The sequence below is a fragment of the Catharus ustulatus genome, chromosome 1 (assembly GCF_009819885.2).
Source record: "Catharus ustulatus isolate bCatUst1 chromosome 1, bCatUst1.pri.v2, whole genome shotgun sequence".
Taxonomy (NCBI): domain Eukaryota; kingdom Metazoa; phylum Chordata; class Aves; order Passeriformes; family Turdidae; genus Catharus; species Catharus ustulatus.
Genome location: NC_046221.1, coordinates 152,846,558 through 152,918,646, shown reverse-complemented (window position 1 = coordinate 152,918,646; position 72,089 = coordinate 152,846,558). Strand labels below are relative to the sequence as shown.

The following is a 72,089-nucleotide window of genomic DNA, read 5'->3' as shown; positions in this document are numbered from 1 at the left end:
TGAGAGATCAGAGAAAGGGCTCTCACTGTATCTCTGCACATTAGTCAGCACACAGGAACACGAAAACACCCCAGAGCAAATCTGCTCCGTAGTATTAGGGATTATGACTCAGAGATTTTTTATTCCTCTCCCCGTGACTCATCCGGTGCAGCCTCATGGCCCAGATTCAGAACAGCCTAACCTTTTTGGGCTCCCTCTGCCCAAAATCCCATTAAATATTTGCCCTTTGCAGTCAGCAGTGAAGAATTCAGGGGATTTTTCCCTCCCTTCCCCACCAAAGCAGGGCTGGAGGGAGCGAGTATTGCACCCCAGGACCACGTGCCTGTGATGATGCTCAGCACTGGCAGAGGCAGCACAGCCCTGTGACCAGCTGTGAGCTCAGGCACAGCCCAGGGGGGAATAAATGGGATGTTAGCCATGGCACAGGGGACAGCTGGCTGCCAAGTGCTCCTGGGAGGTGCAGGGATGCAACTTCAGAGAGGTGGCAGTCATTTGCCAGTCACGAGAAAGTAACAAGAAGATTACATGAAGCATGTGGAAAGGACCCAGTTTAAATCCTGGGATGGGTTAGAGTTTGCTGGGAAGGAATCAGAAGCATGACATGAGGTTTCTGGCTAGGAAAACTACTCTATGTCTCCTCTACACTTTCTGCATCACTGGTGATGAAAGATTCCTCAGGTAATGAGGCCCCCAAAAGCATCCTGGGCACCCTCTCACCTTACTCACAATTTTAGAACAGATCTGTAGCTGCAGAATAAGGGGGAAAACATTATTTTGCAGAGGATGTAGCCAGGGCAGCCCCATCCCACAGCCGTGATCCCCAGCACAAAGTGATCTGGGCTAGGCTGAACGAAAAGAGTTTTGTGGCCCCTTTGTGTTGGGATAATAATAGCAGCAGATGAATTCCACATTTCAAACAAGGGTAAGATATTAAACAGAGCCCCTGTACAGAGATTAGGTGGAATAAGAAAAACAATAAATCCTTATGTTCTTGGACTTGAACGGATTGGCAGGGAAAGCCAGGGAGTGGGGCCTCCTTCCCCCAGCACCACCACAGTGCCCTGCATAACCAACTGCTTTGGGGTTCAGCTGCCTGTCCAAAGGATGAGGACTACAAAACACAGAGTACAGAAAAAGCTGAGAGACCTTCATCCAGGTCCACTCCAAAATCACTACATTCCCAGGTTGCCACACCTGTGAGGTCCCTGCTTGTGCTACCACAGACACACCAGAAAGACATTGTAAGGGCACTCCAGCTTCAGATGTCAGGTGAGAAGCACCTCTCACCTCCTCTCGCCTCTCACATGAATAAAACACAGTGAAAAAGTAGCAAAGAAATTATTTTCCCTTATAGAGCTGTATGGAGAGAAGTTACAAAAGCATGAACCCTTTTTCAGGTCCTATGGGAATGATTTGAAGTCTGAAAACCAGAAATAAAGATTAGTAAAGGCAGAAGAAGCATGAAGAAGAGGCGGAACCTCTTACCTAGATTTTTCCTTTTTTTTCTTTCTTTTTGCTTAAGGTTATTTGTGTTCTGCTTGCTCTAGAGGAAGGCACTGACTCCTAGTGTAGTTTTCAGCCTTTCCACAAACCCTGCTGAAGCTGAGCTTCTCACCTGCCAACCTAGCCCAGAGGCATCTCACATTCCTCCTGTCCACCTCACCTCTCAGAACCACTCTGCATGAGGCAGACATACAGTTTCAGCCAAAAGACTGAATATCAACAACTGAGATTCCATCTAAATATCTTCTTCTTTTAAAAATCGCTTTTAGATTAATAACTGAAGACAACTACCTTTGAAGACTGAATTTACTATATGGAGGTCAATCCAAGCTTCACCAGCAGATGTTGATGTCCTGTGGGACAGCAAAAAAGCTAAAACTACACTTTCATCTTTAAAATCACACCCTGTAAACAGTATTTCTGCTGTGTGCAAAGATCTAGTAAAACTAATTGGTGCAAAGGGACTCCCACATTCTGCAGAGGGAAATCTACCCTGACACAACTACATTATCTGTTAACAATGCCTCATTTTGCAATAAACCCCAGCTATAATACTGCATCATATCGTGGGGAGATAAGCATAACTAATGCCAGGGCTGTTCATGCTTCCAGTTATCCTTGACAGTAATATAAAGAACACAACTACGAATAACATTTGCTAGAAGGAGCTCTTAAATGTACTTAAGAGTTTCTAAACCTTATTTCCTTATCCAGATTATTACATCCCTTATGTAAACCCTGGTGACACTGAATATTAAGTCACCTATCCAGAATAAAAGTCACCTCATCCTTATGCAACCACGAGTCACCTTTATCAAGGGGGAAGGCAGCAGGAGGTACTGACAGAAGGACTAACATCGACCCCAAAATGACAAACAAGAGCTGGGAGAAGACAGGCAGCAAGTCACAAAAGGAGGAGAGAAGGTATTTATTTACAGCTGTGAATCACACATTTCCCCAGACATCTTTCCATTAATGATGAATATCATAATTTCCCTAAATAATGCAAGGAAAATTAATTTAATCATTTAAAGGCCTCATCAATAATAAATGCATCAGCTCCAGACACTAACCTCCCCATTCCTCCATCCTTAGGGACTCTTTTAGAGAAAACAATAAGATTACTGCCACATTTTAATTTTGGAAAGATGCTTCAGTATCAGGGTCAGGAGAATGAAGGAGGTACCTGGGACCAGGGACTGTCAGTCTGAGCCCCTGCTCGGTGTAAAAGCTCTTTGCACCACAGCTGCCATTCCTGTGTGATAAAGCAGCAATCAAAGTGCTGCTCTTGTTTGCTCAGGTGAAGTGCTTGCAGCAGAGGTATGCACTGAGATAGCTGGGGGCAGATAAGAGGAGAGCCCTTCCCACCTGCCAGGAGAAGGTGCCAGCAAGGACCTGCAAGGATAAAGAAGAGGTTGCTCTGGAGGAAGCACGTCCATCACCTGCAGCACAGCAGGTGCAAGGGTGATGCCACATCTGAGTGTACCCAGCTGCTACATCAGCATCAGCATCTGGATGAGAAGGGGAAGCAGAAAATGATGCATGGCCACCTTTCAGTACCAGACTGCTCAGGAATTAAGCGCAAAAGGAGATTTAAGAGCTTTGAGCTCCATTGCTGCAAGGCTGCTGGCAAAAACCACCATCCCAGGAGCATCCTCTACTGCACAGAAAAATTGGGAGAGATTTCCCAGCTCACCTTGACCTTGACCTGGCTACTGTCTCCTCTGAGCCATCTGCCACCTCATCAACACACAAGTCACACCTTCCCTGAGGTGTGGTCTCTCTTGCTCTGCAATGACAAAATCATTATCCCAAGGGCTGCTGCTGCCATGGCAACCCCAGCCACTGAAAACAAAGGTAATGAATTGGTTGTGCAGGACTGGTGGGAGGAACTGGGCCCATCTGGGGATGTCCTACTCACAGTATGAAAAAAGGGAAAGGAAAAGGTGTCAAAACCCAAAAGCATGGGGACCACATGTTTCCAAAATGCACATTTCCCAGCAAAGCCTTTTGCCTGCAAATACAAGAGGGCTACAAGAAGCAGGAGAATAAATCTGCATAAAACTGGTGCAGTTTTGACTTCCAAAGCCATATTGTGACATCTTCAAAACGAAAGCAGGGTGACCAGCAGCAGAGACAGAAACCCAACTGCCCAGAGCAACCACCAGTATGTGATTCATTGTCTCATGGCAAGGAAACCCAGCCTGCTGTCTCTGCCAAATTTCTAACAGGGGCTGGGGTGGGGCACGAGGTTTGTGCCACCAGACCATGATTTCTATTGTTTCAACTTTTCTCTCTTCCCTTCGGTTCAGAGTCTGTGCTATTTTAAGCAACTATGCTAAAAAAATGCCCAGAATGTAATGCCTGTTTGTGCTGCCCATGAAAATCTTTTCCACTGGAACAAAGATTTAAACCTCTGACTCAAAAAGACTTTACAATGGGGGGCTGATTATCAAGAGGGCCAGAATATCCTCTTATTAGAAAAGCTTTCACCAGGTTTCCTGAACTTTATATGGTGGTGGTATTGACTCAGTAGCTTGTTTGGTTGGATGCAGGCAATACCAGCTGTCTCTGACACAGGGAGAAAAGCAGCTGTGTATTTTATAACACAAAAAAAAGAGCTTAAGGTAAGTGTGTGTGAATGTGTGGTAAGTGTATTCATACCTGCACATACATGCATGGACACACGTGTCCTTCTGATCATTGTCAAAAAAGATACAGGAAAGTAAAATACAAAATCACAACAAATAAAGGATGGGAAGGATCAAAGGATGCATTCCACCCATTTTGTGTCAAGTAAAACAAACCTACCTAAGGCACTTTTTAAAAATTACTAGTATTTGTGTATTACAGTAGCAAGCATCATGGGGGAAGATTGAAGCCCTATTTGGACAAGTCCAATGTGAACACTTAAGGCACTCTGGAAGAGATTCATCTGGCCTCAGTTAGACTGACATAAAAGAAAAGTACCCCCTACTCATTTTAGCCAAAACTTTTTTTTTAAGGACACTTGTTTCTATTGGTACAATATTTATTTGCAGACAGATTATGTTCTAAAAAGGGAAGGTACACAGGCTGGGCAGCTCCTAGCAGGGGTCCATCCACAGAGCAGATGTCTGGGGATGTCTGTCCTGCCACCATCCTTAGGAAGCATCTCCCAAGCCCTGTTGGTTTTTTTTGACCTAGATCAGTTCCAGCCCCTGATCCTGGGCCTGCCTTTGGAGCTCTGCCCTGAAACTTTGCACCAATGATGGCCAATGGCAACCACTGTGTGCGCCCTGTGCCACCTCCCCACCTGCTCCATGCAGCTCTGCCCTGGCTGACCAAGCACACGGGGAAAGCGTGTGTAAAATGCTCTGCTCACTGCTAGGCAGCAGGACAGATCAGATTTTAAGTCACCAGCTATGAGCCTAAAACTTACCTTTATACATGTCAGAGCAGACTCCTGTAATAGAGACATCTTTCTCCATCCCACTGACCCAGATCTGAACCAGAACCCATGATGGAGAAGTTCCGGAAGGGTTCCTAGGCTATTTTTTTAGGTTCCAGAGCCAACAGATAGTCAAAGTTTGGCCTCCATGCAAACAAAGATATCACATCCAACAACTGCATCCAAATTACAAATTAAATAAAATACCCCAGGGAGCCTAACACACTGTAGAGCTCTTATTTACAAGTTTTTTGGCTGTTCTTTCATCACCAGAATTTACTGGAAAAACCCAAAAGCAATCATCATTTTACAAACATGTTTTGCTGTGCACAGTTCCTGCACCCAGCTTTACAGGGAGAACATCAACAGGAAGACAGGAGTCCACTGCTGCCCCAGGAAGCTGCAGTCTTGCCTTGTCAAAACCTCACCTCTCAATTTATATACTCTGCAATAATTATTTTGCTAATCACAGGCTGCTCTGTGCTTCTCAACACGAATTATTATTATTAGAGCTGGCTCAGCTGCAAACACGCTCGCTTTCCAAACACACAGCGCTGGGCTGGAGAAGAGGGGTGGGGGGTTAATCCTTTACTGGATGCAGCTTAAGGCAATGAATGGTATTCTGGCCTGTAATTTCTTTAAACAAGAAAAATAACATCTTTCAGGAGATTTTCCATTTTGAGTTAGCACAGAATCACCACAAAAAGAAAAATAATACTGGGTAAGGCAACATAACACATACTATGGCCTTCTTTCAACTCATCAGCTATATTTATCTCTGACCTGAAGCACAGAAGCATATTTCACTTAGAAAAACTTTTAAGCTGCTTAAAAGAGACACTAAAGTAGCAAAGGCCACACACATACTGGAGAAGAAGAAAGGAAGGATTTATTTGTTCAGATGCTGTAAACTAGCTGGATCTGCCACCAACAACTCATCACCAAGCCTCTGGTGAGTAGGCATGACTCAGGCACAAGCCAACACGAACTTGAAATGTTTTGGTAGAAAACTGCTCATATGACCTGGCTACTTTTCAGCCATCTATTTCCCTTTCACACAGCTTGTTTTGTTCTGCTCTGTTTTGTTTTGAAGCACCTGCCTTTGACCAGGGCCAAAGACAGGATGCTGGTTAAGAACAACATGAGCATCTCTCCCAGTATAGCAAGTCTACCCCACCTGGGCCCAAAAATTTGGGACCAGCAGCATTGCAAGCCTCAGCACTGAATGGGAGAGCTCAGCATTAGGTAGACCTGGCTGTAGAAACAAATTTTCTGAGCTGTCTGCCAGGTTACCTCAGCCATGATCTGCTCCTTATGCTTTCCAAGGCAAGGTCCTTGGCATCCCCCAACTCAGCCAGTGTCACTCAGTGTCCCACCCTGAGGCTGCAGCTATTAGAGAAATTCAGGTGCCACCACTGTGTTCAGTGGACTGACAGCATCAAATTCACGAGGAGATAAACTGCCCTTTCCTGAGCCAAATGAAGCCAGGGGGAAAAAATAATAAATAAATAAATAAATAAATAAATAAATAAACAAACAAATAAATAAACAAATAAATAATTTAAAGAAATGTGGGCAAGCAAGCGAAATGGGATCGGGCCTGAGTGTCTTGGAAATAGCACATTACCCGACCAATTCTCCCTAAATGATCCTTGGGTGATCAGCAGGATCAGGTTATAAGCATGGCCTAAAATAGCCCCTCATCCAAGGGGGCTGAGGGGTGGGGGTGAGAGGCACAGGACACTTGCACAACTTGTGAAAGTCTACATTGGAGAGGAAAAAAAAAGGAAAAAAAAAAATGAAGAGTCATCCTGGATGAAACACAACACTGAGTGTTCACATTTCACATAAGAATCCTCACATATTATTATCAACCACATGCAGGGAACAGTCTGGAGTATGATTTCTGTTTATTCACCTTGATGACACCCCTTGAAATTTTCTGCTCGGGTTACATCTTTCCAAGAAACAAAAAAAAACTCTCTTTCCATCTGTTGGAGGGAAAGCCCCTCCACAGATCTGTGTGCCCAAACCACGCTCAGCAGAGCTCACCCGACCTGACCCCTGGGAGTGCTGCCTGGGCACATTAGGAATTGCCATGCACAGAAAATAACTAATGCCACAAACTGGGGCTTAGAAACGTTGGCTTTTCAGGATGGGAAATGCAGTGCTGAGTCCTAGGATTTTTGGGGGGGAGAAAACCAAAACATCTGAAAACATCTGTGCAAGCAAAGTCATCCAACCAATGAGCTCACTGCAAGGCTGAGAAGGCTCAGTGCAGCTGAGAATAAAATGTCTGCTGTCAAGCGATATTGAGCATGTTCTGCAGATCACTGACATCAAAGCCTTTCCCATTTCAGATCTCTCTGTTTCTATAATCGAAAGCAGTCGAAATGCTGTTTTACTGTCTACAAGTCAACCCCTAAAAGGGCAGTTTGGCTTGCACAGACTGGGAAGTGCTGTGCAGGATTGCATCCCCAGCTCCTGCTCCCGATGCTGCCTGCTTTCTCTTCCCGGGTGGTATCTTCTCAGGGGGATGGGGATTGCTCAAATCGAGCCATCACCAATGCACACACAAACCCACCAGCTCAACTCTTCCCACAGCCAAAAGCTCTGCCATCAGGGCATGGCAGCCCTCAAGAACCACCACAAATCAGGGTCTCTGTCCCTGAGCTGAAAACTGGTGGAAAAGCCCTGGGCTTGCAGCACAACAGAGAAGGCTACTAAAATTAGTGGCAGAAAGATAAGAGGTAACAGAAGGAATGCAGAGTCTGGGCTTGGAGTGCAGAGTGCACCCACCAAGGAAGGAAACCACTGGTCCTGAGGTGCAGGGGATAACTGCAGCCATTAACCTCAATTTTATTGCTAACCATAGAGCTGAGAAATATCTACTCAGCCACAGCAGCTGCAATCCAGAGCAGGCAAGGCAAAACAAAACATTCAGGCTGAAAATAATTTAGAAAGAAGGGAAATGAGAGCAGGTCCAATTCTCTTATTTCTTTTTTCCAAGAATTAAGGGTACAGCTTAGGTCAGCAACTCTAGGGGTCTGCTGAGAGCTTAACAGGGTGCTTTGGCCAACCTGTCATGGTGAGACCAAGGAGAAGCCATGCAAAACAAAAAATTATAAACCAATCTGGAGGAGAAATATGTGGACAAGAAGGTATGAAAATCCAGAATAGAAAAGAAAGGGGAAAGCAGGTAAGAAAAAAAAAAAGGGAAACAAGCCTATGAAAAATGCCATAGGCATAACATTCAAACACAAAGGGGAACAGAAACAAAGAAGCGGAGAGAAACTAGGAGGAAGAAGCAAAGTTAGAGATACACAGGCAATTATGCTTTCACACATATGTTTGTATATATATATATATATAAAATACAAGAAATGTTACTTGTATATAGATATGTTCGTACAAGTAGATGCACTGTGCCGTGCTTTATCTACAGTGCGCTGGACAAAAGCAAATTCTCTCCTGTAAGTGTGGTGAGACACTGGCACTTGTTGCCCAGAGAAGCTGTGGACTCCCCATTCCTGGAAGTGTTCAAGGTCACATAGGAAAGGGCTTCAAGCAACCTGCCCTAGTGGAAGGTAGCCCTGCACATTGCAAAGGAGTTGGAACTAAATGATCTTTAAGGTCCCTTCCAACCCAAACCATTTTACAGTTTCTGTGATTCTCTATCTTCACCACCAGCCAGGTCAGCACTGACAGTTTTCACTGGCATGGAAATGCTTTCTGCACACTTCTTGTACCAAGCTGGCTGCTGGCTGCCAGTTTTACTGCAATTCAGAACTGAAACAACACTATCTATCAAAGCTATTGAAGAAAATTCACTCTACAGCAGTGTGTTTATGGTCATGGTGTGCACAAACAGCCACAGATGCCCAGGAGGAATATCAGCACTGTTAGTTATTGGCATTACATACAGCACCACCAAGAGCTTGAGATACCAAACGTGTCTGTGCTGGATGTTATATAAAAATAGCACAGAAAGGTCAGACCCTGTCCCAGAGACCCAATGACCTAGGGTAAAACCAAGATAAAGATAGAAACCAGAAACAAATAAGGCAGGCTGACCAGAATGGAGCCATGCCAAAGGAGACACTGTCAACTCACCATACATGGCAATCCTGGATGGGCACATCTAAGAATCCTGCTTTAGACAGGAAGCTGGGAAGGGGTCAACCACAACACAGCAGGAGCAAAGACACAGCTATTCCCTGCTCTCTGAACTCCTGCTTAAACCACTAATGGATATGGTGTAAAGATCCCCCATCACTGAAACAACCAGCAGTAAGCAGTAGCCCACATCAGAACCACCACATCCATCAAACCACACAGAAACAAGCCCTAACTAAAGTGGCCACAATGTCCACCATGATCGTCACTTCAAGATTCCTCTTCTAACTGCTGGTTTGTTTGAATATCACATTTTTGTGACTGCAGAAAGTTTATAATAATTAACCCTAGTTTGAAATGGATGAAGAAAGGGAAGGCAGAGATAAGGATGTCTGGGCCCATACCTTATTCTTGCAATTTCCTAACTTTTTTTATATTCCTAAAAGTCTCAAACTACTGTGAGTAACTGGAACTGCAGTCAAAGGCATTTTTCTCAATGCTGTTTAAACACTGCAGTCATCATCATACTATCTTTTGTGTGCTGTATTAGCTGATGAACTGACATTTGATACATGTTCTTTCTCTTCCTTCCTCCAACCCAGCAGTGGAGGGTCTTGTTCTGCTTCTGTGTTCCTTAACTTTCTTTAAACACCATACAAAACATTGCTATATATTTAGGAAAAGGACCTTCAGTTGAACATAACTTGGAGCAGAATATTACGAGGTTTGTGGTGATCCTTATCTCTAGAGGTTGCACAATTTATGCAAAACTGGACCCTCAGAGAGCAGAGCTTCATTTCCTTGCAGAAAGTTCCTATGGCCTTTGGCACAAAGTTTTAAGCAATCTTCCTGCTACCTGAGGGAATTCAGGGAGCACACTAACAAGAGAACAAAAGACCTCTAAACTTAATCTGTATTTCCAACAGAAGCCAGCAAAGAAAGACAAACAGCCAAGATGGGCTGCAGCTTCCTGGATGGGCTGGTGCTCTCTCCACTCGCAGGCTCCTTACACAAGTTATGTCACTGCTGTTGTCCAGCCAAGACACAGCAAATGTCAAGGACAAGACCAGGAGTCTTCCCATGAAGAAGTGTTGGACCTGCTAAGCAACCAGAGATGAGAGAAACACCACAAGAAGAAAGTTTATCACGAGGAGAAAGTCAAGAGCACTCCTAACCCTCCCACTCAACTGACCCTGTGTGGACAGCAGGGCAGCAGCAGGCTCTTCACCCCCTTCCCCATGCTCCTGGGCACTGGAGCTCAGAGAGCTGCTCCTTGTCAATGAGCCAACAGCAGTCAGCAACCTGGCTCCCCTGCAGCAGCTGGGTACCAAAAGTTTAAATAGATCATCTTCACACTTTGGCCACCTGGGCTGCCCGGCCAGGTCACCTCCTGCAAGGCTGGAGGAAGGAGACAATTCCCATCATGCTTCCTGTTGTATCAGAACTTCAAAGAACTCATATGAGACTTCAAGCTGGTTCTTCTGGTGCCATTGGCCCTGACACTGTGGAAGGACGTCAGGAGCCTCTGTGCAGAACTGCTCTGCTGGCCAAGCCTGAAGCAAAACTGCAGCTGCAGGAGCTCAGCCTCAACCTTGGCAGCCCCTGATAGGCACCAAAATCCCTGAATATCTTCAAATAAAATATTAATGCTATAAACAGTATTTCATGGGTCTACAGGCTTTGTCACACCTCACAGAAGCCTTGTAGAGATTTAGCCCTGATTTTCTAAAGAGCATGGATCTCGTATATCAGCCCATCCTTGATGCATAATCCAAAACCAGCACATTTCACAGCCTCAGCTGTCTTTCTGCTGCAACACTGGACACAACATTTTTACCTGCTCAGCATCCAGATTTGCTAAGCAGAGCAAGATACAGGTATTTAGCACCATTAGCACTGCTAATATTACTGCAAGAAGGTGAAATGCATTACCAAGAACAAGTGTAAACTCTCCCAATCTCAGTGGATCAGGACAAGTGACTGAAGGTTGCTGGATCCCTGCCATCCATTCCCCTACCATATTGCTGTGACCCATGAGGTGGTATTAATCAACAGAATTTAAATCTTATTTATTTAATTTGTCTCACAAAAGCACCCAAGAAAAATAATCACTAAAAGTTATTAAAAATATCCAACAAAATAAGGTATTTGGTAAAAATCTCTCTGGTCATCAGTATTTATAAGGAAGGCAGGGACAGTGGGTACCCACAGAGGGGTACAGGCTGAATCCCCAGGAAATATAATGTTGTGCATTATGCTAATGGCAACATCTTGAGCTCTGAACAGGCTACAACCTACCTCAAACATAGTTATACCCAAACTAGTTCCTAGTAACCTGTAGATTGTACTTGATAAACTTATCCTTAAAATTAAAATTACAAAATCACTGTAAATTTCCCTTCCCTTTTCTTCATTCCACATGAAGAATGGCCATTAACCATGCTATGAAAGATGAAAAGCCTGTACTTACTCTTACCTGTCACAGTAAAATAGGAGCTAGGGAAGGTCTTATTTCCAGACCTTCAACATTTGCACTTGAAACATGCAGCTGCTTGGGAAGAAGTTTTCTTTCTTTCTGTCTGTCTGTGCTAGCTGCAGCTGCCAGACCTGCCCCTTAAACAGCAACTCACACAAGTCATGACTGCCATTTCTGACCATGTCAAGCACAGGAGCTCAACCATTTATACGAGGCTCTGAGGTGCACCTGACATTAGAGCTCTAATACTCTAAGCTGTGAACAATCATATAAAATAGAGTGGCTGCCCTGACACATTTACAAACGAAAGAGTCAAGCAGAAGAGTAGAAGCTAGGGGGAGAAAAATGGCTTATTGAGCTCTCCCCGTAACCAATCACTGGGACCCCCATTATCTTTTCAAGATGCTTGTAACAAGCAGGGGTCTTAGTGCTAACAACCCAAGATAAGGAAAACTTTTCAAGACAAATTTCCTCTCTGAACCTGCTTATCTTAATCACATTTATTTACTCTTCTTGTGTATTTAGGAAAGCTGGGCCTCTTTCCATTTTTTCCACAAATTGAGACCCAAAGCTCAGCTCTTCCCTCTTGGGTCTCCAGTCCAACGTCCCAGCTCATAAACAAGGCTGATTATTTTCCTCTGTAACATCAAACATATGCACATTTTTATTAGCATTTTTATATAATCTAACAGCAGCCTTTTTAACAGTTAAGAACTGTGTAATGCTTTGCTCACCCCCAAAAGCTAAGTAGGAAGAACCAAAACTAGATATGAGATACCTGTAAATCCAAGGACTCATCAATTCAAACTGCAAACATCTTCTAAAACCTCTGAGCAGCATCCCAGTTGCCTGTGCCACAGCATGAAGCTCTTGGCCCTTGCTCCCCTAGGAGAACTTCTGGGAAATTGTATTTCAGACTTTCCTACTCTTATGAAGGAGGATCAAAACTAAACAACCCATTATTATTTAAATAGGGTTGGAAAGATTGCTAAATATTTCCAAAAGGATGTATGGTAGCCTTCTGTTCTGTGTGTTAAATTACAGTCCAGGGCATTGATAGCTGTGACTACCTATTTATAACCCCACCTGAGGCATAAAGGAGTTTTGGTACATGACTTCTAGAAACTGCTATAGCATGAATACATGATTGTACAATAAACATTATGTTTACAACAGAGTTTATGAAATAATAATGATGATTACACTGATAAGGACAATAATACCAAACATCAATATGAGCAAAGAGGGACTCATTTATCCAATTTATCCAATCAGAGAAATGTCAAGGGTTCAAGCACAGTCTGGGCTTTATGACAGGCTCAGCCAGGAGCCCAGGACTGCTGTTTCCACCACATAAACAAGCACACACAATACTAAAACACCAGCACTGCAGCACAGGCAGGAATAGCCATACCTGATCCGACACTAAACTGCAACAACACAGCACCTCACTGAGAGATGTCTAAGAAAAGCCACGTTTCCTAAACCTACAGAGGCTGTAAGAGTCCTCAACCTCCTGCACCACATGTTCCCTTCACAGACAGCATGTCCCTTCCACTTGGGCATTCAGGGCTCACAAAGCAATGTAATGTATTTTCTTTCGGCTGGGATTTTGCTCAGCCAACATTTTCAAGATGAGTGGTTGCAGTATGATCAAATCTAGGCCTCAAAATACAAAGTGCTATTCAAGAGTTGCAAGTTGTTGCTTTTTTAAAAAAAATAATACTCCTAAATTGTATTTTTCTTCTCCTTTTTAAGTTGCTGGCAACAGCTCCCCAACACCAGCTGAGATCCACACAGGACCTCACAGGATGCCACTCCTGCAGTATTGGTGGAGAGATCCAAAGTTTTTGTTCTCCTGGCGGGGAAGAAAAAAATGAGGCAAACAATCTCTTAAATCCAGCTTTTGGAAATTCAGGAAAGGTACAAAATTACCTGAGACAACAGGCATGCAGCACTTAAGCAGGAAGCAGACAACCTGTCCCATGCCTGCTTGGGAATGACTTCAAACCCGTAGGATTTGCTACCTGACAGAAATCCCACGAAGCAGGAGAACTTACAGTGGTACTAACGTGATGGCTTCTACCAATTCCAAGCAAAGAATCAGGATGCTGCATCCACATGCCCCTTAATGAGCTCCATTCCAGCAGTAAAGCTAAAGCACAGATGATGCAGCCAGCCAGCAGGCACTCATGGAAACCAGGTAGCACGGAACAGCCATTCAGAGAAAGACAGGGAGAAACAGACTGGACCATCCAGCTGGACAAAGGGAAGATGATGATGATGGGTGGTTAGGAAACCTGAGTTTTCCACCTTAAAATCCATGCACTGGACCCCTTCAAATTGTAGGGGCTCCCAACACAACCTGCATTGTGCTGAGGGTCTCTACAATCCCACTCAGCTCGGTTCTGTACTTGCCTCTAAGACAGCCTACAGTTCTGGGTACTGCTCTTGCAGTAGGGACCTCCTCTCCCCAAAACAGGAGAGCTTTTCAGGCTATCTTCAGGCTTCTCTGCCATTCATTCTTACCTCTAGAAGAGGAGCTGGGTTCCTGTGACTGGAAAAGCCACCAGTTTATAGATGAGAACCCCAGTGATGTAAACTTCTCCCCTCAAAAGTTCCCAAAATCCTGCAGCTCTTGGCCAGGTGCATAATCTGGCACTGGGTTTTCCTGACTGAGACCACAGAAGGGGTGACAAAAGGCTGTTTTCCAAAATATCTCATGGCAAAGACACTCTTCCATGTAAATACACAGTCCTTCCAGGGCTTTGGGCTGCTCTCCCTTGTGTGAGTGCTCCATACATTGCAGCTCAGCTCAGCCCACTCCCCAGCAGCACAGGTGGGCTCCTGACACCTGCACAACCCAACCTCATAGCATGGGGGGCATGGTCAAACCTCCCCTCTAGTACAGACACTTGGTAATGAGCTGGTTTGCAGGAACCTACCCAGTAATTTTTATACAAAGCTTCTTCTACTGCTTCTTCCCACTCAGGTTTTAAGGCGGAAATGACTGAGAGACAGAACCTGCCCCTTTTCTCTTGCCAATTTGTTTTAGAAGCTAATCACTCCTGCCTTTAATTTCTAATTCACCATGAATTCTGATTTGAATTATTTACCAGGCACTGGTTCTAGCTCTGCCTGTCACTGCTGCATTCAAGAGCTCCATCGTGCATGATGCACTATATCAGCAGGAATTCATGGATCATTTTTCCTTTGAGGTGATGGGAGATTTAATTGTAGTATCAGCTACAAGATACCAACAGCAGTGAAGATGTGACAGCACAGGCATCAGAAGGGGTGGACAAACCTGGCAGGAAAACCTGGGTGATACTCAACCAGTACATCCCCAGTACTCAGGGTATCCTGCCCTGATTTGTAGGAGAGAACTCCACACTCCTTACCTTGAATTCACATAATGAATGAGACCATCCAGGTATGCACTAAAAGGCATTCAGATCATACACATCAGGATGTTTTAGATCATACACTTCCAGACCACTCCAAATGCCTGGCCAGTCCCAGTGTTTGAGCCCCAGCAGAAGCTGTGTTCAGCTAAGGAGAGCAGATTCTCCAGGTAACCATCTCAGCGCTTCTATCCGTCACCCTTGAAGTGACAGGGAAAAAAACACCACCAGCAAGCCCTGTTTTAAACAATCTCTGGTACTTGCCAGAGAGAGAGAGAACTGAGAACACTCCTTAACTGCAGTACTCATAGCTCAAAAAATGCTGTCCTCCATGGAATTGTTACCCACAAACTGAGCAAATGACAAGCACTGCACCCCCAGGTATAATAATACCATGTGCGGGCACACAGCAGTGCTGCTTGCCAGGGCATTGAGCACTTTGCTGCATAAGAAGACAATCTCAGGAGCAGATGCAGCTGGGACAAGGGAAAATGTGCCTATATGCAGTGATAATGAGTCCAAGACACAGATTGTTTTTATTCCCTCCTCACTCTTCATAAATCTCGCCAGGAGCCATGCACATGTTCAGAACTAAAGCAACCAGCCATCAAGGAGACAGAAAACAACATGCTGTACTTCAAAATAAGATCAGTATCACCTTGTTGCAGAAAGGCAAAAGCTTCCTGACCAGGTATGCGTTTTCCTCTCTGCTAGCTCAGTTTGCAGCTCTGCATCCCTCTTGGCTCACAAAGCAGGACATCACACCATACCACCAGCCCCCTGACTGAGAGGTCAGGGAGTCATGGCCACCATCCCAGCATCTCCATCCCAGCAGCGATGCACTGAGAGCACAGAGACTCTACTGAGGCTCTGATGGACCCATCTGCACGGCTGAACTGCTTGGCACACAGCTGCAGTGCACTGCAACACAAGTTCCTGATACCACATTTCACTAAATTCATCTACTGGGAGAAAAAGATAAATGCCCAGTAATCCTGCAAACAGCAGAAATGCTTTCCATGTCACAAAAAAATAAAATAAAAATAAAAATAAAAAATAAAAACTCCATGGTTTTCCAGCACTACTGTCTGCATAGGCTATTGGGGAAAAATATTATTTAAGCTGTCGCATTTGTAAGCACGACCTTGCAATTCTGAGTAGTGATGCACCGGTATAATCACTGAGAAAGTGTGTAGAAAGATGCCTGTAGAAAAGTGATATTGTAATAATGCACTGAACACGTTCAGCTGAAAGGTGCTAAACAAACACAAGATGCACCAATACCCTGACAGTACAGGTACACTTTTCTTTCCCCTAGGCTTGCTCCTCATCAGCTTCCCCTGACAGCAATTTCTCATTTAAAAAAGTGAATGAAATACAGAGAGCCAGGAAGCATAAGCTGCCTTTGTAAACCATTCTGATTAAAAACAGGAAGATATGGTTCAAATACTGCAAAGAGTTAAGCATAAGATCCAATCTTAGAACATAGAAGTCCTAAATGAAACACAAAGCTGGGCTTTGGTTGTGCAGGGGCACAGAGAGGAGAGCACACCATAACACAGAGCCGCAGAACCATGCTGCCATCAGGGCAAACAACTCACCATCACCTCTGAAATCCGTCAGCTCTAGCCAAAGTTATATTCCAAGTGTGCATTTTCATCCACAAAGCCAATATTCCAATTTACAAACTAATTGGAACACATGATTCCCTTCTGCAACAGACAGGCTCTTCGACGGTGGCAGGCCTGAGCCCTTCCTTATTTTTGCGACTGCAGACGGCTCTGACGTGGGCTGGACATCAGCGAGCAGATGCAAAGGATGCCAAATCCTGCAGTCTGTGCGGAGGCAGCGCGCTGGCAGTGCTCCTGCTGTCCCTGTGCAGGCAGCCCCTCTCCCAGGATGCGACACATGCAGGTGCATTTTACTCCAAACAGGTATACAGCCGTTCCCACTGGCTGGCAAACTGCACCTGTACCACTAATTACCTCTATATAACTTAACATTAACTTAACACAGAGGCATAGTCAGACCAGTCCGAATTACAACAGCCCCAAGATAGCTGTAAGCCACACTCCTGACTTAATGCTATGAGAGATGGAAGAGGCAGGGGGCAAGAATAAAGTTAGAGGTGCATTCCTAAGATTATGCATTGAGAATATAAAATAACTTGAACCCCCGGGGCTGCAAGCTGGCATTTATCGAGATATGCAGCTCCTAGCACAAAAGAGCATCTTAGTGCCTCACATGCTTAGAAAACTTACATATTTGTTAAACGTTTTTTTTAAATCACAATTGAAAGGAAACTGGATGTCTATGACACATGATTAAGTATCAGACTGTATGCTTATTTATTAGTGATGTCCACATTTCAGAGCTGCATTATTTTAAATCCTCCTAATTTGCAGCTATGTTTTTAAGTACTCTTAAAATAATTCACACGAGTGGACTGCAGTTCATGCAAACTGGCATTAGTGAGATTGCATTTCTGCTCTAGTGAAGAAATAAACAGTCTCATCTCATGCAGCTGTAACACATAGGTAACATAATTGTGTTCTCTGTATTTAGCAATGGCTAACATATTCTAATACACTCTCAAAAAAATCTCATTTGTTCCAAGTCAATGACTTAAATAACGCAAATTGTTCAACATCGATAAAGAGGAACTAGTGTAGGGCTCACGACTCATTGTGTCTGACCAGATATGGGGCCAGGACATGTCTAAACTTGTCAACAAGGATGGGATTAAAAAGATCTCACTGAAGGCCTGCAGCATCGCTCAGATTCAATTCTCAGTTCTGTTGGGATTTCTCCGCATGATATTTTAAGATGCAGCATCCAATGGTTTAACAGACCCAAGTCCTAAAGCATTCACCCTCTCAGTGGAAACACATCAGTATTATTTAGGTATAAAAATAAAATGAGGCCTATTAAGGTACTCAAAAACCCGAAACAACTTTTTGAGGAAAAGACGGCCTAAAAGATTTTCTGTAGAAATGGTCCGTGGAACATGCCAAGAATCTTCCCAGTCTATTCCTCCGGCCCTCCTGATAGCCGGCTCTGGACCAGGCCGAGCACACTAAGGGTGGCCGAGCGCTGTGGGTTAAAGCTGGACTGACCCCGCACAGAGGCGGCAGAGAGGGCAGAGAGGGCAGCACGGCAGGAGAGAGGCAGGCAGAGAGGGCAGGTATCAGGGCAGGTATCAGAGCAGGTATCAGGGCAGGATCAGGGCAGGCAGCAGGGCAGGTATCAGTGCAGACAGAGAGGGCAGCAGGGCAGGCAGCAGGTATCAGGGCAGGTAGCACCAGGGCAGGCATCAGGGCAGGCAGACAGGCCGGCAGGGAAGCAGCAGGCCGGCTCCGCGCCCCGGCCTGCGCGCTGCGCGCATTTTCCGCGCAGTTGCAGAGGGCTCGTCCAGCCCCGCACCGCGGGGACCCCCCCGTCACCTCCCTGGCCCAGGGTCCCCGCACACCGCTGGACGCACCCATTGCTCCGTCCTCTCGCTGCCCAGTCCGGCCCGGGGCGGGGGATGGGCGCATGGCTGCGGGTCACTCCGAGCCGCGCCGGCCCCATCGCGGCCGTGCTCGCCGTCGGACGGTGCCCCTGCCCCTGCCCCGTCCCCTCCCCATCCGCACGGCTCTCGGCCTGCACTTGGTATTTTTAGGCCACGAGCGACCCAGCGCTTTAACAAAGATAAATAAATAACACGAAAGGCACCCTCCCCTCCCCCCATCCGCGCTACCCCCGCGCAGGGTCCGAACTGCGCCGCGACCCGCACGCCCCGCCGGGGACTCGGACAACAGCGCTGGGGGGTGGGGAAAGTAAAGGCAAAAGCAGAATAAATAAATAAATACCTCCTGTCCGCGCACCCGGCCGCCCTCGCTGCGGCCCCGTACTCACCGCGGCCCGCTGCGGGCAGGGGTCGGCCGGGCCGGGGCCGGGGCCGGGGCCGGGGCCGGGCGGGCCGGGCATGGAGCGGAGCGGAGCGGCGGGCGCGGAGCGGAGCGGGCCCCGCTGCCCATGTGCTCGCCCGAGCACGCGCTCGGCTCAATGGAACGTTGTGCTGGCGAGCGGCTCTGTGACGTCACCGCCCCCCGCCGCCCGCGGCCGCAGCCCGGGGCAGCGAGCGCAGCCCGCCCCGCATCCACCGCATCCCACCGCATCCCACCGCATCCACGGCATCCCACCGCATCCACGGCATCCACCGCATCCACCGCATCCCACCGCATCCACGGCATCCACGGCATCCCACGGCATCCCACCGCATCCACGGCATCCACCGCATCCCACCGCATCCACGGCATCCCACCGCATCCACGGCATCCACCGCATCCCACCGCATCCACGGCATCCCACGGCATCCCACGGCATCCCACCGCATCCACGGCATCTCACTGCATCCCACCGCATCCACCGCATCCCACTGCATCCCACCGCATCCCACCGCATCCACGGCATCCCACCGCATCCACGGCATCTCACTGCATCCCACCGCATCCACGGCATCTCACTGCATCCCACCGCATCCACCGCATGCCACCGCATCTCACCACCCCGCGCTCCTGCCCCGCATCCCACCGCGTCCCACTGCCTGCATCCCAGCTCATCCCACCGCATCCCACCGCATCCCACCGCATCCCACCGCATCCCACTGCCCACATCCCACCTCATCCCACCCTATCCCACCGCGTCCCAATCCCATCCCACCGCATCCCACCGCCGTGCCTCCCACCGCACCGCACCGCCGGCACCGCACAGAGCAGCTCTGCCGGCACCGCAACACCAGTACAGCCAAACCTCGGCGTACCTTGAAATTTAAATAATTGAGTAAAAGACCAGATTTTTTCCGACGGCACTCCGCAGGTGCAGGGGCAGCCGGCGCGGAGGCAGCACCGTGCTCAGGGGGTTCCGGGCCCCTGTCCCGCTCCCTCGGACAGGAAGGTGCCGCGGAAGAGCGGGATCGGCTTCGGAATCAGCGGATGGGCAGCACGGCAGCCTCCACTCCCGTCCACCGCTGTTGCTCACCCCAGCAGAAGCCTTCGACCCCGTTTCTCCCAAACACCGAGGGTTTGCTTCTTATAGAAATCCTTTTTTTTTTTTTTTTTCTTTCAAATACCATTCTCCCAAGTGCTGACATATCATGAGTGTCTCCAAATTATCACAGGAAAGAAGGATACAAGCACCCCACACACAAATGTAGAAAGTAGCTTTGCAGCCCTCCAAGAACTCAAAGAGAGAACATTGAGAATACAGAACAGGCTGCGGACTCTTGAAACAGGAGAAGAGCGAATCTTCAGTATATGGACAGAACAAATTTAATTTGCATTTTTTGTTACTTTTTTTTTCTTTTTTTTTTTTTTAACAAACTAAGAAAAAATGAAATTTATTCCCTTGCTTCCAGGCTGGACCCAAAATGAAGCAGAAGCCACAAAGCCATGCGAGATTTTTCTCCATATTGCTATTGCTCTTTCCGGAAGGGAACCTGGAATCCTGCTGTGCCATCACCTTTGCAGCGAGGTGAAAGCTGCAGGGTCACTTCTGCAGGGTGTATGACCTGAAAGGGTGCTGGCATCTGTGTGGGTTCTGGTGCCCAGCCTGGGAGCTGCCACTGCCACGCCAGGCTAATCAGCCTCTGCACAGAGCCTGTCTCTACCCAGCACAGGGACATCTTCATGTGGATAACACATGCTGCTCCACTTAATTAGTAAATATGTTCCCAACTCTGCTACAATGCTTTGACTATTTCAAGAAGGAGTTGATCTGCAAAAACTACCCTGTCATTACAGGAGAAGCAAATGCTTGTGCAAAAGGCACAAAATTAGGGTATAAATCCAAACTGCAACTCTGTGATCCTGAAATTTAACAAGATACAACATTGGGTTGAAAAAAGAGGCTTTCCATGCTCATGGTAAGGGAGGTGGGAGCCCTGCTGAGCAGGTACATTAAAGGTTTTGTGCTGCCCCTTTCAGCAAGCTACTGAAGAGAAAGAGAAGTGGAGGAGATCTCTTTGGGCCATACTCCTACAACTGGCTGGAGACCAAGTCCTAAGTAAATGACTTCCCGAGGTCAGTGAACTCAAGAAAAAGATCAAAATCTAAAGTTACTCACAAGACCAAAGGTTTTCATTTTATCAGCTGTAAAGAGCCAAGTGTTGGAGCACCCTGACACATTTTATTCTGGAGCCCACTGACACCATTTTTTCTGGAGCAGTCTGACACACTTTTTTCTCCAAGCCCATTCCCACTCTGGAGTTTGGGAGAAGCAGTAGCATAACACTACCACTTTGCTCCCACATGGGTATTGCCCTTAAATGGGGCCATTGATGGCTCCTTCACAGATCTCAGTGGCCAGAGCAGAAGAAAAATATGTATCAAATAGCTCTGAAAATTGAGTTTTCATTCCTTTCTCCCTAGGACTCCCTTCCTTCCTTGGCAAAACACATAGGGAATCTGTTATTAAAACATCAGCTTAGATTAATAGAGGTTTTCCTGATGCTACAATCTTGCCCAGGTGTCACCAGCACCATCAGCATGGCTGTGAACACAACTGTGGTGCCATGACAAGAGATGGGTATTTCATATCCAATTCCTGGCATGACAAAGTCAGGAAAATATCATGAAGAGGAGTGAAAATGTTTGTCTGTTCACACATAAGGAAGTCAGATGATGATCACACAAGGTTATCCAGACATAACTCTGCGACCTCTGGCACAAGGACATGCTGTTCTCCTCCACTGCAAGGCAGTCCTGGCGTTTGGAAGTCAGACCCCATATCCATAAAAATTCACAGACCACTCATTATACCTTTGCAGGGAGGCTGGCAGGGGTGGCAGCTGACCACCAAGCATATCCCCCCATGATGGCACAGTTGGGGCCTCAGCAACTGGGGGAGATCTGCAGTTTCCATCCCACCCAGGGTGTCTCTGTGCAGGAAATATAGACACCCTCTTTCCACAGGCATGTAGAATATGCCTTGTGTTCTTATCGCTCAGCCTGCACCCTATCTAGTGTTTGTACTATAAAAATCGTCTTGTAATGTGAGCTGAATAGTCTCATATCAATAAAGCACTCAAGTGTAATCGTCCTTACGACAGCTTAGCACACTTACACAAGGCAATTGCATTGCTCTAAGTTCACCTCTGCAAATTAAACAGAGCAAAGTCAAGGCCGACTGACGCAACACGCTCTTTCGAGGCCAAAAGAAGATCTGAGGCAAAGATCAGGGGTCAGGCTGCAACCAGGCTGTGGCATTCTACCCTCCAGCACTCTGCTTTAGCTTCCCTGCCTGTGACCCCACAAGGTTTGCTGGCAGCAGGCATCACATGTGTGCTGCTTAATCTGTGCCAGTGCAGCCAAGGAGAGTTGTGATGTTCTCTGAGGTTACTGGAGTGCAGGGGTGACAGCTTCCAGCTGGTCACCACAGGCAGCTGGAAAGTGAAGTGTCATCAGCCAGAGCAAGTAGGTGCGGCAGAGGCTGGAGCAAACCACCACACATTCCCTGCAAACATGGGCCATGGAGAGAGACAGCAGAAAAAGCAGCTGAGTGTGTAATCATAGCAGTAATTATACCTTCCCTCACCCAGGGATTAAGCTGGTTCCAGGTTAATTCCAAAACTCTCCAAAAACCCTCAGTCATCTCAGACACTCAGGAGGAAAGGTTAGGTCATTGCATCTGCTCCTCTCCCAACAGAAACCAAATTTTACATCAGCCTGCCCATAAAGATATTAAGCTGAACATAAGTGTCTTGTCCTCACTTCACCTTCTTGGATATTATCTTGGAATTTTCTTCTCTGAAGATTAGAAACCACCTAATTGTCATCCTGAGTGCATTTACAGCCAGTTACACCCATTTGTTCTGCAGCAGGTGTTATGATTTGACACAACCAGCTCTTCTCCTCACTCTTATACAAACCTCTCTGCTGTATTTACCAATATCAAGTTCATTCTGTGATAAAACAATGGGAAAACACAATGGTGCTTATCATACTTAATTTATTTTCCCAGTCTTTGAATTTAAGGACTCACATTAATTTAAAGAAAAGGCATTGCTGTACCCAAACAGTGATCCATCTCTGGGTGATGGTGACTCACCTGTGATTTTGGTGGGGACAAAGCTCTAAGAGCCAGGAGCAGGAAGCAATATAGCAAAAATTAAGACTGGAAAGTTTGTGAAACTGCTGGAAAGATTTACACTGCCTTTTGTATCCTCTCAGTGTTCAATGTGAGATGAATAACAGATTCTGGGTATCTTAGATGTGACTCCAGAGCAGAGAAAGAGGATATTCAGGGTTGGTATGAAGCACAAAAATAACAGACTTGTCACTGATGGCCCAGCTACCAGCTACAGAAGCATGTGACTCACATGCTCGATATATTCCCCAAGTTTGTGGCATAATAAATGATATTAAAAAAAAAAGAAATAAGACTTTTCTAAGAGATGCCTTTCTGCATGTGCAGCAAGACTAAACTAGTAGAACAGAGAGGTACAACAACTCCATTAGATTATGAAGAGCATTTAAATTTACTATCTTGAATGTGATTTAAGAGAGAAGAAAGGCCTGGAATAAATTGAAACCAAATGTCTGCATTACTAAAGTTGGAAAGTAGATCCAGAGATGAGCATGCTTCTGTTTGGGGGAGGGTTATCAAAACTGTGAGCTGGGGGTTTAACATCATTAGTGGAAAAAAAAGTGCTGTGAACAGGAGAGAATTCAAGAGAGAAGGAGGCAGCACCATTCAGGTCCCAGCCAGATTTCCCAGGAAACTCCTGAGAAAGGGATTGACTGAATCCTTGGGGAGAAGGAGTTTGTTTTGTCTGAAGGGTGAAAGATCCCAAGAGAAGTTGCATGCCTGGGAGAGGAAGTAGAAAGCGATGCTGTCAGCAGGGATAGAAAACCATGGACATGAAGATACCCTTGGATGAGAGAGAAGAGCCATAGGTCTGGTCACAGGAGAGCTCTGTGCCCACAGGAGAGCTGCATGTCTCAACAGCAGCAGAGGATGCGCAGAGCAGCTAAAATGCCACCAAGTCTCCAGAGGAGAGCCTAGTGTCTGCTTCCCTGTTTCTGAAGCACTCAGCTCCTGGGAAAACAGCAAGATCTCTGCTTTACTCACACAAAGATCCTGTTGCTAAATCTCAAAGAGGGAACTGTTTAACTTGCCGGTTATTCGTTGGCACCTGTGATTGTGTTAGACATTATAAACAGGTCGGACCAGCCAAGCTGGCAGACACCACTGCAGTATCCCCAGGGTCCTTTCCTTTCTGTTTACTTTCCTTTTTTAGCCTTTACACTAATCTCTTCATCTATAACAAATATACAACATTCATGTGAACAATTTTCAAGGGAGAGTGACACTGGCAGCCCATGGACTGTCATGACAGGTCTGTTGACACATCCAAGCCACAACCTGAGCTTTGGGCAATGCACACTGCTCCTCCAGCAACAGGAGGGAAGTGGGGGATGGTGTGTGAAACCTGTGCTGGACCTGGTGTCCTTCTCCTGTCAAGACCAGTTGCTATTTATGCACTCATGAGTAAAGTTCAACTTTCCCAAAGTGCTTGCTTATGGATGTGCCCCACGCTGCCTGCATGGGCACAGCCATGGGCAGGCACTGGGGCTGGTCCTCTGGGGGCTTGGACAGGCTGGTTTGTGGCTGCAGGCATGGGATCTTCCTCAGAGGCAGCTGGGAGACTTGTGCTGTCATTAGCACGGCTGTGACAGTGGCACCACTGCCCATGTTTCATACAAAGACCCAGCACCACCCTAAGAAGTGGGAGATCTGGTCCAACACCTTCCTTTGCATCTCTCTGCTGCCTGCAGAGTGGCTGCACCCTGAGCTCTTGGCCTGTTCTTCCCAGTTCCTACATCAGGGATAAAGATATGCAACACAGCAGGACACTGTCCTGGGATTTTAAGTCCATTTCAGAGTCATGATGCTGCTGCTCCTATGCTACAAGGTACAGGATATGAATATAGGCAAACTGGTTAACATCCACTAAAGAAACTCCACCAGCACTAGAGAAAAGACTGAAGGGAGGCAGAAGTATCTGGTGTGGGTATCTCATAAGCTGCTCACCTGTTTAGTCCTGGAGAATGTTGCATTTAAGCCCTGATGGACTCCTGTATTGCTGGTATCCTTGCTGTACCAAGAAGAGATTTAAGCAACTGCAGTGCAGCCACAGTACTCACAAAGGCAGATAAGCACCAGGCTGTGCCCCTGCCACATCTCAAATTATGATAATCAATGTTGTGCCGTGCCATGGAAGCAGCTTAGTAGTAGTGATCAATGAAGTCTTAAAATGCCCTTAAGATGCATATATATGCTATATCCAAGTTCACAGATATGTAAACTGAGGTGCAGATATGTAAAATATCTTGCCTGTGGCCATACAGAGAGTACACATTGACTTCTGACTGGAGTGACTGGGAGGCACTGGAGTTGTGACTCTCAGTCTCTTGTTCTCAGCGTTGGGTGACAGCATTGGTTAAGTGAGTGGGATAACCATGGCTGACATCTCCAGTATCACGATTCACAACTTTTAATTGCTGTTAAACAAATTCAAAATGAAATTACCCATAGAAAGATGGGAATTACAGAGCCTTGGAAAATGCATCCACGTTCTTCCCCATCAAACCTAATTAGATTTGCCAAAATCAGTGTGCATTGATCTGTGATTCAAACAATATGCTGATAACAAATTTTCATGATAGACATGGTTATAAAGCTACTTGACTAAAGTATGAATTAGTCCCTCCAGCAGAAGCTCTCAGCACATTTTCTCAGCATGGTCTTCCACAGACAGCTTTTAATCCCCAAATCAACAGGCAATCCCACTGTTTAAGGTTCACCAGGCTCTCTGCTGAGCATCCAGCAGAGAAGCAAGGCAGGCAGCATATTTATGTTGACTATCAATCTTCATTAAAATCAACACACCATCCTTAACCACCCATCTAAACAAACTGTAATATGTACTGGGAAAAGACCTTTCCACAACTAGGCAGAGCAGCTTATTTTGCTGTTGTGCTGGGCAGCTTCACCTTGACAGTGATGGGTGGGGAAAGCATGGGTTGTATGGAAAGCATCATGTAAATAGACTGTCACCCCAGAAAACCAGCACCACACAGGGCTGTGTGCTGATACTTGCATTCCTGCCAGTGTCCGCTGTCTGCCCTCAGGATTCAGGGATTTTTTTTTTCCTGTTAGCTCCTGGCATGGAAGCAACACTGATTTGTTTGAAGAGTTTGTCTTTCAGCCAAATTATGCCAATTGGTGCAAGTGACTGGAAATGAGAAAATGAGGGCAGTGCAGGTAAGTTTTAAATAAGTCAGAGTAAATAGTTGACATGCCAGGAGAGACCAAAGGACAGGATTTTCCATTTGTGCTCAGTTTTCAGCTGAGCTTTGCAACCACTGACATCTGAGAGCTTCTGAAAATGTGCCTTGCCTGAAAGCCAGAGTGCATCAGAGTTTAAAGTTACTCCAAAAAAATGGCAGAGGGCAGGCAGTGCACTTGTATCTGCTTGTACCCCAGATTCATCCTTTCTCTGCTGTCTTTTCATCCAGAAATTGCTACTGCTCCAGAAGAGGAAATCTTCAATACTTTTTTGCCTTGATCTTTAAAAGTAATGAGCAATCCCAGCCATGGGATCTGCTCAGCATCTCTGAAAATTTACATACTCTGTGTTAAATCTCGTGTAACATCAAGACACACCACGGAAAAAAGCTGTCATGACCAGGAGGTTGATCATTGACCACTAGCACAGATTGCTCAGGGAGGTTATGTGGAGTCTCTATCCTTGAAAATATTCAGAAACCACGATCAGAGATAGAAGGTCATGGTCCTGGGCTGTCTGCACCAGATGAACCTGCTTGAGTAGACAAATGGACCAGGATTTACACATTTAAAAAAATAATGAGTTGAAGTCATGTAGTATGGGCAGAGGTGTCCTAATATAAATTATTTCAGTTTAGAATGAGATTATACCAGAATAAGGATTTTTATCCTAATGGTGTGGGATGAATTTGGGATCTTGGTGCAAGTCATGCCAGTCTGCATCCTGATCCCTGGGTTTCCCTTGCTCTGACCTGGCTGCAGTGCCTGTCCTCTTCTCTGGGTCCCTGCTTCACCCCAGCTGAGCCACAGTCACACCAAGGCCAAGCAGAGAGGGGCAGCTTCTCTACTGAGTCATAGAAACATGGAATACTTTGGACCTTTCCATTTAACTGTACAAATGGTATGGCATTTTTGTGACACTAAACAAAATAAAAAAAGGCAACAGCTGAGCTCTTTTCATAAATTTTAGTAAATGGAACAACAAAACAGTATGGATTATATACATTCTAACCTACAGTGCCTGCTGCAGGCTCCAGGTTACAGTGTTTGCCCACCCACACCAGTACTGTCCACCCAAGGAAGTTGCCAGAAGAAATCCCCCAGCAGAGATGACACAGGTCCTAAAACTCATTAAAATTCAATGGGCTGTACAACTTTATGAAATCCTGTCTGCCCTTCAGTTGTAAATTGGATTTGGTTGAACTGGTTTTAAAACTGGCTGGAGAGCCAAGATGGGCCAGCAGGATCAGCTGGAGAGGCAGATGGTGGAAATTCAGCTCTGCATGCCTACGTTGATCAGAGCAGTGCCCCCTCTACCAGGGAGGGTGGAGTGCTCTGCCTGATAAAAGGCTGAGCTCAGCAGACATTAAAGGAAGGCTGTTAGTCAAGATCAAAAGGTAGAAATGGGAGATAGAGCTGCCCCATTTGCAAAGTTACCAAAGCCTGCCAGTGAGAATGAAGATACAGATGCTGTGATGCTGAATGAATGGGGCAATCTAGATAATGGTATCAGAATTAAATTAATTAAAAGAAGATTAAAGAAAGATTGCAAAACTAAGGTTGTAATCATGTCCCTGCTGGAGTCAGTGCTTCATGGTTTGTGTGGTGCCTCATGAAGAGGCCAAGATGTTGCTCCCAATGCATACCAAGACAAAGGAAGGTATCAGCTGAAAACTGATTGACACAGAGCCAATTGTATTAGGGAATAAATAAGTTACAGTGGCCTCATAGTCACAAAATTGAAATCATGTATGGATGGAGCATCCAGGAGGATTAATACAATTCATATCAACATCATCACTGATCTGCAAACTGTGGGGTATTCATGAGGACTTTAGGGCAGCCGTGGTATGACATAAGTTGTGGCAGGATGAAGTTTATCATTCAAAGTTTTAAAAACAGATTTGAGCAGACAAAGCATTCTGACACCAGGTCAGTGTTGTGCGGACACACTGTGTCTTGGCAGGGGCTGGCAGTCTCTGGTGGGATTTATTGCTCCTGCAAGCAAGGTCCACAAGGGCCACCAGCAGGGACATTTATAGAGGAACCTCATGGAAACATCAGCTGAGCTTAAAATCTTCTGGAAAGCAGCATTACCAAATACGAATGTGTGACATGCTTGGGAAGTTGGCTACAAATTTCAAGAAAAAAGAGTTGGAGGATTGGGCAACCTCAATGGCCAGGTCACACAGTGCATCTGCACAGGCCTCTGTGGCAGCCACCTCCCTGTCCAGATATTTTGCTCCAGCTGCTAAGCAGACCATTAATATCTGGTGATTATTTTGGCCCCTGGAGCTGCCTTAATGTTTCTGCAGTTTGTATTGACTGTTTCAGCTGCAACAATCAAGTCTCAGTTTTAGGGCAGCTCGCAGAAATGAATGGGGAAAGGTTGGATTCATTTTAATTAAGCACCAAAAATTAAATTTCATATAAAAGTACTTATGAGAATGCATACTTTTGCCCTTGTAGACATGGGAAAATGCTGTATTGTTCCATAAGGGCAAGAGGCTTATGCTTTTTCTTTCACAAATGCAAAAGAAGGGAAGTGTTTTTCAGCAGGAATCCAATTTTACAGGGAGGGAATAATATGTTACATAGTCGAATCACTTTGATGTCAATTTTATTTTGCAATCACTTCATAAGATATTCATACAGCCTTTTTATTCCCTTAAAGTGTGCAAGTCTAGGCACAATACAGTATTATCTTACTCTTTACCATAATGATGAATGATAATGGGAACACATAATAAGATTTTATGTGTGCCCAAAGAAAAATCTGCTTTAGTCCAGATGAGAGGAATTTTGCAGATCAAATTAATATTATAAAACAGCACAATTTATCAAAATAATACAGCTTTTCTTCTCTCAATCCATTGTGAATCTCAGTGTCTCCAGCCAGTACACAGTGAACTATTAGAGGCTGATGGAATTTTTTGGGTAAAATCTTTATAAAAAATACCTAGTTGATAAAAGTAAAAAAACCAAAAAAACCCCAAAACCAAATAAACAAACAAACAAACAAAAAAGCAACAAAAAGCAACAAAAAAATCCAAAACAGAACAACAACAAAAACCAACAAACCCACAAAAAACACCCCCAAACCACCAAACCAAAACTCCCTTTTCTTCTCCTGTTCATCACACTTACACACTATAAACACTCTAATATTTAAAAGGTCTATTGCAGCTGTTCTATAGTGATGCTGTTTACTGTTGAAAAGCCATCCCAGTCCAGTAGCATCTTTGTTCAAGTTCCTCAGAAACTACTGGATCACATTTGGTGTCCCTGAATTTTTTATGTTCATGGAACATAGTTTATAGTAAAATGCTCTCTATATATTTTATTGCATCCTTCTAATATAGAGTCAGATTATTCATCTATTCAAATTTTCAAAGAGTAGCCTAAAAGTAAACTAGTAAAGTGTAGACTAGTGGGAAAGTCCTGATAGGAACTTTGCTGTCTTATCCAGCTTCCTCACCACATTTTCTATATTTTCACTTGGTTTTAGATACTTTAACATCAGCTTCTCTGAAGAACTCTTGTGGGACAACCTTGCCCTGATAGCACAGAGCAGGTTTTAGTTTCTGGGACACGTGAATAAATCAAAATTACTTAAGGAGCTATTGTAGTGCAGTCAAATGAGAACATAAATAGTTCTAGGAAAAAGCACTGACAGTTTATCACACTGGATAAACCTAAACGAACTGCATAAAATAAGACTGAATAAATTTGGAACCTGGGTAACGTGGGGTAGGACCCCACCTGGTATTGCAGACACCAGTTTTATTCAGGACAGGGATAGCAGGGATGTTTCCATGTTGTTTTTATCCAGGACAGAGATAGCAGGGATGTTCCCGTGCTGTAGGGAAGCACACGAGCCTTTAGCTCACATTTGCTGTATCTACCCAGTTGCAGCGCTGATCCCTCTTTCCCTCATCTATCCAGAGCACAGCCCAGCCTTGGTCCCAAGCCAGAAAGGCTCTGTCAGACACTCAGCCGGGCACTAGATCACAGCAGCTACCTGCACCGAGAGGCTTTGTTTGGCTCTGCTGTCGTCACGGAGCAGATTAATGGGAGAAAAAGGAGTGAAAAGAAGCTCTCGCTCTGGCAGCTGCCCCCCGTGAGCAGCCCCTTGTACACGTGTGGTGCCTGGAAGAAAAATGTGCTGGGAACGGGAGCGCTGCTGTGCGGCTGCGAGCGCAGCGATCCTGAGATCCCGAGGGATCCGGCGGGACCTCCAGGGGCTGGGGGATTGGGGCTGTGTTGGATCGTGCTCACTCCAGCCTGCAGAACTTCTGCGTGTTTGCCCTCCTACTAGTTGAGTATAAAGCACAATCCCTGTAATTCCACCCCTCTCTTTCTTCATGGATAAATCAGCATGAAGGAAGCTGATGGAGCTGAATAGTTCCAAGCAGTGCTAATTTCTCTCATTGGAACTCTTTGTGACCCAGACAGATTCCTTAATTTTTGCCACTTATATTTTCAAACATCTTAATTTATTGCATCTAATCCTTTATTTCTACTTTTTCCCCCCTTTCTGATCCTATCTGGAAAACATAATTCCATGTACTTGGGACATAGAAGCTTGCAATGGAAGTTACACATAGTGGCAAGAAAGATTTTGCCTCGGATGGAAATGCATTCAACAGAAAAGTAGTCATGACAAGATCCACGACAGACATATGTAAAAGGTGAATTTAGCAATAAAATGTAATCACCATAACACACACTGCTTTCTCCCAGACTTGTCTAGGAAAAAGAATAACTCCACAATTCTTGTATCAAGCTGGAAACTGGAAACAGTGCTTGTGGGAATAAGATACTTCAGTCAGCCTGAGTTGTGCAGGTCCACTCTCAGCCAATCATTTCTCCCCTGTCTGAGGGTTTCAAGCATGACCATGCAGAAGTTCCTTGTAGCTTGGGCTCCCATGCATCGGTGGCAACTTGAAGCAAGGTTTACTCAATAACTACAAATATTAAATAGTTTTGGTGAGTGGCCAATAACACTTTTTCATATGCATTAATATTCAGCGCCAAAGGTCATAATCATCATTATCAGCAAAAAATGAATCTCATTTGCTAGGTGAGTGGCGTCTGGGCACACTTGAAGACAAACTGCTTGGGCCTGAAAAAATATTTGTATTACAGTACAAACCAATTGAGGGTGATGTTGCCACTGTCTGGACAGGGTCCCACCCAAACCAGGTCCCCCCTGGCAGCACAGTAACTGCAGCTCTTTCATGAGGCACATCTGCAAGAAGGGCTGGAAGGAGGCTCTGGGGAGCTGCAAGCCCTCAGTGTGACCTCAGTGCCTGAGAAGGCTGTGGAGCAGATCATCTTGAGCGACATCACCTGACATGTGCAGGACAACCAGGGGATCAGGCCCAGCCAGCAAGGATTTATGTAAGGCAGGTCCTGCTTGACCAACCTGATCTCCTTCTATGACAAGGTGACCCACTTAGTGGATGCAGGAAAGGCTGTGATGTCTGCCCAGGCATTAGCAAAGCCTTTGACACTGCATCTTTCACAGCATTCTCCTGGAAAAACTGGGTGTTTATGGCTTGGACATGTGCACTCTTCATTGGGTAAAATTTTGCTGGATAAGAATGGTGTTGAGTAGAGTTAAATCCAGTTACAAGTGGTGTTCCCCAGGGCCCAGTATTGGGGCCAGTATTTTCTGCCCAGTGGAATAGGACCTGGGGGTGTTGGTTGACAGACTGCTGAGTTACCATCCCTGGAGGGATTTAAAAGATGTGTAGGTGTGGCACTTGTGGATATGGATTAATGGTGGACTTGTCAGTACTGGGCTAGTGGTTGGACTCAATGACCTTACAGACTTTTTTGACCTAAACCATTCTATGGTTCTATAAAGAGAAGTACAGTAATTTCACAATTATAAGCCGCACCATTTTGACTAAAATTTTGGTCCGAACCCGGAAGTGCATTTTATAATCAGGTGTGGCCAATATATGAACAAAGTTCAGAAATTTGCCAACCCGGAGTGTGAGCCGCGGGCCGAGCTGAGCTCACACGGCCCTGAGCCGAGCTAGTAAACCCCGTGATCCTGCGATTCTGTTACTAACTGGCAACTTTGTGAAAGTTGCACACGGAGCCTCGCTACGAATGAAAGTGCAGCTAAAAATCAGGTGCGGCTTATATATTGTCCTAGTTTGGAGGACAGGTGTCTGCTAAGAAAGGCAGGAGCCTCTGTTTGAAATGGAGAATGTAAACCCCCTCCCTCCAAATTATTATAATTTTGAAATCAAGGGACTCTCAGGCAAAGATATGGGAATTAAGAATAACAGTTCTTTTCTAGGGAAATTAAAATAGAAATACAGTACTACAAAGAAACAAACGCCAAACCCTGACAAAGTCAGAGTACAACCTGACACCCCGTCAGGCAGGGTGTTGGTAGCAGTCCCGTTAAATGGTGGTTGCATCCTCCTGCAGTGACAGATGTGATTCAGTTGGAGCAGTGCTCCTGTACAAGGTGCAGTTTCCTTCCGGAGGTCCAGTGGTGATGTGGAGAAATCCGGTTTTCCTCTGGAGTCCAGTGGAGAAAGGGGCTCCCTTAGTGTCCCAAAACCTCTGTTTTTATCTTGGTAAGAAATGTTGGGCTCTTCTCCCTGGCTGGAGCAACTTCCAATGGGATGCAGTAATTTTATCAGTCCCACAGTGGGACTCAATGGCCATTAGCAGAAAATGACTGGCTGGAGGAAGGATGGGTTGTGAAAAGATAAAGAACAATGCCCTGCCTGGTTTCAATGGATGGCCCATTAGCAGAATATCTCCCACAGAGATAAGGATCACTGCCCCCACCCTCAAAAGACGGTGATATCACACTCTGTATTGTAACCCCAGACATATATGGACAAAGAGTGAAAAGTTGCAGAAACCCGGACATGTGGCTTATAATCAGGTGCAGCTCATAATTGTGAAATTACTGTACTTACATGGCTGAATCCACTTCTATAACCAAGGTGTTCCAAATTCTTGCACCTCCCCTTCACTCAAGATCTATGTAGAAGATGAATGGTTAAATTAGGGGGAAAAAATCCCCTTTGACTTTCTAGCTACCACTCTGAATCTTGGATAACATTTTCTTTACTGCCTGTCCCCACTGACATTTATAGCTGCACCTGAGATGAGTAAATGATACAAAGATAGGTAAAACCTGCCAAACATCAAATGTTTTGTACTGGAAATGAAATCAGGATCTGATGACTGAGAACTAAGCTCTGGTTTCCTCTCGCTGTTTCCACATAGATGAGGTGTAAACTTGCCTGGAAAAAAAAAAAAGTGAAATCAAGAAATGAGATAGATAAGCTGCAGAACCCATTTTTCAGAAGCTCCCATAGATGTCCTTTTCAAATGAAGGAATAGCAAACCTGTAAGTTGGGAAGTAAATTGTGAGTCTCTCCCCAAGCTGTCTGCCTGTGTTAGGATCACTTATAGTTCAGTTTTATTTTTCTGTTAATTCATTGACAGATGATTCTAACACAAATCAATAAAATAAAAAAAATAAAATAATCCAACATATTAGAAGATGGCTCATCTCTGTAGATGAAACAACCACCTCCACCTTCTCTTTTGAATAAATTCAAATTTCAACTGCAGTGGCCTGGCTTATTTCCAGTTTACAGTTATTCTACTTCACTTACCTGAAATTCTCCCTTTCACGCAACTCTGATGAAATGTTTGTCATCTCTCAACTGCCTGCAAGGGTTGCAAAGTGCTGCATGAGAAAGACTGCTTACGTAGGGACAAGTAAAGTGATTTCTTTATAGGTAGTGATAAAATTTTCAAGAGCATCCTCCACTGGCACAAATCTGTTTCTCTAGAAGAAACACAGATTTTCTACAGATTCCAGTGGGAGCTGAATTAAGCAGGCAGGGATTCTTTTATACATCCCAGTTCTCCCCTAGCATATTCTGCATTGGAACATTGAAGCCGTTTATATGATAACTTGGCCGGAAAGACAAAATTTAAGCACAAGAATAAAAACGAAGATGGAATCCTCAAAGTTGGTATTTAATTAAATTAAATCAGTGAGGGTATACAATAAAGGACATTTTATTTTCACTCTGATAGTTTGTTTCTAGTTTCCTTTGATGTCACATTTTGCCTAAAATTCTTCCGGAAGTAGCTTGAAACGTCCTGTGAAAGTAAAGGAGCAGAGAGGTGAAGTTAAAAATGGTCCTTGTATTTCAAGTAGAACTTTGGTACAGCTGTTTGGCAAGCATTTCATTTCAAGGCTCAGATGCTGCTTTTATGAGCTTATCTCCTCTATTGCTCCAAAACAGCAGCAAAGCCCAACACCTTCCTATCCAGATACAATGTACTACTAACTGAATCCAGCCCAGAAACTCCTGTGAGGTGTTCGTGTCTTCTGAATGTGCGAAACTCTGGTGAGTAGATGGAAAGTGGAAGCCACATTCCTCTTTATTCTAACATCAATTTAATGGCCAGAAGAGGTTTCCTAACCCTGTACCCACGTGCTGTTTTATTTTTTTAAATTGCATTGTTTAGACACTTTGCAATCCTACATCAAAGTAAGAAATGTCATAAATACGAAGTGTCATCCCATAAAACCATATATTTTTAGATCATGTTCATGGTTTGTTTTGCAGTAGGAAAGAGTAGAGGAGCTGATGCTCAATTAAAAGATGAGAGTAAGCAATTAAATAACTGCAAGTATCCATCCTATTCATCAAAAGAACTAAGCATCTTCTGCAGATAGAAAAAAAAACCCCAAAACTATTCTCCAAATGATAGAAGCTGACAAATAAGAAGAAGTTCATTAATCATTGTGGTCTAGCCTCATTTAACGGGAAGAAGTCAGGGGGTTTCGCTAACATATGAAACTGGAACTCAAAGGTGAGATATTTTTCGGGTTTTGTGGATGGATCTACACCTCCTGATTTATTTTGGAGGATGGGGTTGCAATTATAAATTCTTGAACGGCATCTTCTGATCTGAAGCAGTATCTGAAATAGGGAGCACACCAAAAGGCAAATGAAATTAATGCATTTTTAAAATTAGATATCCTGTCTAATAAAAGGCAGAACTTTTACATCATTCATAGCTGCAAGTTGTCCTGATTTACAGTTCAGATACAATAAACAGTTTCATTTAATATAATTCTCTTTCTTCGTAAGGAATATCTGAATCACATGCTGGAAAACTGCTGATGCTCCCATAAACACAGTTACAAGGGGTGAAAAAAATTAGGAGAAAAGCGTTACTCTGTCCTGTTTTTCTAACAGAATGGGTTTTTTCTCACCCAGGAAACCTTCAAACACCTAAAGCCCTCCGTCAAATAGGATTTACACACTTACCTTCTTTTTAAACTCCCTCATGCAAGATTGTTGGGATGGTTACCTAGGGCTTTGCAGAACAGGGACCTTTGGCATCTACCCTGTCTGCACAGTGCTACCTGCCCCAATCCCACCCAGTCCTGAACCCCTGGTCCCAGTTCAAGGGCTGGCACTGGTGCTATCTGGCAGCACTGCTCTTCGAATGGTTAGAAGCCAAGCAAATACGTATTTAACGGAGTTATGAAAATCAAAAAAGTGCAAGGCCCAAGTTTTTGAAAAACACATTCTTCCTCCACATCAAAGGGCTCACTGATTTGTTGCTGAAGTCATGACCAAAGTGGTGCTAAGAGGGTGAAAAGGGGAGAAATTATCAAATCTAATCTTTGGAGTTGTGGCAAGCAAGTAACTTATGGCCCATCAGAAGGTGATCATGAGACAAGTCCTGAATGCAAATATTATTTAATGTCTGGCAAATGTTAGGAATCTGTCTGAGCATATTCTTCAAGTGAGAAATAACTCTCCTTTTCCTTTGCTCCCTTTTCTGTGTCCTTGAACTTTGTATCCCTTGAAATCCCAAGTAACTATTCACATTAATAAAGTGTTAAGGTGTTTGACCAAGAAGATTGGCTCTGCTGATTTCAGCACTTAAAAAGGGAAACCGCTCTGTTGTTTTAACCACTTCAACACTCACCATCTCAGTTTATTTTCTTATCCTCTTTAACTTCTGTTAAAATCAAACAGGAAGCAATTAAGGTGAGCTTACTACAAAGCAGCCCTCAAAGCACATGGCTATGTCCCTAGCGCAGAATGAAGGTCATGCCCTCAAAATGTAATTATATGTATGTGGAAGGAATGCAGAGCCTATATACTGGGGTGATCAGTGAGAAAATACACCACTCCAGCTTTACTTTCAGCAGGCAGATGACCACGACCAGCACAGGCATTGCTACCAGCACCTGCATGGAGGACCTGGTGGCAAGGCAAGCTGAACTGACAGGGCACATCACACCAACAGTTTCATCCACTTGAATTGAGACATGGAGTGGGAGCAAGAAACTAGTCCCTGCAAAGCTGCAAAATGATCACCATTTCCCCTCATCCAACCCCCCTTTGACTTCAGTCAGATCACTGCCAGGATGAAAGGAAAAGGAATGTCATGGAAATAGACAGCTAATGGCAATAGTAGGAGACAAAGTGAAGTCTTTACACAAGATTTAACTAATTATATTTTGGGCAAATATTTATTTATCTAAAAACAAAATAAAAATCATTTTAAATAAAAAACAAAATTGTGAAATGTTATGGCACAGAAGTTCAAGACAAGTATAAATCCAGTTGCCACAACTGTTGCGTATTAATGTTGCACATTTTTCTATAAAGGCTTTATTAAAGGTATTTACATGGCAATATGATGTGTAAATATATACAGCAAACTGGGGACAACTTTTTTCTTTTGGATTCTTGTATGAAAAAATGCCTTAAATACAAAATTTTAAAAGAAAAAAAATCGAATAGTTCATCCCCAAGCATGAAGAATGTCCCATCATCCCTTATGTCCAAAGTATCAATTATGAGGCAGTTTAGAGGTTCTGGCCAAACCCTTGGGAGATTCAGCCAAGGTTGTGTAGTCTCAAGTTAAATCGCACAGCATGCAGTTGCAATAGTTCCATACTTGATGGACTCTGTAGTTCATGAGAGATATTAGAATCATTAATATTTTATCATAGTTTCAGTCTAGTTTGCATTATTCTAAGTGATGCTCAATAGTTCCTATGCTCAACAGTTCCTTAGCTGCTCAAGTTTGTGTTTCAACTGCTCTCTCCTCCTCCTCAACTGCTCTTTCTCTGCAATCAGTCTGTGTTCATCCGACTGGATGGAAAGAACGTACTCTGTTGCTTTTTTCAGGATGACAACCTTGGGAGCCTTTTCATTGTTGGCCACCTCGGGTATCTCGTCACGCAAGGCAAAGAAACTCAACTTGAGCTCATTTCTCCTCTGGCGCTCCAAGACGTTGTGTGTTCGCCTCTTGTCGTTCTCTTCTGAATCTGACGTGCGCGGACTGGAGCATTTTCGGTTGTTGCTGATCTGTTTGAGAACTCTGCCACTGTCCAACCTTAGCCTTTTTGCAGCTGGGTATTCAACCTTGGTGGAGGGAGGAGCAGCATAATTGTGCTGATGAATGTTGACATGACACCGTTTGAGAACCAGCGGGCTGTGGTGGGGCTTACTGTGCTCTTCTGACATCTCTGTGCTGCTGGACTCTGTGCTGGATTCATACTCATTTGCTTCAGCTAATGTAACAACATCGATTTCCTCATCTTCCTCTTGTTCTTCTTCTGCCATAAAAAAAAAAAGAAAAAATGAATTAAAAACTCATAACTTGTATGCAGGCACTCTCAAGACAACTGTATGTAAAGGCAAGGCTACTCTGAGTTGCACAATGAGGAACCCAATGACAAACTCTCCTTAAATCCATTTCATGATGCTAGACACAGCTTTCCCCAAGAGCCTTTCCTTTAAGGAAGCAATGCTCCAAGTGCAATAGGACACATGGACTGCAGTCCAAACCCTGGCTCCCTGATTTCAAAAGTTGTAATGATCTTGCGTAATGCCGAGTGCATGAAAGATAGTAGGAAAGTTTAACCTCGGTTGTCAGCAGTACAGCGCAATAAAGCTCCCAGACTCAAGCTGCCCTTAATTATGGATTTAGAAGGCTTTGGCCACGCCTTAAAAGAAAGCTTACTTAACACACATGGGTATTCAGAGGCATTTTCTGAATCTCTCTTGATCTGTTAATTTGTGGAAAATAGGAGGGAGTTTTAAGGAAAAAAAAAAGAGGAAAAAAAAAAAAAAAGGAGGAAAAAGGGAAGGCTGTAGTGCTTTGGGTAGAAACCAGATTTACGAGGGAGCGGAACCCGCTGTCACATACCTAAGGAAGCATTTCTAAAACTTTCCCAGCCCCATTCACTCCCCTGCAGACACTTTCACTAGCACCTCCCCGACTGCACATTCTGCCCGCGGCTCTCGGGCTGGAGTTAACTCCTTCCCGGCCCACGGGTGAAACCGGGAGCCTTATCGGGACCCCATGATGAAAGTTTATCCCTCCTACACTTCTCTTTATACTTTTTTCCCCCCCGCTTTTCGCTCCCTTATTCCCCGGAGGAAAAACTGGGCTGGTTTTCCAGGAAATAAGCCGGCTGGGACTCTCCGTGCCTCGCAAACGTGGCATTTAAAAAAAAAAAAAAAAAAAAAAATCGCACGCGAGGAGGGGGGCAAAAGGGAGCTGAGGAGGGAAGGGGATGCTGCCTTGCAGCTGCGCCCCGGGAAGCCCTGGCGCCGCGCGGGTTCCCACGCCCTCCCGACACGCGTGGGTCCCACTCACCCGAGTCGCTGCTGGTCGTGGGCGGCGTGTCGACGCCCAGCAGGGACGCGGGGCTGGCGCCGGGCGGCGCGGCCCGCGGGGCCCGCTCGCTCAGCGGGTAGGGGAACACCACCGAGGGGTCGATGCAGTCGGCGGCGGCGGCGCCCAGGTCGTGCAGGTAGAGGCTGGCGGAGGCGTTGGGGGACGCGGCCAGCCCCGGCGGCGGTGCCGGCGGCGCGGAGGGCGGCGGGCCGGGGCGGCCGGCGGAGCACCCCTCTCGGCGGGCTGCCTGGTAGGACGCCAGCTTCTCCGAGACCACCTTCTCCAGCTTGGCGGCGGCGGAGAAGCCGCTCCACATGCAGTCCTGGATGATGATGGACTTGACATCTGCGTCCGGGTCGCAGATGAAGCTCTGGTTGACCATGTCCCCCCCGAGGAGCTCGGTCACGATCTCCAGCTGGTCAGCGGTGGAGGGGAAGCAGGAGGCGGCGGCCAGGCTGGAGCGGCGGCTGGGGGAGAGGGGCGGCGTGGGCAGCAGCTCAAACTTCTTCCAGATGTCCTCGGACGGGGCGGGGGGCTGCAGCTCGCTGCCCCGCTGCTGCGCCGCCAGGTAGAAGTTCTCCTCCTCCTCCTCGAAGTAGAAGTAGGGCTGCACAGAGTCGTAATCGTAGTCGTAGTTCTTGCTGGAGAAGCCGGCGCTGAGCGGCATCGCGGCGGCTGGTGCCTGCGGGAGGGAGAGGGGAGAGGGGCGCCGGGTGAGCGCTGGGGGTCGGCTCCCCCCGCCTGCGGCGGAGCTACCGGACCCCCGGCGCGCAGCGCTCCCTCCCGGCTCCCCACGCTGTACCGGCAGGGAAATGCGCAGTCGGATTTAGTTTAAAAAAAAAAAAAAAAGCTAATAATTACGGTAATAATAAAAATTAAAAAAAAAAAACCAACAAAAAAAAAAAGCACACCACCCTCCTTCACGCCGTTCTCAGTGCAGCGGGACAACGGGGCGGCACGACCTGACCCAGCGAAGGGTGGGCTGCCGGCTCCCGGACCACCCTGCCCGCTCCCCCGGAGGGGCTGCGGCAGCCCAGCCGCCCGGCTTGGCTAAGCTCGGCTCGACTGAGCTCAGCTCAGCTCCCCGCCGCCGCCGCTCACATGGGGCACGGCTCCGGCACGGAGCTCCTCTCCCGGCACCCCAGCGCTATCCCTATCCCGTGTCCCGGCGGGAAGGGGTGCCGAGCGCCCGGCGGCTTCCAGCCGGGAGCCGGGCTGTTCCTCAGCCACCCACCTGGGCGTGCTGGCACTGCGCGGGGACAAGCAGCGACCTTGGCAAACTTTGCCAAATCTTGTCATATATACATATATACCCGCATATATATGTATATGCATACCAGCAATATATGCAACAATCATACCCTGCCCGCGCATACGCCAGAAGCAAATGCTCCCCTCCCCCCAAAAGAATTAAATTAAAATCCGAGCTCAAGAAAAAGGATGGGAACGCCGGAGCCCCGGCAGAGGAGAGCGTCCGTCGGTATCCACGTCCGTGGATCGCAGCTCCGCCAGCAGCCCGGGTGTCACCAGCCCGTGTCAATCCAAACGCCACAACCGCGGGAATCGAGTGATGGGAAGCGAAGAGCCCCGCAACTCACCGGCTTCTCCAACGCGCCAGCTGCGAGACGAAGCGAGGCGATTATTGCAGGCGGTACAGCAACAACGAAGAGAAAATGGATAGATGATAAAGAGAACCGCCGGGAAGGACGGGGAAAAAATTTCAAAAAGAAAAAAAAAATTTAGACAAAACGCCGGGAGAATGTAGATCTCTTCCTCCCACCACGGTTTGATAAACCCCACAGAGCGGCGGAGCAGCCGCCTCCCGGCGCGGTCGGTCGCTGGTCCGGGGCGGCGCGGCGCGCTGGCCGGTACAATAGAAGTTTAGTTGCTTTTCCTCCTTTAAAGCACCGGCGAGAGAAGGGGCGGGCGGGAGCGGCCGCGGGGCGGGCGCAGCTGGGTCCCCGCTTCCCCCCGCCCCCGGCAGCGCGCACGCTCCGCACTTGGCCGCGGGAGGGCGCGCTGCGGGGGCAGCTCCGCTCCGCGCTGCGCTCGGATCCGCGGCCGCGCTCTGCGCCCGCCTCCCCGCAAGGAGGGACGCACGGAGAGAGGGAGGGAGGGAGCTGCGCCGGCAGAAGCGATGCCGCGCTCCGCAGCCCTTTTTATTTATTTTACTATTTTTTTGTTGTCTTTTACTACGAGCCGCTCACGGAGAGGTCGGAAGTAAACATAGTAAAAAAAAAAAAAATTACTAGCAGGGATTAAAGGCAGCTCTTCGCCGTTCCCCTCCTCCCGCTGGCGTTCTCGCCGTATCCGCGGTGGGGGCGGCGGGGAAGGGGCTTCACCCGCCCCTCGCCCCCCTCGGTGGGCTCCGGCACCTTAGGGCGAGCTGGTCCCGCAGCGCAGAGCGGTGGCCCAGGGGCAGCGGGGGACGCGCGGGCTCCCGGCACAAAGGAGCGTGTGTAGCTGGGGCACCCCCAACCCGGTCGCCGCTTGATTATCCCGCCTCTGCCGGCGTCTGCAGAGGATTAAACCGGGAGAGGGCGGAGGCAGAGCCCCACGGGGGTCACCTTGCAGCCGCTCTCCCTTTGGCGGTCCTCGCGTGTGCCCCCGCCCCGGCTTGTGCCGCCCCCACTCCGACCACCTCCCCTCGCCCCATGGTGACCCTCCCTCCTTTCGGTCATCCCCGAGGGACGCGGAGCTGCAGAGCTGTGACGGGGAGGGATCCTACAGGAGGGATCCTATTCCCGTTCCCCATCGCGGGGGGTCCCGCGGGAACCCCCTCTCCGGCGACCCTTCAGCTGCCGGTCCCCTCCCGCACCTGCTCTTCTCCCGTCCCCCGGGGCACCACCAGCCTCCCACAGCTCCGCCCCGCGCATCCTGCACCGCATCCCCGCGCTGGCTCCGCACCGGCGGGAGGTGCGGGGACACCCCGGTGTGCCCCGAACGCTTCCAGGCGGCTCTCCCGTTCCCCCCGCGGGCAGCCCGCCGGGAGGGATGTTCTGTGCCTCTATGTGTATTTAGTCACCGCTTCCCAGCATTTTGCTGAGCACACGCGAGCACAAGCCCTTGGGGTTGTGATGGGGAGCGCGGGGCCGCCCTGCGGGGCGGGAAGGACCCCCGAGGAGGGAGGCACCCCCGGAGAAGGGACCCCCCCGTCCGGGCCTCGCCGGGAGCCGCCGGGCTCCCCCCGGTTCCCACGGCGGCCGCGCCGCTTGCGCGGGCCCAGCGCGCCCCCTCCCGGCCACCGCCCCGCTGCGACAGCGCGACCCCCGCGCCCGCCGCGCCCTCCGCAACACAAACCCAACAAAAAAACTAAAAAAACCCCCCCCCCAAACCCCCCCCCAAAAAAAGCCCCAAACAAAACAAAAACCCCACACATTTTGCTTTTACGATCGTGTCTAATGAAGAGCCAAGCAAAGTGTATACAAAAATCACAGTCCTCAGGGAGCAAAGGAACTTCGCACCATCTTCTGTCCCGTGTCCTGTTTGATAAAGGAAGGACAATTTTACATAGAGGGTGGCAAAGCAAGAGCCGTGGCATAGGCATGGTGTAGATGCTTCACCTACTGACATTTCCAGATGGGATATCCACACCCTTGCTCAGAAATGGCTTAAAATACATTGTGCTATTTTTAGATAATATCCCCCTCTGTCCATAGCAAGCCTTGCTGCTGTAATGGAAGTAACATGACTAAAGGCAGGCTAGAAAGGTGTAAGATCCAAATTAGTCTAGTTACAACTAGTGTAAAATGCGATGTGGGCACTTGTCTATTTAGGAGTAGCATCAGTTTCGCCAAATGTCCTCAAAATTGTGAAAGCCATTAAAGTTCAGATGGAGCTGGTAATAGGTGAGATATTTTGAAATTACTCTGTACAGATAGGGTTGAAAATCATGATCCCATTCATTGCTGCAATAGAATCACAGGCAAAGCAATTAACTGTAATATCACAGAGAGTTATGACTTAAAGTGGAGACAAATAAGTAACGTGAGTAGATGGACTCTTAGAATGCACTGTGTTCATAAGAATGGAAAAACAGGAAGGGAGAACTGGGAGAAATGTGCTATTGAAACAATGCAGCCTTCAGAGGAAACAGTCTTGAAAATATTCTACAGAATTTCTCTAGGCTTGTGCAGACTGTGAGTTCACTTCTCGTTGAGGAGCCAACTCTGAGGTGCAGCAGCATGACTTTTATGAGGCAGTCTTAGTGTAGATGAAAAAAAAAGGTATCTTGCTCTGATTTCTTATGTTCAAGCCCAGCTAAAAAAGAACATAGGCAAGGTGTGAAATCAGTAAGCATCAATTTCCAGTAAAAGGGCCATTTTGACAAAATAGCTGTTATACAGAAAGAATAAATGCACAAGTGTAAGATTAAGGTGACAGTGACAGCAGAGTCAATGCGATTGTTTTGGCATGGAAAGGTTTAGTGATCAATAGAAATGGGAGGGGACTGAGCTGCAACCCTGGGTGGAATTTTTGTGTGATAGCAGGGTGGGAACCTGTGAGAAGCAGAAATGAAAGCAGAACCTGAGAGACAAGTAAAGATGATGGGAAAAGCTCTTGCACCCCCCATTGGAAACCCCTGAGACATAATGTGCTGTGTGCCTGTGCCACCTACTGCAAGTTTTGTTCTCTGGAGACATTTGCAATTTCATTTTCAGAGGACAATAAGCATTCTAACAGGGTCACCATGAACACTGTACTGGGTCCAGCTCTGAGGCCCCTGACACAAGAAAGACATGGACCTGCCAGAGCAAGTCCACAGGCCATGAAGATGATCAGAGGGCTGAGAGGAAAGGTTGAAAAAATTTGGGTAGTTCAGCCTGGACAAGAGAACTTACAGCGCCTTCCAGTAACTAACAAGGGCCTACAAGAAAGCTGGAGAGGGACTTTTGACAAGGGGGTGTCAAGATGAAATGGGAATGGCTTTAAGGTCTGTGTTAGAGATCAGGAGGAAATTCTTCACTTATATTGTGGTCAGAAACAGCAACAGGTTGCTCAGAGAGGCTGTAGCTGCCTCATCCCTGGAAGTGTTCAAGGTCAGGTAGGATGGGGCTTTGAAAAACTTGGTCACGTGAAATGTGTCCCTGCCCATGGCAGGGGTGTGGAATGAAATGATCCCTAAGGTCTCCCTTCCAACCCCAACCATTCCATGTGTCTAATGAACTCACAGCTACCTTCAGAAATTTCTGCTGAAAGTTTCACTCGACCTCTCCACAGCTTTGCAGGTTTCTGCCCATCCACAGGTGAGAAACAGGAAAGCACTAACTAGACACTAATTAGTCTTGGAAAGTCCTAAGTCCTCGGATGAGTGATAGACCCAGACTAATGTGGTCAGTGCAGTCAGAGCCACTGAAATAGGCTAGCACACTTTCCCTGATAGCATCTGTGCAGAGAATCATGTCCTCACTGCTACCCCAAAAGACCCCAGTCCAAAAAGCAGAGACGTACTACAGCGTCAAGGAGAATCAGATTTGCCTTATTACTGTGAAAGCCAGAAAATAAATGAGTTACTTTTTCATCTCTTTCAGCAGCTATAATTTCTTTAACAATAGGAGGTGAGATATGTGTAGGCAGAAGCTGACAGTGTTTCTGCAAGCTGCACAGCACTGACTAAATTAATAACATCTTCCTACCCCCCTCCTCCAGGCTGATATGCTGTGCTAATGAGTACTTTCTCAGTGGACTTCCCCAGCACAGGGGAGAAATGCAGACATCTGGGAGGGCCACTGTCCTTGTCTGTTTACTGTGGTGAAAAACAGAGGCTGAAATACACCTCCTGTCGAAAATGGACAGGACCCACCACTGCAGTTTCCACCCAGCTGGCTCAGTATAGCAGCCATGGTGCAAGAGTGTTCAGAATGATCATAAAGTATGTAGAAAAAATCAGTGGGTTTTATGGCTGATGTGTTATCAGTAAATATGAATAAGGGAATAACAGCAGATCATAAAATAAAATAAAATAAAATAAAATAAAATAAAATAAAATAAAATAAAATAAAATAAAATAAAATAAAATAAAATAAAATAAAATATCCTAGTTTTAAACCAGAGATAGCACATATCACACACATCACATGCTTAGGTCTTGTCTGCTGTTGGAAGCTGAGGCTGTTTTTACCCTCACCCTGTGGATGTCCTCTTCAGGCAGAGATGTCATGGGGTCAGTGAAAGTGGTATCTAGTGTGAATTTATTTATTTGACTCTCCCTTATCCTCTCAGCTATGTGCCCTAGAGTGTTTGCAGCAAACATGGCAGCTTCTTCCTCGGCATCATGCCAGCCTGTGAGCCTCACTATGGAAATCTCAAACTGTTTATTTCCAACAAGAAAAGGGAATCTAGAGAAGGCAACTGATGAAAACTGAATGGGGAGAGTGCTGAGTAAAGAAACTGTTGCACTGATATTAAATTACTATCCCTAGAACTACACTGAGTGCCATCACCCTCACGGAAATCCATGGAAGTCCTAGAAAAGTAAGTTTTGTCATCAAGAGAATCAGAAAGAACTTGAAGTGCTCTGCTGGCTTGGACAAACTAAAGGAGATTCAAAATTATACTTCCCATGATCCAGAGGGGTTTTTTTGTTTTTGTTTTTTTCCCCTCTTTTTTTTTTTTTTAATTGTTACAACCAAAAACTTTAGATTTTAATTTTTCAATCTGGCAGTGCATATGAAATAGGACTTTTTTACTATTTGTAATTGTTAAAACCAAATATGTCAGATGTTGATTTTTAAACTGATTGCACATGAAAGTGAGTCTTCAGTGTAACAAAAGCATTAGCAATTTTTAAAGGTGGTCTGTCATTAAGCACATTTGTATTGATATATATTTCTCTTGCTTTATTTGGGATCATAAAATTGAAGAAGACATCAGATGGGAAGACTGTAATGTAACTAATATTTTTGAATATAGAAAAGAAAAGCCTTTACACCACTTTGGTCTTTCCATGGTGTGCAGCCTTTACCTTTTTTGCTTTGGGGTAAAATTACCACAGTTGTTAATTTAACTTTGTTTACAGACAGTTTGGTTTTGCAGTCCTTGCAAACCATCACAGTACCTTTGGTATCAAATTTTGGTTTGTTTTCAAATAGGGCAGCCCTTGATGAGTTTATTCTTAATTATGTAAAATGAAACTATTTTTTCTGTGTATACAACTAACTTAAAATCACAAATAAACCAATTTTTTTTGCTAGTTATTTTTGTTGCTTAAATACATGACTGTAAACTGATCTAAGTGCCATGGAAACAACGCCAAAAATACAAGCAGTTTGAATTAACTTTCCTACACGAACTAACACCTTTTGATATGGGTAACTGGAAGGCACCTAGCTAACACCAGTAGTTTTGGCATTCCTTGACAGAAGAGAGTTCTGTTCAGCTGTGGATTAGGGATGAATTACAGGAAATCTGCGCTGATTTAGGTGTGTGATAAATGAGATGATTTTCAAGGTCCCTGTGAAAGATAAACAGTTATTTTTTAAAGGCTGGGTAATTTAAATTTCTCTTCAGAAAGAAAAAGCAGAGCTGTTTCAGAACAATCAGTCCCAAAGGCCAGTCACACATCCCTAGCCTCTGCATTCTCTGAATTGTATGCTGCAGTTATCAGATTGTCAAGACATCCCAGCTCTGCTTGATTAAGTCCTCTTTAAAGCATTAAGGTCATTTGCAACTACTTAATGATCCTTTTAGGCAAGCCCTGATCTTTAGAGCTGTAATGGGATCAGAGCCTGTTCCATGCTCCAGCCCTTCAATATCGGTGCTCCCCTGTACAGGACTCACTATGGATGATTTTCCTGCCTCCCCACACAGGTGAAGCCACCTCCCTACCACACCTGCAAGTGCAGAGTCCCCCTCGCCATGAGGGGTTTGCAACATTGCAGCTGGAAAGGAGAGAAGGGTTGAGAGTTATTGCGCAGGTTCCTTATTAATGCTCAAGAAAAAGAACCAGACCCTCGTATAGCAGCTTCCGTGCAGGTTTGGTATGAAAGCAGAGGAGCAAAGAGCTTGCTGTCATTCTTGCCACACATCCTGCGGGGGCACAGCTCCAGAAACATCTGAGTGCATCAGATATTATCTGGAGGAAGGAATGTGTCAGCTGACAGCAAGGCTGGAAACTATTGAAACAATCGTCAGCTGGGCCATTCTTACAGCTATCTCTTGTCTCTTAGAGAATTAATATCCAACAATCCTGTCCCATCTACAAACAGGGGAGAGCAAAGGACCCTTCCAGGAATTATGCAGCTGGTTGCTTTAGAGATGAGGTATCTGATTGTTATCAAATTAGCAGGTTCAGCCACAGGAGAACATTCCGAGAAAGAAAGTGGCTCTATTGGAGGAGCATGTCTGGAAAAGTAGGTATTGTGTGGCCTTCAGAAAACACTGGAGATTGGAGGTGTTACTGGTCTTGTTACAGCTGATAGGTGGATGGATCTGAGTTTGTGGGTAGGTGGAAAGGTGTATGCAATCTACTTATCTGAGCCAATGCAAAGTCCCTGCTTTCTTCAAAGTTCAAGCTTCTGGTGAAGATCATCAGAGCTTCCTTTTCTGGCTCCATGTAGAGCAAGCTCAGAAATGCTCACAGGTTTTGTTCATCTTGTTAGGCAGGTGAAACGATGATTTTCTCATTGGCAACCCTTTTATTAATCTTGGAGGTCCTGTTTGATTATGTCTTTATGGGAAGGAGAAGGATGAGCTTGTAGCAGTGAATTTGAAAGTATTTACAAGAAACATTCCTGACTTATCATGTCTGTCCTCTCTGGGTTTCTGTTTATCAAGTCGTGTTTTCTTTGGACTGGTTTATGGAAGAGAACAGTCACATTTAAAAATTATGCTGGTGAATGATCATGTTTGGCCTCTGCAGTCAAGGGCAAATCCTTTTCAGGGCTATCCCAATGAAGTTTACTTTCCAACCACACTCGGCCAAAGCGATGCTGATTCCAGCATTGAGCACTTAGAACAGCTCGGTGCATTCAGGAGCTGCTCAAGCCAGTGTGATGCTGACACCCTTTTCACAGAGCCTTTCAGAGTGGCTGCTCATCACCAAACTGAGTCCTTGAAAGGCATCAGCCAGTTTCTAACTCTTCACACCTAAAACCTTTCCATGCATCCAGTTACAGTCTCCTAATAATGTTACCTGGCTGATAAGCCGAACTTCTCTCCAGCTTTGTTATGCAGGGCAGTTAATTCTGAATTCATTTGGGCATATGTAGCCAAGTGTAGCAGAAGTGTTACCTTGGCTGGATCAGGGCTTGCACTTCCCAGGTTCTGGGTCCTAATTGTCTCCGGTCAGGTGCCCAGGTATAAAGGACAGCGTTGAGAAATGTGGGTAAAGCCATCAGTGATGGTCATGTAGGCAGGGTTTGGACATGCAATGTTATAGCTGTGTGTTCCTCTAAGCTGTATGATTGTTTTAGCACCACTTTTGGTGTAGTTTAGTTCAGCTTTCCAGCATTCAGAGTAAATTCAGAACAGTTTAACTGTGCTCAGGCTAGACATTTTTGGGAGATGAAGCTTTCTTATCTGTGGTGGCTGCTGCTGCATTTTGAAATGAGCATAAGAGAGGCAAATACATCCATGAACATTTGCTGCCAGTATGGATTTAAAAGCAAAACACAGTCAGAAAGGCTACCGAAAAACTACTTCACTTGGCTGATAACTCAATTTGTTGATAAGAAAGAGGGAGTGTTTTGTCTCTCTGTATCAGATAAGTGACTTATCACTCCCTGCACTGTTGATGATGAACATGTTCATCTGGCAGATAGTGGCAATAAAGCTGCATCTCCCCTTTGCACTGCAAGACATATGCTGCATCAAATGAAATTAAGGGAAATAGATTTAAATAACTTCTTGGTAAATGCTCTTAAAATCAATTTATAATTAACCTGTGGAACCTCCTGCTGCATTTTGTTAGAAAGAGAAATATCATGCATGGAAATGGATGTTTCATGTAAGCCATAATATAGGGAGATAAAAAGTGTAAGAGGAAAGGAGAAAGGACATCACTGCTCTGGGTTAGTATTGCCCAATTTAAGAGGTGGTCTGTAATTGAAAGTGAGGCTCTGTTTTCTTCCTACACTATCCAAGTATAGGTTGTTGTTAGGTATAGGTGTACTTCTGATCTGGTTATAATTTTTTTTTTTCATATTGTGCACATGGACCCAACACAGCATTGGGGAACACCTTTGCCATGAGAGCAGGCACATCTGGGATGGAGGGATCTGCTGTTACAGCTGTTTTCTCAGGTGTTTGAAGTACAGCTGGAGCCTAAATGCACATCTGCATTTATCTGTGTTTTGTTGCCAGGCTGGGGTGGCCTCAGCAAGATGTCAGGATGCATTCCAGCACGATGTGTCTGGCTGCAGAGCCAGGCTGTCCAGGATCCCAGTGTGGCTGCAGAGCCAGGAATGCCTCGATTTCCACTGCTGAGGGAGGTGAGGCCAAAGAAAGCCTCTGTGTGCTGGTACTCAGCAATGCAAATCTATGCAGTGGGTTGTGCCCACACATCTGCATTGATCCACTCCTCAGGATTAAGTCTAAGCTTCAGGACACTTGTGTGCTAGTCCAAGCTTTGACCTTGTAGGAGGAATGCTGTTTCACTGGGCTTGTTTCTGCTTGCTTTGCTTAAGTTTGCGCATGGAAGAAACTGGGATAAATCTCTAAAAATCGCTGTGCACTGTGCACTGATGGGCAATTCCAGGGGACTGCTGTGACCCAGCATATCAAACCCAGCTACAAGGGACTTGGAGCCACAACCCTCGCACAAAAAACCCAAAAATTGATTCAGCCTTGCTACTTATTGTTCCTCTGCCGGTTGTTTTTGTTTTATTTCCTTACTTCATAGATTCCCGGTGTTTCCTAAATCCAGTCCTTCCTGAGAGTCAGAATATCCTACTGACATTGAGACTGTCCCTTTCTCAAATGGGAGCAAAGGGTTGCAATTATGACTGCAATGGCAAGAAAAGCTTTGATCAGAAATGGGCCTGACAAGGGGTGTGCTGAGGGATTAATGTAGAACTGACTTCATCAGCAGCTGAGAGTTCTGTGGAGGAGGAATTTAGGTGCTTCTTACAGCCTCAACAATGCAAAGCAGCCATCATCAACAAGGTGTTCCCCAGAGGATGCTAATCACTCTCCTCCCTCTTGATCAGCAGTTAAGAGTGTCTCTCTTCTTTCTACTTATCACTTAGTCAGGGATGCCAGAGGTATTTCTTAGAAGATAAGAGCATTATTTACACCCGGTCTTAGAAAGGAAAGAAGTTGTCAGTGAGCTACACCATTATTGTTCCTGTTATCGTTCGCATGCAAAGGCACTTCACCCTGCTCAGACCCCATCCCGAAGGGCCAAGTGTGTTGCAGTGACTGCGCTGCCTGCCTCGGCTCTGAAAGGGCTGGAAGAGATGTGCAGGGCTGGGGGAGGGAGGGCCTCGAGACCGAGTACAGGTATAGATCAAAGGAACCCGGGGAGCCCCAGATTCTCTCACCTACCGTGGCCTGAGTGCTTGGGGAACATCTCTTCCCATCGTAAGTTCCATTAGGACTTATCTGCAGATCCAAATTATGTTATCCAGTGGATGTAGGGCAACCCTGCTGTACCAATACAGATCCAGTCCAGCTCCAGAGCAGATGTACCCTCCTGTTAGCGTCATGGGAAAGGGCACTGAGAGATGCATCTCACTTTTGGTGAGAAGAGAGATAAAAAATTAGAATATGTACTTTAGGACCATCTAGTACTGCTCCTTATTAAGGACTGGGCTTGCTCTTTTTTTTCTTTTTTTTTTTTTTTTCTTTTTTTTTCTTTTTATTTTTTTAATCGATGATTGAAATTATATGAATTAGAGTTGAGAGCACCAAGTTCTGTCTATACATGTGATGAGAAGGCTGGGTAGGTACATATGCCAGCCCCCATAAACGATGTGCTAATATCTACAGCAATGACGTTGTCCGTGCTCTGATAATTAACCAGAAGGTATCTCTGCCTTCAGCTCATGTTCTTCTCAGCTTCCCTTGTTATTCTCTCTGCTAAATAGACAGAAAATGATATTATGTCTTTTATGCCAAAGGCTGTGCGTGTACCTGCTGTGGAATTTAGTCATGATATTGCTAATTGGAAGGTTCAAGGTCATTCTTGTATTCTTACATCCTTACATTTACATGCTTGGTCATTTTCTCCTGCATTAACTGCAGTTAATGTGAGAGTTGTTATACTCCCTCAGAGTTTCAGAAGCCTCTCTCTGCTAAACACTGAGTAGATTGGGTTCTCAAGGAGTCCCAAAATGGGAGATGTCCTGGATTATTTTGTGTGATGAAGATTCCCAAATACCCTTATCTTTTCTGTACATGGAAAATGGAATGACCCATTTGTAGGTCACTCAGTTAAAATGCTACAGCATATGGAGTGCAGGTGTGTTGCATGTCTGCAATATTATGATTAATGCAGATACCAAGCAGCTTTAAACCAGCAAACCTCAGTACCTGGGGTCCCAGGGCAGCTCAGAGCTTAGACACAATTCACTCACCTCACTTTTCCCTAGAGGTTTTACAGCCTCTTGTGGCTGTGCCATAAGCTGGGTGTCTCTGAGAGGTCTCAGGTATGTCAGTGCATCACTGTGTGCAGTGCAGACCTGCTCCTACTGCCAAATGGACTGGTGCTGCTGGAAACCTCAGGGAAGGACCTGGGGCAGGAAGAGGGGTGGTCTTCTTCAGGTGTGGAGTGGCAGTTTGTCTGACCAATTTTTGTCCCTGGCAGGGTGCTGCCGCTGGTTTGTTGTCGTCTGCTGGGCCATTTGCTAGGCAGTGCTGGTTGTTACTAACAGGTTTCCTTAGAGGAGCAGGGTTTTGGTGGCCACACAAAGACCCTGGGAGAGGGCAGTGATGAGGGCAGATTTCTCAGTGTCCCTTCCAACTGCTTTGGGAAACTCAGGATCCCTTCAGACCTGCATATCCACAGATGTTAATGAACACACCTGTGTCCCAAGCACAGCAGTGTGTAGGAGAGGCTGCACCATGGAATCATGCACAGAGGAAGTTCAGACCTCAGCCTGCCTCCTAGCACCTTGCTGGTGAGGTGAGCCACTTGAGGAAGAGCAGAAGAGACCCTCTTGTCTCCTCTGCCACCTCTCTTTGACCTTGCAGCTATTTCAGAGCCTGTGATATCTTGCTGCAAACTTAGACTTATCTATCTCACATATACATGAAACTCAGTAATAACTAGCTCATATATTCATTCCTAAAGTGGCTACAGAGAGATTTGATGTTGCTTAACTCATTCAGTATCACTGATCACTTTTTGTTGCATCCTAGCCTGAAGGCAATGACTTTGGTCAAGCTAGAAATGCTGGTAGTTTCTGAACAGCTTCAGTTCCTGGACCAAATGACTCTTTGGTGACTTAGAGTTGTGAAAGCAGGGGGGAAAAAAATCACAGTGACTGTATATTCAAGCAGAAGAGGGAATTCTGTGATGGGGAGTGACTTCTATGCTCTTGCTTTCAGCTGCTACGTGAGGAAGGGGTGACTCTGCACCAGGCTCTGGTGCTAGCTCAGCTCCTCCGAACAGGAGGCAAGCCCAGATGCAAACTTTGTGGCTTAGCCCCATGTTAATATATTCCCAAACACTAATTAAGAGTGGTGAATGAAGAGAGAAATGCAGGTTAATGTAGCATGCTGGCAGTTTTGAGACTGCCTGCCAAATGAAAGCTTTGGAGGTGATGCATAAGTAGAGGCCAGCAGCCTGCACACGAGTGAGCTGGAGGGTTTGGGCTGGTGTAAATGCTGCTTCCTCTGGAGGGAAGATGAAAAGAGGTTGTAGAGTGCCAGTATCCAAAAGGAGAGTGGGGAGGGAAAAATCTGGGACATAGGAATAGATGGTCTTCCTGAGGATGAGTGTTGGAGACCCATAGGCAGAGTCTACTGGAAATAAGATGGAACTGCAGGAAGCTGGGAACTCAGAGACATGCCTGGAGGTGCTTGCAAGCTCTGCAAGAACAGTGATGTCATTGTGGGTTCCACTTTTGGTGGGGTGTTAGAGGGGCCCCTGAATTCCCAGTCTCTGTTGGAATTCCTCTCCCTGAGCACCCCCCTTTGTAGAGCAAGCCCTGTAGACAAGGCTGCATTCCATTTTCACCTATGAGCTCCTGATATAAGGGCCAAATTCGTGGTGGGAGAAGAGCTTTCACTCAGTAATGTGCCACTGTGTGATTCCTGCAGCTGGGATGATGCAGGACTCACCTTGGCAAGAGGGTGAGGGGCTTTTGCTGAGCAGTGAGTCAAGAGCTCTGTGAACTAAAAGCCAACAGTTTTCAGTTCAGCAGGTCTCCATGCAACTGCTCTCCATGAGACCTCCTCTCTCCTCCATTTCTTTTTCTACTGTATGCAATACTTGTTTTTTAGGTGAATTGAATGGAAGGTTGAAGGGCTGCAAAGCAGTGCAAAGAACTGATATCTGGGAGGAGATAACAAGAGAGAGTATTACTATAAAAACAGGAAGGAAAGCAGATCAACTTCAGTGTAAAATATCTATAGTAAAGCTCTTGGAATTTTCTCTCAAATTCCTCCCTCAAACCAAGCTTTTGGAAGGTATGCTAAAGCTCACAAGCCTTAGGGGCAGGTCTGTCATGTTCATTTTTTACAGGCTTGTTTTCAGCAGCTCTGGTGCAATTTTCAGATTGTTGCAACACCTTCTGGACCAAATGCTAAGGCCTCAGTGCTCCACCAAGTACCTGCTTGTCTTCTTGCTGCCTATGCTCCCACAGCATTGATATCTGAAATTGTGTTGCAGAGGTTGGAGAAGGGATTGTATAGGTTGCAAATGGTCCAAATGGATTTTTTATCTCTTACCATGAGGTACATTTGGGGTTTTTTTTCCTCCTGTCCTACTTTTACAAGTTGAATTATAGGAAAGTTTACGTCAGAAAGGACTGCCTGAATTAATCTAGTAGTCCTCAAACCTCTGTATTATTTTTCCACACAGGTGCTCCCATCCTGGCATTGGAAGGTGAGGGTTGAAAAGTCTCAGTGCTCAGTTACTTCTATTTTTTCCCCTCCCTTTATGGTTTCTCGTAGAATTATAGAACATTTTCAGTTGGAAGGGACCTTAAAGATCATCTAGTTCCACCCCCCTGCCGTGGGCAGGGATGCCACCCACTAGATCAGGTGGGTCAGGGCCCCAGTGGAGCATCCACAGCTTCTTTGGATGACCTGTTCCACTCTCACCTCTGCCTCGAGGGTAACAATGTCAGATGAAGCTAGTTACCAGGCAATCTGATAGTACCAACATCTCTTCCAATTAGTTCTCAGGTCAGCATGTTCCCATATAATTTTTCTTTTAATATTCTGTACTATCTCTTCTTCCCTCCTCCCAAGTGACATGGGTCCTGAAGGCTCTTCTAAGGATTTTTGGTATCATAAATGCACGTAATCATACATATGAACAAAGGTAATGTGCTGCTTGGAGTATGTAGAGATGATGTGCTGAATGTTTCCTTGCCTGATCAGATCAAGAACAAAGGCAGCAGGGGAGCAATCTGGGTTCAGGAGGAGATGAAGCACCATTGAGTTTAGGAATAGTTCAGGCTCATCTTGGAGTGCAAAGACACAACCTGGTATTGCATCTGCAGGCAGATGAGGAAATCTAAGATTTGCATTGGTTCCCATTTGCTTCAAGTGGAAGCAGGAATTGAAGGCACAGAAAAGTTTTTTTGACTGATTCCAGCCAAGAGAACAGGCAAGGTCAGCAAAGTCTTGCTCTTAGTTCTGAGCTGAGGAGAGCCCATCTGTCCGTTTGCCTGGGGCTCTGCAGGCAGCCATCTGCCTCCATAAGCGAGCTGTGAAAAGCACACTCTGAAGGATGGAAGCAGAAGCCAAGGAGGAGCTGGACCTGCCTGTCACACCCACAGCACTCTGACAGGATGGCTGTCAGCTCTGAGCTGGCCATGGCTGGCATCTGAGTGCCACCAGAGCAGAGCCACCCCAGCAGTGCAGCCTTTGGACCTGGTGGCACTGCCTCAGCCATCACAGATCACTTGGTTTGGGCTGTATTTGGACCTGGCCTCTGCAGAAAACAGGCACTGAGCAAACAGGGGCCACAGCATCATTTCTGGCTACCTTTGGAGGTAGGGAAAGTGCATCTTCTCAGCAGAGAACCTGTGCTGGGCCAGGCTTGCTAAGCAGAAATGTCCTTATGACAACATTTGTCACTCTTCTGTGTCAAAGGGAGCCCTGTTTAGGTTTCCCCAGCAGATGTGACTATAACAGATGTGTTACAAATGTGGTATCTCATGGGGACATGGATCACGCAGACCTGGGGAACTGTGGGGACACACAGGACTTCTGCCTGATGTACATTTTCTGTACTTGAGTGCAAATCTCAATAATTCCTCAAAAATGGCTCAGGATAATCATAAAACCCTGTTCATTAGCTGAACATTAGTCCCAGTCTTGAGGGAATCCTGTTAAAGGAAAAACTTGCCTGTACTGACGTTTTTAACAGAGAATACTCATTGCTTAGTAAAGACCTGATGTGTAATGAGCTGGTTTACATTCAGTTGTGTTTGTATTCAAGTAATATTTACAGTTTCCATGATAAGAGCAGATAAGGATCTTCTAATCTAGAGTAAATCTTTGGGAAGTCCACTGCTATTAATGGTTTACTCTAATTTTGCATGAAATCAGGATATAAACTAATGGAAGATATGGGAATTAGAGTTTTTTTTATACGGTGCATTATACAATTACCATTAATACCAATGTTTTAGACTGTGTAGTACAACTATGATTTATCTTAATAATCTCACCTTTTTTTCTTTTTTTCCTCCCCATAGAAATGGGGATGTTTGGGCTGAATTTAAATCCTTTCTCAAGTGACATAAACAAAACCAAGACAGAATAGGAAGTTATGCCTATAGAATTATATCCATTTGCACTTGTGCATTCAGTTACAGGGAAAATGCTTTCCCAAGTAGGTCACTTAATTTTAGAACAATTAGCAACAGCTATATCACAATTTTTTTTCCGAAGTATTCACTGAGGCTCTGTAACACATCAAATGCAAAAAAAAAAAAAAAGGAAAAAGAAAAGGAGAAACATGTTTTAGTTGTGAAAAATGAAAACATATAAACCCTTGTCTCTCATACTCTGCCCAAAATTATGTTTTTATATTTATAAATAATTCTTCTAGTTCTCTCAAAAGGGGGTGATGAGTAAGTGGTTTGTGAGGGGCTAGATTTGCACCACACTGGATTTTTTCAAGAACCTTTTTCCCAGGGCTGCAGGACCCCCTGAACATCTGGAGGTCATGTTCACACCTGAGTGCCTAACCTGTGCTGCTGTGCTGCCTCATCTCTGGGGAACACACACTGTGTGAATCTAAACTGCTGGAGCTCATCACAGCAATCCCTGATCGAGCCTGGTAGTGTCCATCAGCACAGACACGGAGGATGCTCTCTCAGCAAATTCCTCCCAGTGCCTGCTGAGGACTTCTGCCAGCACACCGACATCTGCTGGGGCCTGTGCAAGGGGCACTCTCACTGTCACAGCTTTTCTGGCAGAAAATATTTGCACTGATGCTATTTAAAGAAAAAAGAATTGCACTTTCAGTAGCATGACTTTTGCTACAGGGAGTGGTTTTCCTGCAGCAATGCAGTAGTTCCAAGAGTGCTGTATTTACTGCTGAAAATTACTGATATTCCTGCAGGCTGGAGCACCACACAGACAGCCCTTGTGCAGCTCCTATCCTCTCACAAAATACAATATTTGTGATATCACTTATTTTTACCATTCCTGAATGACATAAACCACCTAAGCAGAATTCTGTAGAGCTTTCTCTGTGCTGAGGACATCTGCCAGCAGATCTATCTCAGTCCTGGCTCATGCCTCACCGCACCTCCCTGCAGCAGAGTGTGGCTGAGCAGGTTTGCTGTGCAGGTTTCTAGCATACTGCTGTGTCACCAGTAAATGCCTGGATAATTTTTAACCTCTCATGGGATTGGTTTATCAGCTGCAGGTGGCCAAAATAATTATACACACTGCTCTCTATGAAAACTGGGTCAACAGGATAGTACTTCTTTTTATGTTCTGTCAGGCCTCTCCGATTTACACCTAAGGTCAGACTTCAGGGAGAAAGATATTTGAACTAATGCAAGCAGCCATCACATCTATTCAGATGATGTCACCTTTCTAAGGCATTTTCTTCCCTCTAATTTTGCATCATAATGTTGGCTGTGATAGAATCATTGCTCTTGACAAAACAAGAAAGGAGAGCCCAGGGGAAAAATATTGATATTTATTTAAAATGAAGTATGATAGATAAATGAACACCCTCATTATGTCAGAGCATCAAGAAGTGTGGACTTCCATCACCACAGCTTTCCAGGCAGACATCCTCAGGGCCAATGTGGTTATGCTGGCAAAACTTCATGTTTAGGAGTGCATCTTCCCTTGCCCATGGGATGTGGTTTTCCCAGACCAGTCCAGGGTGCACTATGTATGTATGTTTACATCTAGGAAAGCTGCAAGGTGATGGAGCTCTTCAGCTGGTGGGGTTGTGCTCATTTCCATTGAGAGGTGGTGGTTGTACCAAAGCCTGAGAACCACAGTGACAACCCAACAATTCACCAAAACTTGGTATCAGTGACTTTGGAAGAAGTGTAGGGAAGGGTCAGGAATAGCATATCCCAGAGTGTGTTTCTATGTAATCCCTACCAACACGTGGTTGGCTTCTGCTCATGTGTTTTCCTTTCCCACTGAGTGCAACGCTGGGTTCTGATAAGGATCTTGCACCTTTTGGATTCCAGCTAATTCCTTCACCTGACTGGCCGTGCCTGTGCTGGCACACGAAGCAGGCCAGGACCTGCTCCAGCCCAGAGGGTAGGAGGCATGGCATGACTTGTACTTAGGGAATCACAGAGCAGGGCACTCTTCTCTACAGCACCAGCTGGAAGCTGTCTTCATGGCTCTGCTTCTTTTCAGCTGTTCTGGAGTTGACCAGTGGTAAGAATGAGATCTGCAGGTGGTTTTATTCTTAAAATGTCCATGTGCTGCATTGCCATTACTTCTGGTGTGCTAGCAGCTCTTGTGTGTTGGTAGACATAACTTCTCTGGACCAGTAATTTTTTTACACGCTGGCACTGTGTCACTCCCTGTTTGCATAGTCTCTGAGGAAACAGGAGCAATCGCTCCCATCTCTGCCCGTGCTGACGTCTTTCTGTGCTGCTCATCACTCTCATCAGCTGTTCCTGAGCTGCATCTAACCCACAGTTGGAAATTCAAAGCTGGGCCCCTCCCCAGCTGCTGCTTTGATGTCCCTTTCCCCCCTCCACATCACCTACATCGCTCCCTTTGAACACCGACATCGTGATAAGGTTTATGAAATTACTTCCCGTTAGGATGAGGGCACCCAAACCCTGCGTGTCTCAGGACCATCTGCTGCTTCTGACATGGGCATGGGGAAGTCTCTTCTAGCAGAAAGACAAGATCCATTGTGGAGTTGCCACAGTTTGTGAATCAGAGCCCTGGAATACATGCATAAACACTAATTAAACCCAATTTAAAAGTGTCTGATATTTATCAAGCTTCATTTAGTTAGGGATCAAAATTAAATTATTGATTAGTTACTGAGTAAAACTACGTCAGTGTTATCCTCTAAAGTAAACAGAAGAACATCTACCTGAAGGGACCAATTCAATTCTCAGTCAACTTCAGAAAACATTTGATTTGGTGCCACTTAGGAATATCATAAGCCTGAAAGCCAAATGTTTGCATTTAAATTGCATCCCAATTGAAATTTTAGGGGTTGAATTTGCTGCATAATTCACTTCTCCTGAAAGTCAGAGCTTAGGGGATGTCTGGATGTAGAGGGGTTTTTTTTGTGTGGTTTTTTTTGTTTGTTTGTTTGTGGTTTTGGTTGGTTGGTTAATTGCTTTGTTTGTTTGATGTTTTTTCTTTATTTTTTTCTTTTTTGGGGTTTTTTTTTTTGGTTTTTTTTTTTATGTTATTGGGTTTTTTGGGGTTTTTTTTGTGATTTAAGAAACAGGAACCAGCAAAGTCTGCTTGCTCAGCAGTTTGCAGAAAGTTTTCCAAACCTGGCCATATGATGGGGGGAGCATCAATGAAATCACTGGCAGTGATTATATATAACAGTTGTTGGAAAAGACCTTCAGAGGAACAGAATACAATGGAAATGCTGGAGCAGAGTGAGAATTGCAGACAAGGGTCTGGGATCTGGTCTTGGAAAATAACCAGTGTTAGCAACTTCACTTGAAGGCTACAGCAGACCATTAGGAGACAATAAATCTCTTTGCAAACATTGTCTGAATCCAAATAGGTTTAGGCATAATTTATATCAGCAAGAATAGGAGAGATACCAAGAGTTTTCTGGAGAGGAAGAAAAACTAATACTGGCATTTCTTTCCTTGAATACTCCATCTTGCTCTTCAGCACTATTTCTGCTTTAAGTGGGAAAATATAAGCTGCAGATTTACTATTGCTACTAATTTTAAAATTAATAGCTCCTTTTTCTTTTTTTTGCCCAAGTAAGAACTTTTAACTTGTTAGTAGTTGGTGACATATGTAGACCTTGGAGCCAACTGGAGTCTCATTGTTTATGTTACAGTAGAGCCTTGAGATCATATTTGGTCTTCCAGGTGCTACACAGAGAGAGGCAGCCTGCTCCAAAGAGCCTCAAAGTGGGTAAGGGGTGGTGGGGGAGCAGCAAAAAGATAAGGACAACAGTGTGAGCTCAGGCTGCCAAGCAGGTTGGAGCTCAGACTTCTGCATCCTCCATCACCCTGTGGTCCAGGAGGAGATTTCCACTGTTTTCTGGCCAAAACTCAGCCTATTGCCTTATTTTTTTTTTTCCTTGGAGAAGGGCATATATGTGTTTTCCCCCTTGGAGATACCAATCCCATGAAAAAGAAATGCTGCCAGAATTTTCACTCTAATGGTACAAAGGATGCCACTACAAAAAGCCCCTCTCCTATTTTTATCCCTCATCTAGCTGCCCTCCATAGCTTTCTGTTTGTGTTTTCCTCTTTTACTAGAAAGCCTTATCACCAAGCAGAGGGTGAGGGCTGGAGCTAGGAAAAAGCATTTAAACAGAGCTGACTGCAAAGCAGAGGTGGGTTGGTTGTGGAGGGGGTGACAAGGAATTCTTCCTCCAGAGCCTAACTTTGACCGTGAACTCTAGTTCCACTTAGTAACCTAAATTGCCTCAATTCTGTCCAGCCTCCCCACTTCACTCATATAAAGAACGATAAAGGAAGACAAGGGTAAAGTAATCTCTAAATAAAAGATGAGGTAATTTTGAAGGTACATTTGACCTTTATATGTATTATGGCTTTCATATAAGTCAACTGAGTGCTGAAGCATCTCCAGTATGGAGCTGTCACCTGGTATTTTCCACTTTATGGCAGTTTGCAGATAATGTGACTGTCTCTGGTGCAAATGACTCAGAATTCCTCACTAACTTTCTGGGGTGGGGAGTTGCATTGATGGAGATGGTTTTGTTGTTGTTTGCTGTTTGCCTCTAACCCTAGCCATAGTTTTCAAAGGAAATAGAAAAGAACCATCTGTATATAAATCAAAGATCTCACTGAGCTCCAAGAAGTGTTCCCCAAGCAATCTGCTGAAGTGAATGTACGGGATTGATGTGGGTGAAATTCTGGCTGAAATTCAGTAGTTTGTGTTATACTGCCTGGATGATCCCAAGCATCTGACCTTAAAATCTGTGAAGCATACATAAAGAAATTAGTGCTGGTATGGATGCTGTAGCAATGCCACAAACATCAATAACTACTGGTGTGATATATTATAAGATTTAGAATTTTATAACATTTTACACTGCCTGAAAAAGAATAATTCTTGTAGGGATTGACGACTAGGAAATTTCTAATTTGCCTCTTTAGTCTTCTTTGGTGTATAAGCTGATGTGTTTTTGGCAAAGAAGGCCAGGCATGGGACAGAGAGGCCAAAAGCAGTAGGAGCTGTTACCACGGCGTGAACTACTAAGTAGACCAAGCTCCATTTCTACTTCTCTTCCCTGAAGGGCATAGGGGAGAAAAGATTAGCTGTGTCACCTCTGATGGAAATCACCTTGCTGGAAGGCAATTGCTGGAAGGTCTAAAACCTACTTGGCTACATTTACTTGTCAAGTCTCATGAATTATCTGGGAGAGTCTCCCACTTGCTCACCTCATGTCTCATCCCAGACACTGGCAGCAGTGTGACTTGACCTCATTCTTGCATTCTTGGGGCCTAGAGGGCCAGTGGAGCTTACTGGGGAAAGCTACCAATTGTATCAGGATTAGGAGATGGAGTGCTTGGAAACCAGATTATGTCACATCCACAGGAGACTCGATGGAACAGTATCTTCTGATGCTACTAATCAAATTATCTGCCTTCTGAAATCTCACATGTATGAATAGAGAAATCAGAAATCCATAGGTTCTCCAACATTCTCCTCACCTGCTTTCTTTTATTTTTTTATTTTCTTTCTGTTTTTTTTTTTTTTTTTTTAAACAGGGTGTGCTGTAATAAAGAATAAATCTGATCTTGTTGCGCCATGACTGTCATTAGTTATGGTACGTTCAGAGACACATGGACTCCAGGTTAAGAAGGAGGCTGTGATTAGCAAATTTCACTCTCCTTTCCCCTCTGGCTCACTTAGACTGTAGAACTTCTACCCAGAAATGGGATTAAGTCATAGGTTTGATGAAGAGATCTAATCTTGTAGTAAAGGATCTAAGTGATTCCTCCTCTCACTTGGCAAACTGTCCTGGTGTTTAATCATTCTTACCCCCAGGAAATGGCATCTTGTTTCAAGGTCAAGTTTATCACATTTCCACTCCAGCTACTGAAACCTTACTTGACTTTCTAGGAGGAGGCTTCCCTGGGAGCTGGGTAAGCTCTCAGTTCTGAGATGCCCAACATTTCAGTTCAGTGATGTGACATCTGCATTGGTCTAATGTGCTCCCAAACTGCAGGAGGGTGACAGCTGAGAGGAGGCTGGGGACACACCAGCCAGGAGGGAGAGAAGAGAGTTCCTCCATCTCTGGGAGTCAGTAGTCATGCTTACAGGGAGGTGGGTGGGAGGGTTTGCCTCCCCAGTTAGCTCAGTGTGCTGTGTTCTGGTGTATCAGTCATCCTTGCCAATAGGTTTCCAAAGGGACTGGGTTCACATCAGAGTGCAACCAAGAGGGCTGGGGCTCCCTGGTTCCATGATGTGGTGCTGACCCCGTGGCTGTACAACCTTGCTCCTTTTGGGTTGGCTGGTGGCCAGGTTCACCCAAGGAGCTTTTGCTGTTTACCAAACTCCTGCTGGGCTCTGGGATCTCAGGCAGTGCTGCAAAACTGACCCAAACTGTTGCAAGCAGAAGTTTATTCTGCTCGGAGATCTGGAAGAAATGCTTCTGGCAGAAACTCCTTTTATATGGACTTGTTTTGGCCCATAAAATATGCATCTACAGGAAGAGGTTTTGAATTGCCTGCTGTAGCCCTGTAATCAAAACCTCAGACCTTCTCTACTATATCCCTGGTCCTGGGAAAAGAGTCAAACCTGCTGCCCGTTGTTGGCTGGACAAATCCCTTCTAATTCCAGCCAGAGCCATCCAGGTCTCCTGGCCTGCCTTGACCCTGCACTCCTCAAACCATTATTGCAGCAGTGACAAGGGAAGATTCAGGCCAGCTGTCTGAGAGTGGCCAAAGCAAACGAGGAGGAGGCAACATGTGCTGGGGTCCCAGAGCCAAAACCTCTGTGTGCAGCCTGCAGGGAGCCAGGGAATGGGGTGTGGGGCTCCAGCCATCTCCTAGCGGACCTGGAGCCAGCAGCTGGCTTCACGTTGCTGGAATCCAGCCACAAGGGAGAACTCGGAGGAGGTAAGTCCCTGGAGTCCTCTGCTGAGTGGTTTATTGATGTCTTGGTTAACCACTTGTGGTATGAACCAAGCATGTCTGTGAAACTTACTGCTCCAGAGCTGCCAGTGTAAGTACCTTCTGTCACCAGGGGAGGGAAAGATGGATGGGGGAGAAAGGAAGAGCATATGTTCCTGCTTGTAGTCCTGCTGGTTACCATGAGGGAGTGGGAGGAATGTGTGTGGTGGAGTAGAGGCATTTTTGACTGAGCATTCATTATTGCCATGAAATGAATGGTTTTTTCCAAGTAAAGAATATAGTGCTTAATGTCTCACACAGCATTGGAGACACAGAAAATCTCAATGTCCTCAAGTACCTCAAGAAACTTTTCCTGAAGTGTGCAGGGTCTTGACTCCACTCCAGCTGAAAGTGCTTGGGCCCAGCCCCATTCCACATCTCCATTGAAATGTCAGCCCATTGGTGGTGACTTTTCAAATGAGCTCCTAGCAAATTATCCTCTGCAGCCTTTGCAGTCGTGTCCTTGAACATCTAAAAGAAATAGTTTTACAGATGTAGCTGCCGCATATTTGCTTGTACCTCAGTCCTCTGGTTAAAAATTGCTAGTGGGTGTGGACAGCCTTGTCATCCTGGATGTTCCTGTCTTCCCCTGGCTCACCTTCACTACAGAATAATCTGCAGCCTTTCATCTGTCAGAAAGGAAGTGTTATGAAACTCCCTGTGCCATCTCCAAGCTGGCTCCTCAGTTAATGAAAAGGGGAGTGTCTCCATGTTCCTGTGTGTTGACTAAGTAAATCTAGAAATGATCCTTTGGCTATCACTGCATTCCTTAATGGTTTTTACTTTTTGTGTGTGATTATGTGTTGAAGCATAGGAAATGTTGATAGTTAGTAGGGCTAAAAAGGATGCCATGTCCTTGTGCTTGTTTTAGTAAATGAAATGATTTTGTGAACAGAAGAATAAATATTGGTTAGAACAGTACAGTTCTCTGCTCAAAATAAGCACAAAATTGGGCTGTTCAGGAGATGAACTAGGCTTGCAAGTTCAGAATTCTGCTAACTAAAATTACAGATAAATAAAGGTAAAACAATTGTTCTCAAGCATCTTCACTTCAACTAAAAATGTCATTGGAGATACTTGTGCTTGTCACTGAAGGGAGGAGGTCACTCATGAGCACAGGTAGATGGAACTGAGATGGCTGAGGAGGTTATTGCTTCTAGCTGTCTTCCCCATTTCTCTCCTGGTGGTCATCATCCTGCTGAAATGTTGTTAAGCCAATCTTGAGCTACAAAGCTCAAAGCCCAACCCAAAGTTTACTTTCACATGCCTTTCTGTAGACTGCAGTGCCTGTGGGTAGTTTTGCTGGGCTGCCCCAGTGGCAGGGCTGGAAGTCTCTGTGAGCAGTGACTGCTCCAGCCATCTCACTAGTGTTTGAGATGAAGGTATTAATCATAAATTTCAATTTACAGCAGCTGAAGATGTGGTCTTACCTTGTTTGCTTTCTAAAGTCGTGTGGTTCTGGTGGGGAGGTGCAATTTGGCCACTAGTGCAGGAGAACCAAATGATTAGATCTGATCTCTAGGAAAATTAATATCCATCAATAACTTGGCCTCTGTTCTCTACTCCAACCTTGTTTCTTTGTACAGAGACCACTGACTTTAATAACTGAGTTCAACCTGTGGCTGTTTGAATAAGATCTCGTGTGTTTTTTCATAGTCACTGCAGCTTTGGAATCTTCCCTCTGGAACCATTCAGTTATTACCACCATTGAGAAAATCACTGTTGCTCTCAAGCAGTAAAAGTGCATGAAGCACACACACACACACAGAGTGAATGATACAAACCAAGCCTTGTGTGTCTGTTTAGTCCCTTTTGCTATCCCGGCCACTGTCCTGTCCTGATGGCACATGGGGACATCTAATGGTTGAGTAACAGACCACAAGGAAATTTCTCATTGTGTGTCTTTGTTGATGTTTTTATCAGAATTTGTCTCTTCTTTGCCACTTTTCACCTTTAAAAAATTGTCAGTTATACTGATTAACTTGTTTAATTTATTCACTTTCAGGGGCGAACTGTAATAATGAGCTGCAATTTCAATCCAGTTAGCAAACTCTTTCTTCTAAGCAGAAATAACAGAGAGACACTTAAGGATACTCATCTGCCTAATATAGCAAGAAAGACACAGGGATAGCTTCACTGTGAAACAGAAATATTTTCACTGGAGAAAATACTGGTTGTTGAACTCTGCTTACTCTATCACAGAAAGGCTTAATCAGAAACAAGGGCTCTGAACTCAATGAAAATTTTGCCACTGAAATAGCTTATTTGTTTTGTTTCATTTTGGGTTTATTTGGATTTTTTGTTTGTTTTGTTTTACTTTGAGATTTTTTAATATATTTCTTTAGTCTGGGGTAGAACCCTGAAGGAAAGTACTAGATCTTGCATTTCTTTGCCATTTTCAAATCAGACCTGTATGCATTTTTGCAAGATGAGCTTTAGTCAGACCTAAACTCTTATCCTCAGCCCAAGAGAGTGGTATGTGGTTTAATGGAGAATGTCATCCAGGAGGCTAGGCTTAATCTTTTAATGGGTCTGCCTGGCTTTAACCTTATGAAGAAATATTTGGTGTCTTTGTGTGCTTATCAGACTCTCCTCACTGCAGTTTTGGTTGGCACATAGTTTTGTAGTTCCTTTGACTACAGCTTCTTGTCTTTTTGCTTTGATGGATCTCTTTCTATTAGCATGGATTCTGTCTTTGTGTGCTCACCTTCTCCTGCCCTACTCTGTGCTTCAACTCAACCATTTTATTGCCCAGAAGGGATGAAGGCTACTGAAGTTAAAGTGTGCTCAGGACAGTACAATCTTCTTTCTCCTTTGGTTTTTGTACATCCTAAACCTGCATGTGGTGTCCAGATGTTGGCCTACAGATGTCTGTAGCTATTGAAGAAATTCTTCATAGCTCATCAAGTTTTCTATCCAGATTTTCATACTGTGAGGAATCCTTCAGGTTACCACAGTTGCAGGTTACACAATATGTGTGGATGCTCTGCTATGGCTTGGGTAGGCAATCCCTTGGCTAATTACTCATTGGAAGGCAGAGTAATTAATAATGTTAAATCAAATATAACCTAATCTAAAGGCGTAGCTGATGATGTGCTTATCAACATGCTTTGCTGATTTTTATCAGTGGAAAGTTGTATCTTCGAAGATTAAAGGAAAGAAAAAGAAATCTTAATACTCAGTGATGAAAGTATTGGTGGCATCAGTGCAATCTGCAGACCTAACACAATTATTATTTTGGAAAATGAATTTGCTGTTTCAGAGTATTAGTGAACATGCCTGAGGTTTCACTGTTGAACAGAATACCTTGTGGAGCTCATCCACATCAGCCCTAATCTGGCTTTTGCATGGCTGTAAAAAATCCTTCACACCAGTGGGGAGAGAAACAGAGGAGCCAGGCTCCTGAGAGGTGCAGGAATCCATCTGGGCACATGAGGTTTTATGGTCAGGCCCTGCAATTAGCTGTGATTTGGCAAGGGGTACCAAGAGCAGGAAATGAAGCAGGGTTATGGGATACTGATAGCAAGAAATCAGAAATGAGCTCAAACGTAGGGACCCGCCTGTCTGTCGTCCTGAAGCACTCAGTGAGAGCATTGCCTGAGCTGGGCTGGAACAAACATGTGAGAGCAGTGTGTTACATCAGAGCAGAGGGTGGTGTCTCAAACAGAGGCCAAAGCAGAAGCTGTTGATGGAAAAATGGATTTATTAAATGTATGTTAAGGGAGGAGAAGCTTTTTAATCTGCGATACTTAAAAATAATGTAAATAAATACATATATTTTGGGCTCCTGATTTGCCAGTGCAAGGAGGAGTAAACAGTAGATTACCAAAATAAAGCAAGATTAAGACAGATTAAGTAGAAATGCTATTTATAAAATTTTCAAAGAATTTCCATTCTTGTGTCCTGTGGAAATGAAGAAAGCTGTTCAGTCACTGGATGAAGGTAGAAATCACGATCCACTGGAGCTGTGTTTGTTGATGATGTTGGTCTGATTTTTAACTGTGATTAACAAAGCTTGAGATGGGAGCAAAGCTTCCATTTTTGCAATTGCATTCAGAAATTAAAAGCCTTAAATGATTCAAACTTAAGGGCAATTTGACAAGCACTTTGTGCAGTGTCAGATAATGATATTTTTTCTGGAGGGATAATTCTTTTATGACTAACATATCCAACATCTCATTCACACTGGAACATAGGCCTAAAACACACAGAATTGTGCCAGGAAGGTGCTTTTGTAGCTAACATCTAGGTAAGACCAGTTTGAGGAAGGAAAAAAGATAGATTAACTGGAACCAAGTCACAGATTTCTAGCTAGAGAAGGTTACAGGCATATGCAGTCAAATATGACATTTGTTGGATTAAAGTATTTGTGAAATGCAAAGGTGGCAAATTTGATTCAGTAGGCTTTGATGGCGCAGAGTTGCACAGGTCTTTGCATATGCACTAGTTCAACTTCAGACCTGACAGAACTGAGATCTGACAAGGCACCTTGGATTTTTTTCCCTCTGACTTCATACCCTTGGCTTCATTTTCCCCAAGAAACTTTCCTCACTCAAGAAGACTTAATCCACCTTCTCCTGTTGGATAATGCCTGGCCCTATAAACACTTTCAATGTGCAAGACAAGGTGCTTATTCAAAGACTGGTGCAAAATATTTATAATAGGACCTGAAACTTGAAATAATCAATTTATTTTTCTTTATTAGTCCTTATCACAACCAAGTTATATTAGCACTTGGTTTTAAAGTTTGGTTTGTTTAATCCATGCCTCTGTCCAGTCCTTGCTTTTACTGGACTATGGGAACACCTCAAGTATATCTGAAAAACAAAGACAAGATAGAGAAAGGCAATGTACATAACTTAAGATCATATAGGAGGCTTGTATTCAACTCCCTGTTCTGCAATAGGTTTTGTAAATTCTGTGCTAACACTCTATCTACAGATTAACCTTCCCCTTTGAACCAACTCTTAATTTCTTTGAGTGATGCTCAAAAGTGTTGCTGTTATTTGAAATATCTATGAGTGAGCACCCATTTTAATTGAAATAGGAAAAGAAATTCAAAGGTTCTCTCACAATTCATCTTTAAAATGATTCTCCATTTCCTAAGGCCAAAGGAAGTAGAAAAAACATTAGAGTTTTCTGCCTAAAATTTGCTTCTCAAATTCTGTCCTTTTACAGATAAAAGACCCTTTGGTTCTCTTTTCTCTGTCACACAATGAAAAATTTCCTTACGAAATCCTATGCATTTTTTTTTACCAGCCCCACATTCTTTTTGTCTTACACACCCTAGATTAAATGTGCAAAGACAGAGACACTTATAAAACCTTGCTTTGGCACAGTAAAAATGGCAAATCACTGCAAAGTGGGCAGCAGATATTTTCCTCATGCAATAGCTGTAAAGGAGGCAAACTGTTGCCATCAGCACAAATGATGCAGTTGCCGCCCTCGTTTAGACTTCCTGAAAAACACAAACCTTTTCACCATGCCCCCTGCATTTCAGAGAGCCAGAGCTCTCTGCAGCAGTTATGAGCCCTACATTAAGTTTTTTTTTTCAGAGGCTTTTGCAGCAATTCCAGAACAATTTGTGTCAGTGGAAATGCTGTGGTGGGATGAACGCAGTGCTCCAGCCAGAGTCAGCACTTGAAATTATGAGGACCAAAATAATTCTGGGCTTTCTCTGCCACCAGCATAGAGAGGAAAGTGTCATGGGAAGGCAATTCTGACTTTTTCCATCTCCACTAAGTACAGACTGAGTCTTCAGCCTGTGTGAGATGGGATGCATCCAAACCTTGCTGCTTCTGTGGGTGCATTTCTTAATCCTGTGCCCATCAGTTAGCTGGGAATCCATGAAACAGAAGTAAAGCTCCTTGTACCCTAAGTCTTGAAAAGTAAATACTCCTATGTACTCTAAACTTATTTTCTAGATTTTAGAACAGGCTTCCTAGCCTTGTTTTCAAAGAAAAAGAGGCATATGTTCCAATGCACTGCTTAAGTGTGTCCATATGTTTTATGCTTGTACATTTTGGACCTGTTTGCTGACTCTGGCCATAGTGGAAGGGAACAAAGCTGTAAACATAACTAGATTCTTCTAAGTGTAGTGAAAATTGGTGCTTAGATTAAAAAAAATTATTCTGTACATGCCCTGATCTGTGGGAGAAGTAGAGAATTCATGCTGGAGAGGGGTCCTGCAGATACCTCAGACATGGGAAAACATCACCCACATCTTCACAAGGTGCAATGAGAGCCAGCCACAAGGTGCAGATGCCTCAGAAATCAACTCTCAGGTGTACTGGTGCTCATGCTGATATATGTGACATCTCCTGTCTCCTGTCCTTAAATATGACCTCACTCTTCAAGACCTGCAGGTTAGTCTGAGAAGATCTGGGCTTAACAAAATAAAGTGAAGGTGAGTTGGAGGGGTCCAGTCCAAATGTGAATTTCCCAGTTCCCTGTGAATGTCTGCTCACCTTGACTTTAAATCCACTGAAACAGCCTTGGGTAGCACCAGATCAAAAGTCTCACACCTGGGTGACCCCTGACTGTGTGCATCCTGGCTAGCACAGTTTCTGTAATTTGTTTCCAATTCATTGATGGATATTGACTGAAGAGAAAATCTGACGTGTGCCCTGCAGAACAGCTGCCTCTGTCTTTCCTACTCTGTTAACTTGTAGCTTGCTTTCTATGGAAATATTTCTCATAGCAACTTTTGCTAAGGGTTGTCCTTCTAAATTGGGCAGGAAAAGCCTACATAAGCACTAAACCAGTCATTTTCTGCAGCAAGTTCTGGCACTTTCCTCCAGCCAGAATGAGTACTCTTATTTCTTGTTATATTTTCCCTAAGCTTTTCTTGGTTTGTGTTCCCAGATGTAAAATTGCTGTCAAGCTGAGGGAACCCAACAAAACCCTGTTCTATGGCAAAGGAAGAACTAATTGTTGGCAGTGATGTCCAAGATGGGTTTGATGCAGATGCTTTTAATCTGGTTTGGAAGATCCCACAAAAAAAACAGAGGAACAAATCCCACAAAAGGAAAAAATATCTCTTTTAACTGCATAAAAACCTAAGAGCCAAACAGATGTGTGATATACAAGTTATGAGCCATGGCTGAAACTTTAGAATCTTAAAGCTATTTAAAACTCTTGTAAATGGTCAAACTGTAGACTGAAGGATATTTTGAATTTTGCATCTTCTACAAAGGGTGAATTTTGTTTAAACATAGAGTGGGAAGTCATCTCCTGTTTCACAAGTCTGTTCCAATTCTCTTGGAGACAATATGCCATAAAAATGTATTTAGTAAATTTATCAAGTTCCACAATAATTCTGTTTATGTATTGGGGTTTTTCCTATGGAAATTTCTTGAGATTAATTTCATAGATAGATAGATAGATAGATGGATATTTTTCTTCCAATTTGCAAGCTGACTGCATTTATGGCTGGTGTGTACTTGATTCCCTCTGGAGTCAACAAAGTCCTTCAGCTAAAATCTCTTTTTTAACTCCATAGTTCAGATCTACAGTTACAAGGAAAAAAAGTTATATTCCTGACAATCTCTTTTATTGGAATGAGCAAAAAAAATGTATCTGTTTTCTTGTCCATTCCCATTTTAATTTGCTTTGAAAATGTTTGGCTGGAATTGCACACATATTTTCCCATTTTGTTGTGGTGGGTTTAACCTCTCTTCAACTTTTCCTTGAAATATCACATCCCATAACAGTTTAGGACTGCATTATTCCTCTTATTTTATAACATAATTGTTGCCTATTGTTCTTTGTTGACTGTATGCACAAAATATTTTGTCATTCTTTCCTTAGCCTCTATTCATGGCAAATATTGGTGTTTATTCCCACCTGTGGGACTTCATATTTATGCTTTTGCATTTCAGTCCATCTTTATTATTCCAGGTTCTCTTGTTCTCCTTGTATGATAGTCTTGTCCCACACAGCATAAGCAGTGCATTCTGTCTCCACATCTACAATTTCTCAGTTAAAATATTCTGTCTTGGGGTTGATGGTCTCCACTCCAATTATTTGCATTTCTCATATTCCCTTTTTGCCATAGTCTTTTGTTTTTTCTCCCAAAACAGCAAATGAAAGTGTGCAAACCTTTTTTTTTTTTTTTTGCATTTCTCATTTCACTCAGTTTCAATAATTTTCAAGGTAGCAGCTATGTGCTAAATGTTGTCTGTTTTTCTGGGAGTATCATAACCCAATTGCACCTTCTCGTTGAACAAGCCTGTTGTTCTCACAGATAGAGAATATCTATTTATCTAGACAAGGAAGGAGGAAAGAGAAGGACTTTGGAGCTTGTACAGCCTCTCCCCATGCAGGGACATCAGGCTGCTTTCAAAGGGACTGGTAGAATGTCCCTCTCACTCCAGGCCTTTATCCTGAGACTCTGGTGGGATTTTAAAGAAAGTGTTCTTCATGAGTCCAGAACACAGAATCATAAAATAATTTGGTTTGGAAGAGACTTTTAAAGATCATCTACTGCAAGCCCCCTGTCATTGGGTTGCTCAGAGCCCCATCCAATCTGATCTTAAATGTTTCCAGGGGTGGGGTATTTATCACCTCCCTGGCAACCTGTTCCAGTGCTTTACCCCATCATTGTAAAAAAAATTCTTCCTTATAGCTAGTCTGAATCCACCCTCCTGCAGTTTAAAACCACTACCCTTTGTCCTATCACAACAGCCATGCTAAAAAGTTTTTCCCAAAGATCTAAAGATTATTACTGTACAATGGGCTCCCAGAACTGCAACATCAAATTCCCATGAAGTTAGCTCTTTTCTTTCTCTCCCTATAAATTCTGTTCTTGTCATGGCACAGCTGTGTGTAAACATGTACTATGTCTGATGATTGTTTGGTGTCTGTAGCAACATGTTCCTGACACATAAACTACACAAACATAACCTTGTCACCCTCTGATGCTCTGTCACCACTAACTTTCTGTAAATCCAACTATTGCTCATTGTATTTTTGTGTGATGCTTGGTTTCCTTCACTTCCTTCTTCCCAGATTTTTCTTGTTTCCAAGCATGCATTTTGGGTTTGTGATACCACTCTAATTGAGCCTGATACTGCCATGTAGCTGTGCAATCTTGAGAGCTGGTGCAAGTCCTGGTGTGCTGCCAAAGCTTTTAGGTGTTACTGAGCTACAAAGGGAAAGAGATAACCATGGTGTGGGAGGGAAAAAAAATGTAT

The 72,089-nt window shown here is 44.9% G+C and overlaps 1 protein-coding gene across 1 annotated transcript; it reads right to left on the bottom strand.

Annotated features, from left to right (window-relative positions):
* Nucleotides 1–36,799: 36,799 nt before the first annotated feature.
* MYC (MYC proto-oncogene, bHLH transcription factor) lies at nt 36,800–40,836 on the bottom strand. The gene is made up of 3 exons (XM_033082876.1): nt 40,579–40,836; nt 38,960–39,662; nt 36,800–37,913 (listed from the first exon to the last, which is right to left on the bottom strand). Exons 2-3 carry the CDS (start codon nt 39,645–39,647, stop codon nt 37,354–37,356), a joined length of 1,248 nt encoding a protein of 415 aa, XP_032938767.1. The 5' UTR covers nt 39,648–39,662; nt 40,579–40,836; the 3' UTR covers nt 36,800–37,353.
* Nucleotides 40,837–72,089: the final 31,253 nt, after the last annotated feature.

Bases quoted from the DNA above. Each gene is read 5' to 3' on its own strand.
- MYC (XM_033082876.1), bottom strand. From the start codon at position 39,647: ATGCCGCTCAGCGCCGGCTTCTCCAGCAAGAACTACGACTACGATTAC. The intron at 37,914-38,959 runs GTGAGTGGGACC...TTTTTATGGCAG, and splicing joins CACGACCAGCAGCGACTCGG to AAGAAGAACAAGAGGAAGAT.